Source organism: Petromyzon marinus, chromosome 13 (genome assembly GCF_048934315.1).
Source record: "Petromyzon marinus isolate PM22_M1 ecotype Great Lakes invasive population chromosome 13, UKy_Petmar_22M1.pri1.0, whole genome shotgun sequence".
Lineage (NCBI taxonomy): Eukaryota > Metazoa > Chordata > Hyperoartia > Petromyzontiformes > Petromyzontidae > Petromyzon > Petromyzon marinus.
In genome coordinates, this window is record NC_133679.1 from 8,793,295 (window position 1) to 8,865,383 (window position 72,089).

The following is a 72,089-nucleotide window of genomic DNA, read 5'->3' on the forward strand; positions in this document are numbered from 1 at the left end:
TATTCACTTTCACAGGATCTTGTTCTGTTTAATACGTAGGCTTTCGCGACCATAAATGTGTTCGTCACATAAACAAAACATGCCAATTCGTTACTAGTGTAGTGACACAGCGCGGACTGCTGTACAGCAGCTGCAACTGCAGGTGGACACTTAGCGCACACGCCGCTGAGCATATACGCGGTGTGTTCCGGCAGGGCGGAAGAACAGGGGCAAGGGTCACGGTAGACCTCGTGGGGAGGCCTCTGGAACCCTCTGGTGGGTTCGAGAAGGGAGGCGCGGCTAGGGCGGAGCCAGGCCGCGCCGAGGGGAATAAAAGCAGTGCAGAGCGAGAGCTCCGGGCTGCCGGTGCTGGGAGTGGACTCGTCTCTTCGTCGCTGTCGTTGTCACCGCCTTCATCGCTGCCACCTTCGCCCGATGATTGCGCAGTCGAACAGCAGATGGCTGTCTCGGTCGCCGCCGTCGGTGCAACGCGGGTCGTGTCTGGGACGGGTCGTACGGCAGCGTGGTCGTGAGAGAGCGCGAGAGGGGGCCGGAGTTGGTGGCGTGAACGCGAGAGATAATAAAGAGAAGGATGGTGCCCCCTGCGACTACCTCATCTCCGACTGAGTGTGTGTGTGCCGCACGCCACCCGCACACCACGCGCCTCGAGAAGGACGAAGAGACCTACGACACTACACTAGTACACAGCACATTGGTGTGTTGGAGTGTAAACCCACAACATTTACAATTCGAGTACGACATTACGCCAGTAAAACAATAAAAAATTCTCACGACGTTTCGACCATAACTCAAACGGTCATCATCAGGTGTGTCGGTTTGCATAAATTTATTTTAAAAAACGGCACATTTATTTATTTATAAAAAACGTTGGCGTCACGCGCAGCGATTGGCAGTTTGCCCAGGACTAGTCCATCTATTTTTTTGAAAAGAGGAGGGGGGAGACGAAATTTTTTATAATGTATGCTGTCTGAAAGCCACTGTTAGCGTGAACAATCAATCAAGAATTGAAATGATTTATCAAATCTTTCCAATGATTGCTAAGATAGAATCCATCTTCTCGGTTGAAATTGTCTCTGTGCTTGTATATGTGGATAGCCTCATGAACGAATCTCTCATGGAAGCCAGATGGCTTACAAAGAACCTCCGTCTTGGAAAAGTCAATGGCATGTGAGCCTACTGAATTAGAACAATGATCTGCTACGGCCGAGGTGTTGGTCCTACCGTGTTTAAGGTCTGCTTTATGTTCACGAATGCGGTCCGAGACATGGCGTTTGGTTTCTCCAATGTAACTACTACCACAGAGGCAACTTAGTTTGTAGACACCAGGGTATTGTATGTCCGGAATCACATCTTTTACAGACAGAACCAGATCACGGATTGTATGTAATGTGTTGAAACGGACCTGGATCTTGTGTTTATTCAAGATTTTGGAGATCTTTTTTGTGATCCCAGCAATGTAGGGTAAAGTGATGGTTTTGAAAGGCTCCTCAAGAGGGTTCTTCTTCATGGTTTGAGTGATAGCTTTGCGGATTGTATAGTCGGAGTAACCATTAGCCCTAAGAGCTTGGTGTACGTGCTTGAGTTCACTGCTTATGTGTTCCTGGTCGGATAGGCATTGGGCTCTATGATACAGAGTCTTGATGAGAGAATTCTTCTTTATTGTTTTATATATTTTGTTATTTTGTTGTTTCTCTTCAACGTGACTTTACCGAAAAAACTAAGAATATGAATTACTGCAGTCACGAAAGCTTTAAATCAAAATTACGCCAGTAATTACAACCAGCATCACCAGATGACAGCTCTGGCTTGTATTTACGCGATCTAACCCAAAAAGACCTCTGCCACGGAGGATCTTCTTCTATTCACTTAGCACGTGATGCGATTTTCACATTCACTTCCACATTATCTTGTTATAGTTACTTAACATTGGATGCGATTTTCACATTCACTTCCACATTATCTTGTTATAGTTACTTAACACTGGATGCGATTTTCACGTTCACTTCCACAGGATCTTGTTCTATTCACTTAACACGTGATACGATTTTCACATTCACTTCCACAGGCTCTTGTTCTATTCACTTAACACGTGATGCGAATTTCACATTCACTTCCACATTATCTTGTTATAGTTACTTAACGTTGGATGCGATTTTCACATTCACTTCCACAGGATCCTGTTCTATTCACTTAACACGGAATGCGATTTTCACATTTACTTTCACATTATCTTGTTATAGTTACTTAACACTGGATGCGATTTTCACATTCACTTCCACAGGATCTTGTTCTATTCACTTAACACGGAATGCCATTTTCACATTTACTTTCGCGGGATCTTGTTCTATTCACTTAACACGGCATGCGATGTACACATTCACTTCCACAAGATCTCGTTCAATACATTTTCACATTCACTTCCACGGGATCATGTTCTATTCATTTTACACGGCATGCAATGTTCACATTCACTCATACAGTATCTCGTTCTATTCATTTTCACATTCACTTCCAAATGATCTCGTTCTATTAATTTTAACATTCAATTCCACAAAATGTCGTTCTATTCACTTCCACATTCACCTCCACATGATCTCGTTCTATTCACCTACACATTATCTCGTTCTATTCACTTTCACTTGACCTTGTTCTATTCACTTGCACATTCACCTCCACAGAATTTTGTTCTATTCACTTCCACATTCACCTCCACATGATCTCGTTCTATTCACCTACACATTATCTCGTTCTATTCACTTCCACTTGACCTTGTTCTATTCACTTGCACATTCATCTCCACAGAATTTTGTTCTATTCACTTCCACATTCACCTTCACATGATCTCGTTCTATTCACCTCCACATTATCTCGTTCTATTCACTTCCACATTCAGCTCCACAGAATGTCGTTCTATTCACCTCTACATTATCGCGTTCTATTCACTTGCACATTCACCTCCACATGATCTCGTTCTATTCACCTCCACGTGATCTCATTCTATTCACCTCCACGTGATCTCGTTCTATTCACCTCCACGTGATCTCGTTCTATTTACCTCCACGTGATCTCGTTCTATTCACCTCCACGTGATCTCGTTCTATTCACCTCCACGTGATCTCGTTCTATTCACCTCCACGTGATCTCGTTCTATTCACCTCCACGTGATCTCGTTCTATTCACCTCCACGTGATCTCGTTCTATTCACCTCCACGTGATCTCGTTCTATTCACCTCCACGTGATCTCGTTCTATTCACCTCCACGTGATCTCGTTCTATTCACCTCCACGTGATCTCGTTCTATTTACCTCCACGTGATCTCGTTCTATTCACCTCCACGTGATCTCGTTCTATTCACTTCCACATTCACCTCCACGTGATCTCGTTCTATTCTTCTCCACGTGATCTCGTTCTATTCACCTCCACGTGATCTCGTTCTATTCACCTCCACGTGATCTCGTTCTATTCACCTCCACGTGATCTCGTTCTATTCACCTCCACGTGATCTAGTTCTATTCACCTCCACGTGATCTCGTTCTATTTACCTCCACGTGATCTCGTTCTATTCACCTCCACGTGATCTCGTTCTATTCACCTCCACGTGATCTCGTTCTATTCACCTCCACGTGATCTCGTTCTATTCACCTGCAGGTGATCTCGTTCTATTCACCTCCACGTGATCTCGATCTATTCACCTCCACGTGATTTCGTTCTATTCACCTCCACGTGATCTCGTTCTATTCACCTCCACGTGATCTCGTTCTATTCACCTCCACGTGATCTCGTTCTATTCACCTCCACGTGATCTCGTTCTATTCACCTCCACGTGATCTCGTTCTATTCACTTCCACATTCACCTCCACGTGATCTCGTTCTATTCTTCTCCACGTGATCTCGTTCTATTCACCTCCACGTGATCTCGTTCTATTCACCTCCACGTGATCTCGTTCTATTCACCTCCACGTGATCTCGTTCTATTCACCTCCACGTGATCTCGTTCTATTCACCTCCACATTCACCTCCACGTGATCTCGTTCTATTCACCTCCACGTGATCTCGTTCTATTCACCTCCACGTGATCTCGTTCTATTCACCTCCGTGATCTCGTTCTATTCACTTCCACATTCACCTCCACGTGATCTCGTTCTATTCACCTCCACGTGATCTCGTTCTATTCACCTCCACGTGATCTCGTTCTATTCACTTCCACATTCACCTCCACGTGATCTCGTTCTATTCACCTCCACGTGATCTCGTTCTATTCACCTCCACGTGATCTCGTTCTATTCACCTCCACGTGATCTCGTTCTATTCACCTGCAGGTGATCTCGTTCTATTCACCTCCACGTGATCTCGATCTATTCACCTCCACGTGATTTCGTTCTATTCACCTCCACGTGATCTCGTTCTATTCACCTCCACGTGATCTCGTTCTATTCACCTCCACGTGATCTCGTTCTATTCACCTCCACGTGATCTCGTTCTATTCACCTCCACGTGATCTCGTTCTATTCACCTGCACGTGATCTCGTTCTATTCACCTCCACGTAATCTCGTTCTATTCACCTCCACGTGATCTCGTTCTATTCATCTGCACGTGATCTCGTTCTACTCACTTTCAACACGGGATCCGGATCCCTCCCGTTCGCTTGACACGGGATCCGGTTCCGGGTCAGCTGGGCCCCTGCTCGCGTGTGTTTGCGCCCTGAAACAGATCGCGTCCGCGTCCTTTGCTCTTCGCTGACATTCGCAGTGAGAGGCAAACCGATGCAGGGCGATTGGCCGTGAGTATTGTGTGCCCGTCTGGTGCCATTCCAAGCACCGTCGGTGGTCAACGCGTTCACCTCCACCCACACCCCCCATGGCCTTTGCGTCTCTTGTTGAAGCGCGAACCGGGCCACGAATCCCGGCGACCCGAGTTCGATTCAACACCAAGTGACGATTATTCGAACCGGTCCTGGGCAAGCCCCTAGGTCGACTCGGCCTCAAACGAGTACCTGGTGCGGTGCGTGAAACAAAACAAAACACCGCCACTGGGGAGACAAAGGCGGCCGGGCGTGGTGATGGCCACTCGGGCTGAACGATTAATCGATTGCAAATCGAAATCGCAATTTGAAGTAATGCGATTAGGGAATCGCAAAGGCTGCGATTTGAAAAGTCCTATTACTTATTGGAATTGTTTTATTTTTTTATTATTATAAGTTTTTTTATACTGCTTGGTTCTTTCGGTTACCTTAACAATTGTTCTATGTTTGATTGTTCTATTTCGATTAAAACATTTTAAATACATGTTGGAAGCAATTCATATCTTTTAAGTTCTCATCCCTTGCATTAGAATATTCAGAGCAGTTCATATTGTGACGGTATCACGTGGTAATGCTCCATCAACATGTGTTTAAATCTGTTACACCGTCAATATTGAACTGAAGCTTGACTTAAAACAATTTAATCGCAAACAAAATCGCAATATCTGTCTGAAAAATCGCAATTAGATATTTCACCCTCAAATCGTTCATAACTCCAGTGGCCACCCACCCCCTCGTGTGTGCCACGGATCCGGCCTTCAAAGGTGCTCGTCGGCAGCACTTGCCCCAACAATCTGTCAATGCTATACGGGGTCTGGTTGGGGATCTTTGTCTTTGTTTTGCCAAAATAAGATTTTGCTGCGCTCATAAACGCGCCAGATGCGCTAAGTGTGGAGAGAGGGCAGGAATGACCCGCGTGTCTGTCTGGTGGGAGGTAGGAAATTGCCTCGCTGTAATTATGACACGGGTGAAATGAGGCGTTCGTGTCGTGGTGGCCTGTGCTTGACGATTATGTGAACTGGCGCCGGGACTGCCTCTAGGTCGACTCAGCCTCAAATGAGTACCCGGTGCAGCGGTGTGTAGTAAACATCTGCACTGGGGAGACAAGAGGCGGCCGGACGCGGTGCTGGCCATCCACCCCCCTCGTGCACCGTGCCGGCCTTCATAGGTGCACGTTGACAGCACTTGCCCCTACAGTCTGTTAAGCCTGCACGGGAGATCTTTGTCTTTGTGGTTGAGGCTAATGATAGAGTAGCAGCCAAAGGAGGGAATGCGTTCCAACGCGCGTCCACCGCGGAGATGGAGCGATGACATCGCCTCGTTGTGCGGGAGTGAGATGGATTATTGCATCGCGAGACCTTGAGCGATGGGGGAGGGCTTGTGGAGGTAGCTGATGATCAATCCACAAGTTTTCCGTGCTCCGTATACATGATATCATCAACCCATGGGCAATCTACTACTGGACGAAGGCCTACATTCATGCTGCGGTGGAATAACGTGGTCAATCAATGCCAACATTTCAAAAACAAACTGCCTTATCCAGGTCTCATTATTTGCAGTGTGGCAAGTTGCTGCTCATGCATTGCTACTCTTAATTGCTGGAATAATCCACTCAAGATTCTGCAGACGTGTATACTTATTTAGCCCATTTATGTGCATTCGTCTACGACCAGGAGACAGATGGATTGGAAGAACAGTCGGGACTCCAATGGATCTGAGGACAGTTTCACACCTTGTTGAATTGGCCGGAATATATTGGTTTGGTGAATTTGGCCCATCGTTGGTGATGGAGATGCTGAGGTAATTTTGCCAAAAAGTTGGAAGGAAAGGGAAATTTGTCAAGATGTTAAGTTACAATCGCGTAGATTTAATTGGCCCGAGAGAGCTTGTTAATGAATTAACTTGCACTCATCATGTTTTGAATTGTATGCCCCTCATAAAACGTCTTGCTCGTGGCATTGTTAAATATTTGTCAAGCGTGTGGGACGTGACTATTTCCTGTGTGATGCAATATTTGCAACGGCTGTTACCTTTGCACCTGATGTCATCAAATACAAATGTAGGGTTGAGTGGTCACTGCGTTGGCTTGGGAAACAACTCTGAAGCAGCTGTTCAGAAATGGATAATTCCCTCCTTTTGAGTTGAAAATACATTTCAGTAAACTCTCCCATATCTGACTTCACATATCTGCTCTCGTTGATTAACCACCCGCACCTTGTGCAGTATTTTTGCATGGTGTGACAGCATTCCAATAGAAGTGCACAAATCGGGTTTTTGTTTTAACATATTCTCAATCTCGCGTACATTTACTTATAAAGTACTTTAAAGCAGGGTATGCGTTCGTGTTCAGTAGCCCAGTTGTGCATGGCCTATCCTTTTCGGTATCTGATGAAAGTGGTGGCCGTTAAAGTCAGTCACTCAACTTAATCCAATACGTTTTGCTCAGTTATTTTACTTAATATTCTGATTCTGTAGTATATGTTGTAATATCGAGATGGTACAGTGCACCCTATGGAACACTGAAGGTCTCTGTGCCCTCTTTGATTTGGAGCGTGTGTGTTTCACATCTAGAAATGAAAGCAAGAACCAGATAAAATTTCCTATATGTTGTTAAATTGTTCATAATCGTCAGCAATGTTCTATGCTTTGCTGGATGAAATGCCTGTCTACGGCGACGCCATCCATCATGGTCTTGCAATGCCACAATACGTCTCCTGCACAAGCAGATCCCATTGCTCCAAACATTTTTGTACACGACCTTTGTTTTACTAATTTATCTTAATCTCAACCTATTACATTCTTCAATAGTATCCTATAGTTCATGTCCATGGGTTGTTACAATGACTTATCAACAACAACAAAAATCTGTCGTTAATATCATCTTTTTTGTTTATACCTTTATTGCACCAATCCAATTTTAACTTTGGGAGCACGCTTGTAACGGCTTGCATTTTGTCTGTGACCGCGTTGTTGTGTAACAAGGTGGCGGGGCGTGCCAAGTCCCTGCTTTGCTTGTAAATGGAGAGGGTGCTTGTTTACCTCTTGAGGAAAAACACCTCGCCCGTGTGCGCCAAGTTTACCCAGGTCAGCGCAGGATCCCACTGTCACCTTGCATAACACCTGGGCTTAACCGATACATGCCACGAAAAAAAAATCAACAAACATTTATGATGTATCTTCTTAGAATTGGCCTTTAACATTATTTGAAAGTTATTCTTAATTGAAAAAAAAAAAATCTGTAGCATAATTTAATTATTTTACATTTACCAAATGCATATCATGAGCACGGAGCTGGAAATAAAGATTGATGGTCCCAGTGGTGCTCATGCAATAACAACAACCTGGCCACCCATGAATGCAGCAAGTAGCCAACTGTTGCTGTACTCACTTGTGGGCCCTTCCATCATCCGTACTCTTACGTATGGAACACTTGTGCTACATGCTGTTTCTGATTAAGGCACCCTCTTCAAGAGAGGTTATGTCAAAGATGTTATTTTTAGATCTATAAAATTTAGTTACATAACATGACTTGTCATGGATGTAGCTCTTCTTTGGTTCTTTCGGTAAAGTCACGTAGAATGAGAATAAAATAATAAATTGATATTTTATTATTATTATTTTATTCTCATTCTACGTGACTTTACCGAAAGAACCAAAGAAGATGAATCATTGCAGTCACGAAAGCTTTAAATCGAAAAATGGATGTAGCTTTTACTGTTTTTGAAGGACCAATCTGAATCGTTTTTTAAGGAAGGAAAATTGTACAGTTTTTACAAATACCTATTGAAAATGTTTACACTATACAGTGATATTCAATATTTGTGCTGCATTCCATGAACAAATATTTTGGAAAGACATGTTTCACAGACGTATGTGGCATGTTTGTGAGCATCTCATGCAAAAAAACAACTTTATTAATTTTTTTCAACCATAATGCCAAGGAAGCAAGGTACATTTTAAATATAAGCTGGGAAAACTTATTAAAACTTAAAATAGGTTTGAAAATTCAACGCAATATATAGAACGTGAGTATAACATGTTTTACTTTTATTAAAGCGGTAGTGGCAAGATGGAAATTTTGTTAGCGAAAAAAAATCTCCAGTGACTATGCCAAAATCCCAATGGTACACCATGTTGTGTATATATAGGCCTTTTTCCATTTTTGTTTTTTATATTAATAAGGATTTTGCCAATATATATTTTTTTCAATCGTGGTGTCACTTGGGGCAAAAGGGGGTGATACAGCCCCCCTCCCCTCACACACAACAGGCCACCGGAGATAGCAATAAAAAGTAATAAACCCAAAAAAAAGAGAAAGGGGGGGGGGAATTCAGAGTGAGAGACTAAAAAAAAATCCCGACACGGCTTCAAAGCCTCGCCAGCTTCCAGGGCGGCGAAAACCGGACAGACAAGTTTTGGTTATTTTAATTAACAGAAAGTCCAAGAAAAACTCAGCAACAAGAATAAGCTGACATTATAGGAATCTACACACTCACTACGATAAAAAACAGACTACAATCTACATAGCGGGTGATTACTTCTCATACATAATATTGATACTAACGTTATTCACCTTAAATTACACTACATCTTGCCATATACGTGACTTTACAAAAACCAAAGAAATGAAATTCCAGCAGTCAAGAAGCTTAACCGAAACTTAGTTATATCTCTAAAACTCAGGACATAAGAAATACGTGGTGATGATAATGTTAAATCAGGAATCTTGGAAAACATAAACCAAATAATAATTGTGCATGATTAAACCGAGGGTTATCCAGAAGAGACAAGGCGAAATAGGTCAAACTTACACAACCAAGATAAACTGTATCCCATAGGAAAAGAGCCTCCCAACCGTCTTTGTCTTCCCGCAGCACGGGATAGCAAAGAATGTAACGCCCAGAGCGAGGGAAATGACCCTTACGGAGAGCGTTCATTGCAGGGGGGCATCTGTGTTCTACGGATGAAAAGATGAGACACGGCTTAATAAATGACACACACACGGACACACATACAACCCCCCCCCCCACAACACAGAGCGAGATCAAAGGAAGTTCCGGTCCTTTGTGAGAAGGCGAGCAGAGAAATAAATTTTGGCATAAAAAGATAGACACAAGCCAGCATTGAATCACAGCTACCAGCGGCAGAAGACGGTGACCATCAGCTACCGAAGATGGCCAGCTACCGAAGATAACAGCCAGCCATCGATGCAGGAGATCACTACTAACACAGAAGAAGCTTGCCAGCAGAAGAAGACTGCAACTCATCCAGGATGGCGAGGCTCACTGAGTAGCGACATGCTACGCCATGCGAATTCAACGCCATCAGAAGAAGTATCGCTCGAAAATCATTCCGCTCTGGGCATCGACTCACAAGAGCCACTGCAGTTCGAACTAAGCTGACGAGAATTCCAGCATCATCCGCGAGAGAGGGCGGAAAGTGCCAAACGTCGACCAAGCCTGCCATCAACGGACGAAAGCATCGTTCATCGCGAGAGAGACGGAGCAAGAGTGAGCGCGCAGTAGCGCCACTAGCGCCACCAAGCAAGGGTGCCAGCTGCCAGCGGACAAGCGTTGTGCCGACTCGGCTCATCCAGCAGGGGAAAGAGCCTGACCAGCCACCCATGAGCAAGAGTGTCAGCGCCAGCGAGCGCGCGGTGGGTTCGACCCACACGCACACCGACCAGCATCAAGCTGGGAACCAAGACAAGAGAGAGGGAACCAGCCGTCGTTCGTATACCCTCCCCCACACTCACAAACCCACGACGCTCCCGGCATCTGCTCACACAAGAATTTACCAAAGAGACAATCCAAGCATCCACAATAAGAAGACTAATTATAAAGTGCATGAACCATCAGCTGGCCGTGAAGGCATCGCGGCTCATCGAGTTATAAGAATACGTCGTTTTTAAGTACTTTTTTTTCTTCTTAGTTTTATGTAATTTTACTTCTAATCGCATAAATTACCAATAGATTAATCGATACAAACTAAACTTTTGAAACCTTCGTCACGAATCTACACGCTCAGAGAGAATATCGTGTTAAACCTGTTTCTTTATCATGTAATCTTGTACACAAATTAATTAAAGCTTAGCCAAAGATAAGAATCTCCCGTAGGAGGGCACGCACCCCGTCGCACACCCTTATTCCAAGACCTTTTGTTAATTATATAATCTTGCCGATGAATCTATTGACGTATACTTTTGCCTTTGGGGTATAATTTGCTTTTATTGCCTTTCGTATGAATATTGTTGCATGAATTTTTAAGGACTTTTCCTCTCGCCGTGTATGCTCGTGTACTCTGAGGAAGTAATCGATTGTACTATTACCTAATTAACAAACGTGATCATTGAGGGTTAAATGTATGAAGCCCTAGCCAATTGATTAATATTTGCTGAAGCAGGCGTACTGCCACACACCCTTGTTCCAAGACATTTCGCAATTACGTATTCCGGCTCATGAATTAATTACCGTATACTTTGCCTTCAGGGCATGTTTCTTTATTGTCTTCGTATGAATATCGTTGCATGAATTTTTAAGGACTTTTGGTTCCTATCGCCGTATATGCTCGTGTTACTTTGAGGAAGTAATCAATTGTTCTGTTACCCAGTTAACAAACGTGATCATTGAGGGTTAAATGTATAGATCAATGAGGGGAACATCTCCTGGAGTACTGTGTTGATAATTTCAAGCATAAGAATTCGCATATTGGAGTGTTAAGGTTTTGTTTAGAAATTAAAATTGCTTAACACAAGTGTTTGAGTGATTCTTTCCTAAGTTCATGCTTAATAATCTTAATTATAAGAACTGTATCCTGCGGAGCCTGACATAACACACTAATACATAATGAGTAAATGTTAAAGCGAGAATAATTGTATTATACCGATTGATAATACGAACCTAGACAATGAAGACGAGCTTAATCTGGCATACTTACAGCACACCTGCATAACTTCAAACAATTCATTGTATGATCCCGATTGATGATACGACCCTGGGCAATGAAGCAAAGCCAAATTATCATAACTGTCCACATTAGCATAATCGCATACATTTGCATAAATTAGCATTTTCGAGGAAACTGCAGACCTCAGGAAAATCAAACACTCGGGGGTAAACACTCACATTTATGCTCAAATAAATTCAACAATCCACTTGCTGTACTGCCATCTCCTAAGCACCTTCCCGTTATTGTAATACAACACTTGGTATTCTTAGGCAGTCTCCCATCTAAGTACTAAGCTTCCACGATCTGACGATATTGGGTGCAATCAGGTCGACACTAACGATGGAAATAACAGGGAGGACACGCCTGAGAGGATGTTCACAGCAGAGATGTAGCAAGGATATCAGCTTTGTGTGCAGGAGCAAAATGAGTTGTTGCATTGCGAGACCCTGATAGGTGGCTGCAGTTGGGCAGACATTCATCGAGCAGTGGATATATCAAGACGTGAAGGGTTTGGGTGACCCCAGTAAGCTCATGATTAAATAAATAATTCCCACCCATCTAGTTTTGAAATTGTATGTCCTAATTTTAGGTTTTGCGCAGCAGTTTTAAAAATGTATCTGCCAAGCGTAAGTGGGAGATTACTTTTGATTCTCAGTGTTGGGCAATATTTGCAAAGGTTATCGCAAGTCACCTTTGTACCTGAACTCATCAGATAAAGATAGGGATTGGCCTGATCACTGTTCTGGTTTGTAAAATAGTCGATCTCATTGCAGTCTTTCATTAAAAGCAGGTTTGTTATGATCAGTACTGTATTGAACAGCTGGTAAATACAACCCAGAAGAGGGCCACATTCCCTTTAAAGTGTGTAACTATGAGTATTTCATTCACTATTCAAATTAGAGCAAGTTCTTTAAAGCATATGAGGTCACAGATGTTAATTGTAGAGTACTGGTACTGTAACTAAAATGAATGCATACTTTGAAACGTCACTGACTTGTAGCACGGTTTGTAACGGCTTGCATTTTTCTGTGACCGCGTTGTTGTGTAACAGAAGGTGGCGGGGCGTGCCAAGTTCCTGCTTTGCTTGTAAATGGAGAGGGTGCTTGTTTACCTCTTGAGGAAAAACACCTTGCCCGTGTGCGCCAAGTTTACCCAGGTCAGCGCAGGATCCCACAGTCACCTTACCACAATCGCACGGACGCTCACTGAATTAAATACCCAAAAAGTGGGCTTAACGAATATATATGCTGCAAAAAAAAATCAACAAACATTTCTCACTCAATTATTTTTTTCATCGTTGGACTTTAAATATAACAGGAAAGTTTTTAAGTGATCAAGCATCTGCCAACATCATCAACGGCCACAATCTGTCCACTGGTGGTGATAAAACTAAATCATAATTGATACACTTATTGCCAATCCACCACTGGATGAAGACCTCCCCATGCCGTGTCAGTCATGAAGGGTTTGACCATATTTCATCATGCTGGTCAGTGCGGGTTGTTGATGCAGAGCCCCCAGAACTGGTTAAAATCTCACTTGCCACTGATGTTAGCCATGGCCAGGAATCAAACTCAAGCCACTGGCTTCAAAGCAAACGGCACAAACCAGTGCAACCACCGCTGTCCACCCACAAACAATACCTCGCGCATCATGTAAAGACTCTTAATTTCTGCACTTGACTGTCATGAGTATAGAACTGAACGTTGTCTAGTGGTGCCCATAGCAGGGAAATCGACAGCATCGCCACCTGTTACTGTACTCACTTGGAGCTGTTTTCACCACTGCCACGTTTACGGAATTTTGGACCACGTTTGTGTTGCATGCTGTTTCTCATTGGCGCACCGTCCTTGAAAGAGGTCAAAGACGTTCTATATTTTTTGTTCATCTGTAACATGTAGGTTTGAAACATGATTGGATATGGACATAGCTTTCACTGTTAGTGAAGAACCAATCCGAATTGCTTTTAACGGGTGTATAACATTAAAAGTTTTGTAATACAAAATAACTTCATGTTATTGTTTGTCCACACAGTAAATACAAAATATTATTGGACAGTATACCTCATCATACTGTGTTTGTGAAAATCTTGTGTAAATAAAATACACTTAACTATTATTGTTTAAAATATAAGACTGAAGGTAGCTCAAATGACACGTACAATGTATGCATGAGAAAATAGTTTTTCCCAACGTAAATTTCTTCGCAATGTTCTGCATGACAAATAGAAAGTGGAAAAAAATATCACAGCAGTGTTGGCAACGCATTTGCGGTCGCAACATTTCCTGCTCATCTACCACAATACTTGTTGATCAGTGTACATGCAGTACCGAATAAAGCCAGGTATGATAGTTTACCTGATAGCAGCAATCTGGATAATATTAATGTCGTTTATTTAACTATGTATGTATGTATGTTGAACTTCTTCTGCACTGTACACAGCCAACCATGCTAACCGGAAGTGCGGGGGAAGGACAACCTATTAAACACAAAAAGAAGTTCGAGAGAAAATAGTTTTCAATCTAGATTTAAAAGTACATAGCTCCAGTGACTTTCTAGAAGAAAGAGCATTCCAGATGGCCACAGAAGCGCATTTGAAAGCACGCGATGCAGTGACCGTTTCTTTTCGAGGGATTACTGGAGATTGCATGATGGTTTATGCCCCTTGACGAGATCGGCAAGGTAATGTGGTTCATCTGTAGCAAGCACTTTGTGTGTAATGAGTGCGACCTAGGAAAGCCATACTACTGAGTATTAAGACTTTTTGACGATGTCTGAAATGTTTGGCCAATTCCATGAACGAGTGTTTGACATGTGGGAGGAGAGCTAAGTACTTTGAGTAAACCCACAACACTTAATAGGGGGTAACACTCAGAGCTGCGCCATAGATAAGATTCAATAATACATTGCTATATGTACCTCCATCTCCTAACCACCTTACTGTCCAATTACATTATACCTGGTATCCTCAGGCAGTCTTCCCAGATCAGATTAAAAAATCCTTGCTGTACTACCACCTTATCGTCATCCTCGTTTATTAAATTACTAGCCTTTTTTGCCCGTCCAAGGACGGGTGTATATTGCAGTAAATCTGAAATTTGCAATAGGAAAATTGTTCAGCTCATGATTATTAATGAGGGGGGGGGGGTTGCCCCATGTATGAAGTGACGTCACGTGGGGGGGTGGGCCTCATGTGGAGTGACGTCACGCACGGGACAACACATTCTTGGCTTATAGTAAGATAATATACCACACCTCCCCATGTAATTTTTCCTGGACACCTTTTAGCTTAAACACACATATATAGCACCATGTATGTGTGGTTTCCATCCATCTTAGCGTAGAGATCTGTCGATATTGGGCACATTTGGAGTGATTCGTTGGTAAGCACAGCTGCACTATTTCGCTCTTCTGCTGCCCGCACAGAGCGTGACAGATTACTTCAGCAGTGATGGAGCACAGCAACTAACTGTGAGCTGCAAGCTGCAGGAAAATCGCTTTCTTATTTCGGACTGCGTGGATCTACCCGGAGCAGAGTTGGTCCCACTCAAGGCATGGAGAGTAAACATTTTTTACCGCACTCACCGCATCGTCCAACTCATTTTTAAGTACTCCAGCAGTCGATTTTGAATGATGAATCAATGCATCGTCGCTACATAACTCCATATACCACGTGTAAAGTAACTCTTCTGTGTTGAATAATAAAAAGCTATCTGTGTTGAGTGTACACATGGAGCGCTTTTATTAATGTACTGGATGAGGGCCTGCACATGGTGTGCAGGTCGTGGGGGTTATTTAACTCTACTTTACCATGCTGGTCAGTGCGGGTCGATTAAGGTGATTCGCATAGATTAGCGATAGGAAAGCAAAGTAATGGATTTTGATAATTTTGTGCATTGCCTTCTGTTCAATGGAGCAATCACCCCCCCCCCCCCCGTGCGTATCCCTGATTGCTTGTCGTGCACGGTAGCGAGCTGCAGACTGCCCCATCCAGCACCTGAGCCCGGATGATGCGCGCGGCCTTCCCCGTGAGACGCTGGCGCGGGGGATTGACGTCGGCGTGGCCGTCGTGCTGCAGTCTGTGGACGCGTGCGTGCTGTTGACGCGCAGGGCGGCGCAGCTTTCCATCTTCCCCAACGTCTGGGTGCCCCCCGGTATGTTGGGGAACTGACAGACGGATGACGAGCACCTGCTCTGTGCGTCCTTAATGAGCGAGCGGGGGGGGGGGGGGGGCGGGCAGTGGGGTTGGGGGGCAGCGGCAGCTTGGTAATGTTCGTGGATTTTGGTGCGGTTTAAAAAAAAAACAAAAGCGCCCAAAGTTGGAATACCGTTGTCATACCGCTGCTGGGGAGGTGGCACACCCAGTCAGGTTGATTAATGATCCCAGAACTCTTTCATTACAGTCGCTAACCGCCGACGGTTGGTCGCTTCTGTATCACTCTTCTATTGCTACTACGATAGTTACTGTTCCTATGAACTTCATGCCTTAATTCGTCCACCATGTTGCCATAATTGACTTTTCTCTCGTCCGTATTGTGTTCAGCCACCACACTGCAGGTGAGAACACTTCTGTGTCTGCTTCTATCCACTGACTGCTAAACGTTGGAATTTCCTCCCATCATCTGCTTCGGTTTAACGTGGAATACATTGTAGTCAATATTGGTTATTGAACCCCAATCAGGTTCATTATTATTACATACTTGGAATTAAAATCTGGAATGCTTCATGAGCATTGTAATTTACATGATTATGACCAACTCTGTGATGATAAGCATGCCAGGGAATTGAAACATAGAGATCGGATGCCATTTAATATAAATAAACTTTTAGTACAATCTGACCCAGTTGTGTGTTCTTTAACAGGCACTTAACTCTTTTTGTAGACATCACATATTTTCGAGGCTGGTCCCTTTGTCTCACTGCCTTTTGGATATTCCTAATGCATTTTCCTTGTATCGTTTATATATTAGGACTCTTTTACTGTAACACATCAGCATGTACAATATAAATGCGTTGTGTAAGATGTTGCATTCACCACAGATATAGTTTAAGATGAAGGCCTTTTGCTTTCTGTTATATTATTTAAGTCAACTGCCCATTGTATTCACGACCCAATGTTTGTGTACCTACAGGGGGTCACGTGGATCCAGGAGAACAGGTTGAAATTTCCTCCTATTTCTGCCTTCATGTACCGAACTCGGAAGTCTTTATTGCACACATGTTATCTATTTGTGGTCCCAAGTGATTGATTCATTTGGAATTTATTACAGAATTTCTGTGATGTATTGCATACAATCTATACATCTCTGTTGGAAAATGTTTTAGATTATTTTCATATCGATATATTTTCCATTGTATTATCTGAATATCGTGCGTCTAGTTTCAGTGCAGTGCTATGCTGTAAAGTTAGGTTACAGTTAGTGCAATCTCTTGCAGTTAATGGTGTGTGTTGAATGGTAAGCCCCAGGCAATAGTTGGACTTAGGCCACTGCAATAAAATAACCTTGACCTGCAGTCACAGGAATGCAAGTCTAATGAACCCATTAAACTAACATATTCGTACGGCTGCCTTCCACACATCTGAAAAACATGTTGCAGACGTGTTCCTAAGGGAATTATCTGCTGACAATTGAGAAAGTCAGTGTCTTAAAGTGTATTGCCAAATCAAGGGTGCTTCTTTCTTAAGACCCAACACCTTTAAATGTAAACGTGTTTTGTACTAAGTAGTACTTTAAGGAAGGGTTTAGCAAAAGACGAACATTGATCTTTGTAAACTTAACGAATGCCGCCCGATATATTTTTTTCTCAGCTTTTGGAAGCTGGGCTGCGGGAGCTGAGAGAGGAGACTGGTCTGCAGATGTCACCATCCGAATGCACCATCACCACCATGGGCCTGTGGGAGGTAAGCAGTGCTTCTCTCCAGTCATGTAACAATTCATGAGTCCGGTGTCGATGCTCCACAACGATGTTGTTGGGCCCTCTGTCAATCTACCACTGGATGAAGGCCTCCCCATGCTGTATCAGTCATGGGGATTGTTTGGTCACACTTCACCATTGCTGGTCAGTGTCGGTTGGTGAAGGAGGAGGGTCGGTCCAGGTTCAGATATAAAGTTTATATTATTTCCCCAGGTGAGAAACTCATGGGACCAGGACAGACTTATTTGCAAGAGTGACCTGGGATACTTTCAGCTGATGTGAGCTTTGGCCAGGAATTGAACCTAGGTCAATTGGATCATAGTACAGTGCATCAACCACTGTGCCACTGGTCTGCCTACAATACATATTTTATCTTGTGTCGGTAGAATTAGGAAAAAGAAACTCCAAAGACATTAAAATCGTGCTGCAATACAAGTGAGCAAGATGATGTAAATTATATCACAACAAATTACACAATACAAACAAGACGGTACAGGTGTGACGGTACCATTGAAACAAACACACCACAGTACAGATTATAGAGTGCAGGGGAGAGCAGTCAGGAGTAGTATAAACAAAATAAATAAAATATGAATTCTTTAATACACGGTTGGAATGTAAACGTGTAATAATTCATCAATTAATATTGATTCTCATGTATTTTGTACACGATACATGCATTGAATAATATATTCAATTCATGCGAGTCTTCCTTTTTGTCAATGGCCGGAGTGAACAAGACAAAACGTGACACATGAAAGACACTTGACCCTAGGATGCAGTCCTGGGTTCAAGATATTCAGCATGATGTTTAGTATACAACTCGGAGGCTCTTGCATGAACTCATACAAGCCATTTAACATCATAAAGGGAATAATAAGCCATCTATTGTGAGAAATATACATTACCGCTTGTATGGGTCTTCCAGGTCTGACTAATGGAAGAGTGCAGACTATTTCAAGACTGCATCCTAGGGTTGTGACAGACAGTACAAGCATGACAGCACAGATGGAACACCAAAAAAACACGTATTCTTGAATTTAATCATGTTCCCTGAATGGTGACAAAATCATCATAAATCAGGGTATAGTGAATGGCTAAATGTCAGACATTTATACTGCTCATGAAATCAACCTGAGACTCTATCCCCACCTAAGGGGCATCTAGAAGCATTACAGCAAGTAAGAGCCCCATATTCTTGGGTCTTTCGGTAAAGTCACGTAGATAGGTTGAAAGAAAATAACAAAAAAAACTCCGACGTTTCGATCGCAACACAAGCGGTCGTCTTCAGGACCGCTTGTGTTGCGATCGAAACGTCGTAGTTTTTTATTTTCTTTGAACCTATCTACGTGACTTTACCGAAAGACCCAATAATATGAATTCCTGCAGTCACGAAAGCTTTAAGTCAATATTTAAGAGCCCCATGTTACCAAGTTTAACTTGAAGGTGTGAAACTGGCCATCTTTTCTCCTGCTGCAGTCGGTCTATCCGGGAAATCTCATCCGAGGTCTTCCCAGAAGGCATCATATTGTGGTTTATGCCTTGGTGCAAACATCCCTTCTGCACCAGCAATTACAGGTATCCGAGTCAAGCAACCTTCGCAACCATTCATCCAACACCTTACGTAAAAATAGGTATGTTAAAGTATTTCACCTGGAAAATCCCTTGGGATGGAACATCTCGTTTGTAAGGGTGTCCAAGATTTAGCAAACACGCAATGACACGTATACAAACATGTAATGACACATAAATATGCATAATTGTACAACATACATATTTTACATTCATTAGAGTCTTTGAAAGTGAGGATTTATATACTTTATATATAATAACCTGCAACTCATAATTAGGTTGGACACATGCTTTGGGATTTGAATGGCAGGTTTCAGAACACTGTAGTCTGATTACAAATATAAGTATTGCAGTTTTTAAAGTCTCTGCACATGCATACATTATATCCGCACATTTGCCTGTCCACATTTGTCTTTGCTGCTTCAACGGGCTCCTACTGAAGTCAGAGCTGGTCCCAACTTTGCTTAATGCATCAATGCAAATGGGAACGTTTCTTATGAAAGACCCGCAGGCCGATAGACGGAAGATTGCGTTTCGCTTCGGCGGTGTAAGTCTGCCTGCCTCGGGCGCGTGCGCTTGTTGCAGGAACACGTCGCCCTGTGCGTGGACGAGGTGAGCGCTTGTGCTTGGATCGACCCGGACACGGCCAGAGCCATTGTGTCATCTGCGGAAAATGCCAAGTCCCACCCACCAATAAGCCAACCACCCAAGGATATTCCTGCCACATTCAGGTAGACTGCACAACAAGTTCACCGCAATACTCGCCAACAAGGTGTGCTGTTTAACAGGAAACTGCAGGATATTATTTTGAGTGGCCAGAGAAAATTGCACTTTATGAAAACCTCTTTTCCATTTTTTCACGTGCACAAAAGCAGATGCTGTAATAAAAGCGCTCAAAAATGTATGCAGTTGTTGAAAACATGCATATTTGTATGATTCAATTGTCATGAATAGCTGTCATGATGTTATTCTATCTGTCCTTGTGGTGCATGTAAAGTCTATAGTTGCAGGGATAAGTCAATTCGAAAATGTATGAATCAGCTCTTGCATACTCGTTTGGATGAATATATATTGCGAGCATGAGAATCGATTTCAATTGATGTCATCACATCCGTAGCTATCTATATTTGCTGACCGTGCGTACATGGTACAACAATATTCCCTCATGCCACGTTCCTAAGACCACTGGGAATTGAGCTTTCCTGGTTTATGAACCAGTCAAGTGGGCTCGGCTCAGATTCCCACAATAGCTGTACTAGGCCAACCTGGAAACAACCAAGCTATTTAACAAGACCATGCGGCTCACTTTCCCCAAGAAGGCTGCACACTTTTAGCCAGGTCGCTTCTAAGACAGAAATGTGACGTCATGGGGGTCAACGTGGAAATGGTAAGCGTGGTCATTGGCTTCCGCTGTGTAGTTTAACTTAAGCCTAACCAAGAATATGGGGTGGAGAAGTGGTGCTGCAGTGGTTAGCACACTGTGCACAAAACCTGGAAGCCTGAGCGCAGTAAGTTCTCGTTTAACACGATGGGTTCCTGAAAAGTGGCGCGTTTTAAGTGAAAATAATTTCCCCGTAAGTAATGTAACGATAAAGCTTGGCGAGATACGATGTATGCGCACGCGGTGAGGTGGCGGGGCAAATAGCTGAGGGTATGTTATTAGCCTGCTGCGCAGCTCAAGTAAGTTAGTCGTCGACTGCTCAGAAACTACACTATAACGAGCGCATTCGGCCGCTCAGTATCGCTCGTACTTTGTAACGAAAATGTACGCATTCCCCGTGTGTAAATTCCGTGGGGAATCGAAAATGCGAGAAATCGTGGTCTACGTAATTTACAGAGTTTGCATAAGCCATCCGGTGACCTGGGACCCTGGTCATCAGTTTGATTCATGGCCGAGGCTAGCATCAATGGTTCGTGACATCTGAATCAGTGCAGATATCACTCACTGATTAGCATGAAGTATGGATCAAATAATCACTGACCAATAATATCCACCATTGTGCCTTCATCCAGCAGTGTATATGACCTATAATTATTACCAAACATTAAGCCCTTTTTTCCCATTCCAGCCATGGAGGGGCTAGAGAACCAAGAGGCTGAGTTCACAGGGCTACTTGACAAGGAACTCCCTTCCCCCTGCCATCCATGCTATCGACTCCCTGGTCCATTCAAGTCTAGGCTCAAGCTCTTCCTTTTTACCTCAGCCTGTGAATGACAAGACTGCCTCGACACGCTATGCACTGCTTCTGTGCTGCATCTTGAGCTGCAGCTGCGTGTGTCTGCCCTGGACCGACAGGTTGCCTTCACTGGTGGTGGGAATGCAGGATCACTCAAAAGGGGTTGCTCTTCCTAATTATACTCGTGACCTCCCTCAGTGCGACGGTGATGAAGGGGAGCAGGCAGGAGCTGGAGGCCTTGCCCACATCGTGCCTGCTGGCCCAGGTCCCCCCGTCAGGCCCCGATGTGGAACGGGTCAGCACGGGCACCGTGTACGCGCTGCAGCTCTGGCTGCAGCAGCTCCACAACCGAAAAGAGCAACACTGATGAACTTTCCTTTCTTTCGAACCCAAAAACAATATTTGGTGACTTGAATCATTTGACAAATTGTAAATGTGTTTATTTATTAATTAAAATGTAACCATTTACATTATGAGACCTCCTTTGCCAGTAACAAGATATAGGAATAGGTTTTACCCTTTTAACTGTAAATGCTCACCCCGAGCCCTCAATACTCTGATAGTGCGCTGTTTTTGAGTTGTACGCCTTTTGGCGTCTTCTGGTCCAACACCAATGGAGACTAGGCTCTAAGAAAAGCCGTCTCGGGTGTGGACCAATCAAATTCAAGGACAGTGCATATTATTAACAGAGTTGTCTTTTTTGTTTGCATTTTGACTGCTTGTGTTGTGGTTATTGCAAACATGATGCCTTGAATAAAGGTGTCAGGTTTTGTGCCAGTTAAAAGGGTAAAACCTATTCCTATAAAATGTAACCAGTTGGATAATTATTTTTTTACATACATACAACATAGAGAAATACCAGTTTGTTTTTTTAGCACCGTTTATCTGGGACTTTAATCATTATGCATGAGGTTTTTTGGGTTAGATTGCATAACTATAAACGTGTTGTTAAACCCATCACCACCCGACACAGCCAATTTAGGTTTGTCACGTAAACAAATATGCCAATTAGTTGCTAGTTCAGCACACTGGTGTATTGGAGTAAACCAACATTCACAATTCGAGTGACATTTCACCGGTCATTGCAACCAGCCTCATCAGGTGACAGCCAGTGTGCTGAACTAGTGATTAGCATGTTTTGTTTACGTGACAAACCTTACTAATTGGTGTGTCGAGTGGTGACAGGTTTAACGATACATTTATATTTAAGCGATCAAACCCTAAAAAACCTCATGGATTATATTGATCGCGAAAGCGTACGTGTTAAATTCATTATTATATTTTGCCATGGTAGTTTTTTGACACACCTGACTTTGGAATATTCAGAGAATATTCTGAACCTTCTTATTTTGTTCAACAGGCATGACAACAAATTGGGTGGTTCGATTTTCAAGATGTTAAAATATATGACCTATATTTTGGTTAAAGGACTTGTGATTGTCTCCTTTACCTGTATATTTTTCCCCAACAGAGGCATTATTAAAAGAGTAATTGACCAAGACACCCGTGTTTTTATTATATTTTGCCATGGTAGTTTTTTGACACACCTGACTTTGGAATATTCAGAGAATATTCTGAACCTTCTTATTTTGTTCAACAGGCATGACAACAAATTGGGTGGTTCGATTTTCAAGATGTTAAAATATATGACCTATATTTTGGTTAAAGGACTTGTGATTGTCTCCTTTACCTGTATATTTTTCCCCAACAGAGGCATTATTAAAAGAGTAATTGACCAAGACACCCGTGTTTTTTTATTCCTATAAACATCATCACATCCAAAAACACTGCTTCAGCACGGTATATGTATTATTGAGCAGATCTGAATGATTTGCAATCTAAATAAAACTTAGGCATTACACGTAAGCTGATATTTATGTAATGCATATCATCTGTAGCATCACTAATGCAGTCATCCTTAATTCGCATTATTTATACAAAATATACTATTTTTTATATATCTGTACTTATATATCCGATTAGCAGTTGGCTACGTACGGTGTGAACGAAGTTCAACGTACATATCATTTTTAGTCTGCCACACTATACATTTTAGCAATGAGAATTTTTATTTTTTTAGGTGCAATTGTTTACCCTCGAACGATAATTTAATAATTACTCAACAATCTAAATTTCAGCTCTCAAAATTCAAAAATATTTGGTTCGGTTATCATGTGACAAACCGGTGGGAAAGTGTTATCCCCTGCTGTGGATGACGTCACTTGAAGGGATCTCAGAAATAGATTAACTTCTTCTGTGCACCCATAATGTGGGGATTTGCACTGCTCTGCAAAGGTTACATTGTATTCTTCATCTCGTTAAAAAATATGCCAATAGCATAATTGTGATGTCAGGGGAGAACAAATACAAGAGGCAGCATGGAACACGTAGATGCTGTAACACGGAACAATACTTATCCCTGTGACAGAACGTGCTGCAGCAGTAACACTCTTGCATTTCATCAGCATCTTAGACGGCACACACACACTTATTGTGGGGCGCATTAAGTGGGTTCGGGACGTTCTTTACTCCAACAGGGCTTAACCTCTGGATGACATGCCACATAAAACGACTGCCGAGGGAGCAGGCATTGTTGCTCATGTGAATGATATTTGCGCATACACAATGGCAAAAACCCCCATACATAAGCAGGACCTTGAGGTTAACAACCACCAAAGTACATTTTGACAATGTCCCGTCATGGCACGCTCGATGCCAGGCGCTTTGCTTTAATGCTGCACAAAGTCGTTGGTTTTAATTTTTAACAGACTACATTTACATTGACAGGCAAGCTCTGGAGAAAGTTATCGGGAAATTAAATCCCTTAGCAACTCCAATATATTCCCCCACTGACCCAAGCCCAATAATTAGAAATAATCAATTAGGGCTCCGACTGCAGATAACTGGAGACATATACCACATTTTTGTGAAGCTGTTTTAGAATTGCCGCAATTATGTCCGTGCCAGCAAGATAGGTTATTATTGTACGATCCAAGCCTATCAACAGTTTGCTGCTCATTGAGACTACATAAAAGCTATAGTTTGGAAAATGCAATTTTTCACACAAAGATCTCCTGTTAAGCCTGAACAGACTGTTGGGGCTAATTGCTGTTAGCGAGCACCTATGAAAGCCGGAACGGCACATGAGGGGGTGGGTGGCAGCACCACGCCCGGCCGCCTTTGTCTCCCCAGTAGTGATGTTTACACATCGCACCAGGTACTCATTTAAGGCGAAGTCGATCTAGGGGAGGGCCAAGACCAGTTCAGATAATTGTCACTGGTATTGGCCATGAGCGGAAAACGAAGTGTCGCCGGGTTCATAGCGCAGCATAGCGCTGCTACACTACCGCTCCCCAGTTCTTAGACCACAGACATGACATACATGTTACTGTGAACATCTGAATGTGCTAGCACTCAAGGCCTGGCTGCGAGAATGCCACTGCTAAATTTCATTCCATAGTAACAAATACTGTTTTTAGCCTGCAAGTCGGAAGCACGTACAGTCTATTCTCCTATAACGCGGTAGTAGCATTCCTGAAGAACACTTATGGAAATTTCGAGTTATAATAAATAATATCGTGTAAAGCACAGTCTGCGATAACACGTGAGATGCGTATGCAGGTTGACTGAAGCGCGTGGGTAGCATCTAGAAGCATCCAGCAGCATCCCGCCTTGTGTGATGCTACGTCGAGGCAGCCGTACAACCGCGTATTCCTATTCGTGCGACGTAGTTCTGTTCACTCAATCGCGTTATATCCAATTCGCATCCGCGTTATAAAAATGTTCCATAATACATTAATCGCATTATGTCCAATTCGCATTATGAAAACACGTTATAGAACAGACTGTTTAACTTTTTTCGCAGCGTACGTAGCCAACCGTCCTAATCGGAGGTGCGAGAAGTATGTCATAAGAAGTCAAATGAAAATCTAAATAAAAATTAAGATGAAAAAACGAGTTTAGTCACTAACTTAAACGTACAACCATTTGCTTAATGATGGAGAAACCATCGTGTATAATAGTGAAGAGATGAGAGAAATGAGAGAGTAAACAATAATCATGATCCTCTCCCTTTTTTTAGAACACCTGGTAGCAAATAGGTTGCGGATTGTTAGATACATTGTTTCAATAAAGCAGGTATGGAACGATTATCTCAGACTCCCCTGCAATTTGAAGAACTGCCATGATGCTGGTCATAATAAGTTTAAGGCTAATGTTTATTTCCTCGTATTTCCTATTTTATTTCATGGGTTCATAGCAGTGTGTTAGCCAGCAACATGCTGCTGCTCCAGCCTGACAATAAAAAGCCTAAGTAACATTTAAACAAAAACCCTCTTTACTAACAAAGGTTACTAATTTTTAAATGATTTCCTAAAATCTACGCAATCAAAACTAACAAAAGGGTTGTTTTCGTATTCACTCTTTGGTTCTTTCGGTAAAGTCACGTAGGTCGAAAAATAGATCAGACGTTTCGATTGCAACACAAGCAATCGTCATGAGGTGGAACAGCAAGAAAAAACTGAAGAAAAAAAACTTCAGTTTTTTCTTGCTGTGGTTGTCCCACATGATGACGATGGCTTGTGCTGCAATCGAAACGTCCGATCTATTATTTTTCTACCTACGTGACTTTACCGAAAGAACCAGAGAGTATGGATTCCTGCAGTCATGAAAGCTTAAAATCAAGATGTTTTCCTATTGTTTATATAGTGCAACGTAATTGTATATACGGCATTATAAACTATGTATACGTGCTGATTTGAAAACACTTGAAACAAATGTTATTGCATGTTTTGAGTTCCACAGCTAGGTGGGCTGCTTCTTATTTCCTATGTCTGATGTAGATGCAGAGCTACAACTACAATTTCACATTCAGGTGTCAAGCCAGATAACCGCGTGAAGAGTAGCAGAGTGTATAGCTGTGATGTCTCCTTTGTATTTGTGGATCGGGCATTGCATCATTTGCTGTTTGGTCTGTTCTGGATGACCACAGTCGCACCCTGGACAGTTTTAAATTTTACATTTGTGCATCAGGTATCCACATCTGCCATGGTTTGTGCGGATGCGGTTTCGGGTGGACCATGAGCTACGTGGAAGATCAAACCCAAGGATCTTCTGCGTTAGGTCTTTCACAATGTGTTTGCGAGTTATTTTGAACTCCATTCAGGTCTTGATTTAAAGCTTTCGTGACTGCAGTAATTCACATTCTTAGTTCTTTCGGTAAGAACTAAGAATATACATTCAGGTCTCCAAACTTCATCGGGATTGAACTCAGATTTTTGAAGGCTAAGCGCATGGGTCCAAAAGGGCTTGCATGACTTCAAGCGATGATGTGGGACGTTACCGAGGTCCTGGTCAATGGGAAGGCGACTGTTTTCCTCGATTTGCAGGACTTCCCGGAGGGTTGCAGTGTTGAGCCGGATGGGTGTGGGAGAAATATGTGTGAGTACTGAACTTTGTGGCAATCCATTTTTGAGGAACCGGGGTGAGCTGGCTTTGTCGCCCATATAGACACGCTCAGCATCGTCTATATCAGGTGTATTGTTTTGAGGCAGGGAATGGTCCTTGCGAGCTTCAATTTCAAGCCCTTAATCCAGACTGTTTCATAGGCCGATGACTAGTCCACAAAGGCTGAGCTGGTCTTGTATTTCTTCTGGAATCTGACGTCGATATGTGTCGCAAAGGCCAAAACTTGGTCACAGCAGCTGCGTCCAGGCTGGAATCCCGCTTATTCTTGACTTGACGAGTGACATCGGCCTATAGCTTCCCGGGTCGTCAGTTGGCTTGCCCGGTTTTGGTAAGGCAATTACCATTGCCTCCTACCATTCTTTTGGGATGCATCTGGTTTTCATGGTTTTTGTATACATTTTTTCCAGCCACTGGAGTCCCCTAGGGCCTAAGTGATGGAGGAATTCTGGGGGATACCATCTCTGCCGGTAGCCTTGCCTTTCTTAATTGCAGCCAGACCCTTCCTCACTTCTTCTGTGCTCATAACGGTGGGGGTCTTCTGAAGAAATTAAGGCCACTGTCTGGTGCAATTGGCGATGGATCTCTCGCTTTAAGTTTTTGTCGCATGGTCCTTTTGTGTTCTCCAGGACTCTTGCAGTCAGGTATTGTTGGATTAGCAACACCTAGGCGTTGTAGTAGGGCCCAGGCACAGCGGTTGGAGTGTGTGAAGTCCAGGCCTTCAACGCACTCAATCCATAGCTGGCATCTGGCTGAGTCTAGAGACTATCAGGGCCTTTCCAACCTGTGGGCTGCCTGATTGGTTGTACTGTCGGAGCAGTTCCTGGGTCTCTTTTGTATTATATCCGGAAGCCTCGGGGGGATGCTTTTGTTGGTGGCTGCAATACGGACATCAACAAAACGGTGATAGCATTTCAGTGTCGCAGGAATTTGACTCGCCACTCTCTCTGCAGCCTCCTTATAGTGGTCCCAGTCAGCTCTGGCCAAGTTCTACCTTGGCAATCGTTTTGATATAACCACAGGGATTTCGATGCTAATGTGGGTGACGATGGGTCTAATGTTGACTTTTGGTGAAGCCTGGAAGTATTTTATAGGATGCGAGAAGTGGACTCCCACTTTGATCTTTGGAAACGATGGTGGTCGTAGTCACGTTGCCAGCGATGAGTGTAACGTTGATTGCTGCTTCAAATTGAAAACCAGGTGCAGATCTTCGGTGGACATCCAGACAGTCAGGTCTTTGCTGTCAGCCTGATCTACTGCATAACCCCACACAGCATGGTGGCTGTTAAAGTCACCAATGTATAAGGCTGCGAATGGTGCACTTTGGAGTGCTGACTTTGGCCATTTTTAATTAAGGGCTCTATATAAATCTAGATTCGAAGTTTTACCAACACTTACTTCACCTGGAATGGTACTTTCTACAAACAAAATGAAGGTACCCCCATGGGTTCCCCCTTATCACCAGTGATAGCGAATGTTTTCATGGAGAAATTTGAAACAGATGCCATCCAGACATCCACCCTACGTCCTTGTGGAAGAGATATGTAGATGACACTTTCGTCATTTGGCCACATGGCCTGCCAGCATTGAACCAATTTCTCAACCACATTAATTCCATACACCCATCCATCAAATTCACCATGGAAGTGGAGGATGGTAAAAGCTACCATTCCTGGATGTTTTGTTTAAGAGACCTGACGACTCATTGGTACATTCTGTCTACAGGAAATCCACCCACAGATTCCTATCTGAAACCTGATTCCCACCACCACCCGGCACAGAAGAATTCCCTCATCAAAACACTACACCATAGGGCCCACTGCATTTCTGACCAACGCCACCTAGCCAGTGAACTGGAACACCAGGCCCTCAAGATGAATGGGTACTCGGACCGCATTATTCGCAAAGCTGTTTCTCCAACCATGGAGAAACAACCCCCTGAGATGCCGATCAAAACCATCACGTTACCATACATAGCAGGTGTTACCAAAAAGATTTCCAAAATCTTAAACAAACACCAGGTCCGATTCAATACAGTACACAAAATCCGTGGTCTAATCCCATCTGTGAAGAATGTCATTCCTGACATGCAATATCCTGGAGTCTACAAACTAAGTTGCACCTGTGGTGGCTGTTACATTGGGGAAACGAAACGACATGCCTCGGACCGTGTTCGCGAACACAAGGCAGATCTGAAACACGGCAGAACCAATACCTCTGCCGTGGCTGACCATTGTTATAATGCTGTGGGCTCACATGATATTGTTTTTTCCGAGACCAAGGTACTCTGAAAACCTTCGGGCTACTATCAAAGGTTTGTTCATGAAGCCATCCAGATATATAAACATAACTTCAACCGAGAAGATGGATACAAATTTAGCAATCATTGGAAGGATGTTATTAACCAGTTAAAATCCTAACTGCTTTGTAGTGGTTGTCGTCTATCATATCTGCCGGGTACTACTACACCACGCAGCGCCCGCTCCTCCCCCCTACCCCACTCCCCCACCCCTCCCTCTCCCCCCTTGCTCCTCCCCCTTTCTTACCTATAAAACCTCTTACCACGACAACTCTCCCACTTAAGCAAAAAAAAATATTGCTGTGATTTTCCCACCTGATGATGATTGCTTGTGTTGCAATCGAAACGTCATGATTTAATTTATTTTATTTTATACCTACGTGACTTTACCGAAATAACCAAAGAGTATGGCTCTATATACGTTGGTGATGTGCAGCTCCCCTATCTTGATGCTGGTGGTGTAGGTGGCTCCTTTTTCAGTTGGTGGGAAGGTGCGTAACGCTGTGATGGTCAAGCCATATTTAAGTTGGTTGTGGCTCGTCATGAGGTTGTATCCATGGATGTGGTCGCGACTGGCATGTTATGTGTTCATTATGTTCGTAAGATACTCGCACTTCGCCAGAGAGAGTCCCTCAATGTTCAGTTGGAGGATCCTTGTCCCAGGGCCTATCTGGCACGTTGTTTAGCCCTGAAAAGGGCTGTTGGCATGGCTTATGTTGTTGCTCTGGAGACCGGGAGATCGATGATCGATAATCGGTTGCCACATTAATGGCATTCGTCATGATTTCTCACTTAACAGAGTGGGCCGCTTGAATGCTGCCATCTGGTGATGATGCACCACATATTGGGATTTCTGAAATTCCCATTCCCATCATGTAGTAGTTATAAATTACCAATCCCTGCCCAGATGATCATAAGTGTATAAAAATACTCCGAAGGAATAAAAGTTTTACCGGAATAATCTAAAACAATTACAGCACTGAAAATGTATTTACAATTAAGTATATTGGTTTGATATATGTATACATTATACATATACCAGAGTATGGTTTATATATATATAGGTCATGCTCGGTTAGTGTGTGCCACAATAACACATCACATTCAATTCATTGCACAGGGGCAACCAATAACCATGTAGTGCATCCTTAGCTGCAAGGATGCACTACGTAAAATGTATTTGCAGCTTTCGTTGGAAGGGATATCATTTAGGTGCAATGTGATCTCTGCTCCCAGTCACACACAACGAATAAGGCACAGCTCTCTGCAGCATCCTGACCCAGGCTGACCTGTCGAACTGTGGGCCACGAATACCTCTTTTTCCACTGTAAAACCATTCCGATCCAAACCGGCGCAGCTCAGAAGGCACCGATATTTCACGCAATGTCGGTGCCTCCTGAGTTACATGTAAATGAGGTGACATTGTGAGATGTACTGTCACATGCAATCAATGCATTATTGGGCCTGACCCTGGTCCTGCTTGGCCCAAAACCAGATTCTGATGTCTTATGATGCCAGCATAGCGTGGTTTGGTTCCCCACTCAGCATGCCAAATAGCCAGATGAAAACCACCTGGACTGTGAGAGCCTTGTGCTGGCTCGGCACGGATATGCCAGTGGAAAATGGGTATCAGTGCAGGTTCACAAACTCCTCCAGTGCTTTCGGAATGAGCCCAACGTACGTAATGCAGTTCTGGCGCACAACCCTCGCCGCCAGGCACTGGAGGCTGAGCTGATTCTGCGTGCGCAGGATGACCTCCGCGACCCCCGTCCTAACGCACTGTAGTGGAGTGCGCCCACACACGTTGGCTGCGTCTGTGTGGGCACCAGCCTTTGCGAGCAGCAGGATTATGCTATGCAGCGTGAGGAAGTCGCTGATGGGGCGCGTGTAGCGCACGATGACGTGCAGGGGCGTGTCGCCTCGCACGTCGCCCTCGTTGGGCGATGCGCCACACTCCAACAGGCGGTGTGTGGCGGGCGCACTTGGGAAGGAGCATACGGCGTCCGTATGGAAGTCGTCGACCGGCGTCTCGCTGTGCACCGCCAGGTGCAGCAGCGTGGAGCCATCCCGGGTACGTGCGTCCATGCGCAGCAGCCGGTAGATCTGGCGATTGAGTCTGAGCGTCTGCTCCTCGCTGGTGCGCGTGCGTGTCACCACGCACACCAGGTACAGCGCCGTGTGCAGGTTGGCCTCGTGCATGTCCCACGAAGCGTGCATGTCGTGTTGGCACGCAGCCTGCACGCCCGACACGCTACGCTTCACCTCTGCGATGCAGCTCTCCAGCACCCGCTCCAATGCCTCGGGAGGCACTGGTTCGTTCAGATGGATCATCTGCGAGAAGACCTGTAGGCGGATTGGGCTGGCGTTAGTGACTGTACGTATTCGTGATCACTCCCAATTAATAAATGAAACGCAGGTCTCCTGGGCCAGGGCGTAGCAGTCCTCACGATGCATTGCCAGGCAACCCTGTCCTGCTCCCGACGTCACACCGAGTCCAGGCTGAGATTATGATGTCCGAGATCGGCCTCAATCATTCGAGTCCAGGTCAGCCTGGAATGCCAACCCCCCCCAGCCCCCCCCCCCCCTCAGCCATGGAATGATGCGTGGAATGATGCATCGAATTGTCGGGTAAAATGAGTTCTTACTCACACATTACGTGCATCAAATCATGTATACAGGCGTTAATTACAATGTGTGCAAATGTCATACATGTGTTTTTTTTTTTTTACCATACTTTACCACTTTGCTCCGTGCTGACTGGTGAAGGGGGTCCCTCAGGAAAGGTTCAAATATCACTCACCATCGATGTGCTAAACCCAGGGCCACCGCTCCCCATTGTTTTTTAACCATTAATCGAGGCGTTTGCCATATACTGTACAGTGATGCTCAAAGACGAAAGTCTTTGAGCAGAGTATGTTTTTTGATTGCATTCTGACCACAAGCATTGTGGTTAATGCAGACATGATTCGTTGTAAAAGGTTTCAGTTTGGCGTTTTAACATCTAAACACCTGTTTTGTTGCCAGAAAAATGGGAAAAAACCTATTATTATATTCTACAATGCCATGCAGCTTTCTACCTATAAATCACAAATGCTATGGACGGTGTGAGCTATGAAGTCGCCTCCTTTGGGTATAAATGTCATAATTCAGTAAATAAAATCTGTAACACTCGTGAAGTGGGGTAGAATTGAAACTTGGCATGTACCAATAGCCAAAAGGAAATATCTCTTTAAAAGAATTTCAAATGCCAAAATATATTCAAGATAAATAGGTACTTTTTAAGCAAGAAAAAAACAACAACCGGTGACTGCCTGACAAGTCAAACCAGATTTACACTGCGGAAAAAAGATCAACATTAATGGTGGACTAGGGTCAACACTGTTTACAGTATATCTATTACTATTTACTATTTTATTTTACCAGGTAAAGCCCACTGAGCTATATAGCTCTATTTCATAAGCAACCTGGCCATAAATGATACCTGAATAAAGTGGCTTATGTGGAAATTAGAGCAGCCAAATACCGGAAGACCCGAAGAAAAATCTACACAATCATGGAGAGAACATGAAATCTTCAGGTATACAGGCGTCAGGGTTGGGATCCAACCCACAACCTCCTGTATACCAGGCAAGGCAGTTAATCTTTGCCACCGTGGCGGCATTCCCTCTCGCCACCGTGGCACTATGATCAGTGTAATTTATCAGGTCAATAATGCCTGAACTCAAATGATCAGCATTACGCCTCCCCAGTAATCGTGCAACATAATTTATAATGCACATTCCCTTTTGTTAATCCACTGAAGGTTGCAGGTATTATTGTACAATGCAATACTTCACGCTGGTCAGTCCAGGTTAGTGAAAGTGGGGAGCATAGATATGGGAGAATAGTACTGTAGAACAATGTATTTTGCTACACTGCCCTCTGCTGTCCACCACATAGCATGCACACAAAAAGGTCAAATCGGCTTGCTTAGCCTCTAAGACCTGGGATCGGATTCTTTCTTGGTGATTTGGTCATAAGTTCATCGTTTATGTTCTTAGATTTAGTTTATTAAAACATTTTAAACATAATCTTAATTTGAAGCTTTCGTGACTGCAGGAATCCATACTCTTTGGTTCTTTCAGTAAAGTCACGTAGTTATTTTATTTTATACCTACGTGACTTTACCGAAAGAACCAAAGAGTATTTTAAACACAGGTGTATATATTTTTGGCCTTCAAAAATATATACACCTAGCCGTACTTTTAACATAGGTTGGCATTAGTTTAAATTCCCTTGCGTAGTCAACAAGGGTCAAAAGTTGTTCAGGAATGTGGAAAAACAGGAGTGAATATTGCTTGCCTGCGCAAATCTCAGAAGGTCTTTCTGCGTGCAGCGATTGTTGCGCTGGCGTAACTCCAGTGCACGCAGCCACAGCTGGATGCAGCGGTCGAACTGCATCCCGTCGGCGTACACGGCCCCGCGGTAGATGATGGGCTGTGACACGTCCACGTTGTCCTGCCCGAGGATCCGCTCGCGTATGATGAGACCCTCCATGTGCAGTGCGTCGAGATCGTGCCGCATATTCTCCAGGTCCAACAGCGTGCGGCTCTCGCTGCGCCCACCATACGCCGCCACGGGCGCAGCCACCGATTCCTTGGGAATGAGCAGCGCCACCCCCCTCTCGCTGGTTCGCTCCACCATGGCCAGGTAGAGGTAGTAGAACGTCTTTTCCAGGTCGTAGTGATCACGGTCGTTGGCGAACGAAGCGCCCAGCAGCTCCATGGCCTCTATGCGCGACTCCCTGTCGCAGGCACCCGAGTCTAGGAAGAGTTGAACCACATCTGCCTGGAATGGACAATGCAACTTTCAAAATTACTATGGTGGTGATCGCAAACACAAAACTAACCATCAAAACCGATTATCATCTCCATCACTCTTGTAATCAGGAGCCCCTGAGGATAATCTGCTCCCTGGGGACAAGGGTCGCTTTGAAGACTGCAATGCTTTAGTCAGAGCCATGCATTTTTGTGGTTGAACGACCAATAACTAGGACTTCTTCTGCCAGAGCCCAGAGAAGCTAATACTGCTTACTCATATGGTGACTGATTGCAATGCCACCCCGACCAATGAATCTGCACCTGCTACTGTCAGCAAGACTTGGGACGAGGGCATATGCAGGGGTCATCGCAGATTACATGCAACGGACCCCATCTGTCAAAGTGAATTGATGGTATGACAGACCATAGCTCTGGACATGTTTATGCAGTAACCTAAAAAATGTAAGATTATGAAGAGACAGGGCAGTGGGACAGAAGAAATATATGTTCCACTGGAGTGTAATGTTATAAATAACCTCTGATTAATAGCTCATGAATTGTGCATTATATTAAAATCAATATTCTGCTCCACTGCCAGTACCCAAAGTTCAGACCACCCAATACTGCGGTCATGTCCAATCTAAGCTAGTCACATTAAGTATAATTAATATAGATAAATGGAACACACAAAAATTACTTATGACCATTCTCACCTATGAAACGGGCAAAACACCAACTATATAATGAATTACCTTCTTTACAAAGGCAATTCTATTTTGTGAGTGAATATAACATGATATATTAATAACATATGCATACAGGCATTCAACTTGCAAATTGTGATAGAATCAATGACAATATAATTTCAGAATCAATTATTTGTACGTTTTACTATCTCATTTGTCATTTTCCTCATTTTTTATCTCGTTTGAAGTCTTGTTTAATACATTTCCCTAAATGTACCATATTTACGTGTAATTTTTTTAAAGGATGTTTTCCAACTGTTCATGTGCATCGTCCTCACATTTAAATGCTAAATAAATCCAGACTGTAATCATAAATTGTATGAATCAAATTGATGCATTGTGAGAATGGAAATTTATTTTCATCAAGGCCAACACCTCAAAACACAGAACTCTGGCACTACCACACGATACGAGGCAATGCCGTACACAGGGATGGGTCCCGTCCATACCTTGCAGGTCTCGGCGGCCACCTTGAGTGGAGTCATGCCATGATCATTGGGCAGGATCGCGGCCCGCGCTGCCAGCAGCGCTGATACCACATCGGCATGGCCCACCTCGGCGGCGAAGTGCAGTGCCGTGGCGCCACAGTGCGCCCGCACATTGGGATCGGCGCCTTGGCCCAGCAGAAAGCGAACGACCGAGGCGTGGCCACGGTAGGCGGCGATCATCAGGCACGTGTTGCCGTACTTGTTGGCGATGGACACGTCGGCCCGGTGCTCCACCAGCAGCCGCACGATGTCCAGGCGGCCGTCGAAGCAGGCAGCGCGCAGAGGGGTGGAGCTCGTCACAGTTATGTGGTTCACGTTGGCATGAGCCTGTGACGAAGAAGTGCAAGATAAATCTTGATAAAGCTTTCGTAACTGCAGGAATTCATATTATTTAGGTCTTTCGGTGAAGCCACGTAGATAGAAAATGCATAATTTGTATTATTTTTAAAAATATATTTTTATAATTTTTTCTATCTACGTGGCTTTACCGAAGGACCCAAAGAATAAGTGCAAGATAGTGATTTCATTTAGGTTGCGCGGATGTTGGATTATTTGTCGACCGATGATGATGGCGCTTATGGGATTTATTGCCTATTCACATCGGCACTCATTTACATCATCACCCACTACATAATGCTCACCTACCCACCCTTACACTCATGCACCTGTCAAAGACAAACCTGTAACCAACACGTCACCCTCAACAACACCTGTCAAGCGTAAACCCACACCACTCAGCCATGCCCTCAATCTTCACTGTAGTACCACCTCAATCGTCCACCCTTGCACTCCACATACCTGTTACCCTCCCTCACCTGTCAAAACTCTCATTCACCCTCAAACTTCATCTATCACCCACACCTATAATCAATAATACTTCCTCAGCTGTCATCTATTCTTGCTTATGGCAATATTGTTCAGAAGCTAAATGTCAAGGTCTGATAGCCACGAGAGGGCTTCAGGAGAGTTCGTGTAGTTTTGCTATTCCCCCATTGAATGAGTGGAGACTACAGCGGTTTACTGTATGGTCCACCTATTCCTGTCACCCACGAACCCGTCCTGCCTCACATTAATAACCCTCACGGTATCACTCACACCATTTCTCCCACCCACAATTCGTTCTAATGTCACTCTCAACCACCTCCCTTCCACTTTCACCTTCCATGCCTTTCCTTCACACATGCCACCCTCCCTGACCTGATACCCTCAACTCGGACCCACATCAATCAGCACCTGCATCATTCACTGCCTCACCCTCGCCCACCTCGCTTCCTCACGTTCCAGTCACAACCAACGCCTCCTTCACAAAATTCAGCCAATCTCAACATTCATATGCCATAATCAATCACCCTCACCTTCAACTACTAGCTCGATCACCCTCAACTTCTTCAATGCACCCGACTCAAATGTCATTCTCACTGCGACCTTCGCTCACCCCCTCACCCACCTTGTCTTTTTTCTATTTGCGTGTATTTATGTCACTGTTAAGACTAAAACATTGCACTTACTTGCACCTGTACCTAACTTTTTTTCTGGCAGCTCTTGCTGTCATATATTTGCACTTTTTTTGTCTAGTGTTTTGTTCACGACGGTCAAATACCTCGTTTGTTAGTTGTGAAATATCCCTTAAGTACTCTATGATGTACTTGTAACTCTGCAATACAATATTCGTGGATCATGAGACCTCCTTTGCCAGTACCAAAATATGAGAATAGGTTTTCCCCTTATTTCTTGCAACAAAACAGGTGTTCAAGATGTTAAAACCACAATACTTGTGGTCGAAATGCAAACAAAAAACATACTCAGAGTATGATTCCTTGTACAAGGTTTCAGTTTGGTGTTTTAACATCTTATCACCTATTTTGTTGCCAGAAAAAAGGGGAAAGCCTATTCTAATATTCGTGGAGTTTTTTTTTTACCTTTTGTTGACGCTGTGCTCACGAACCAAGGATCTCCCTTGTAAAATAGCCGGGCAACCAGCTAAACGCTATCATCCGTGTAACAAATAAAAATACACCTCTGATTACCACGGTTGGCTGCGTACGGTGCAAAAGAAGTTTAACACATGCACAAACCCAACTTGTCACTCTCACCGCCATCCGTCACCTCCACACCTCTTCGCATCACCTGCGAACCACCCACCCCCAATCACCACCAACCACCCCCACCACGTCTCACTCGTCCATTTCTGTCACCCCACCTTGTCAACCTCATCTCAAACCTTCACAACCACCAACCACTCCCACCAAGTCTCACTTGTCCAGTCCCATCACCCCACCGTGTCAACCTCATCTCAAACCTTCACAACCACCAACCACTCCCACCACGTCTCACTCGTCCATTCCCGTCACCCCACCTTGTCAACCTCATCTCAAACCTTCACAACCACCAACCACTCCCACCACGTCTCACTCGTCCATTCCCGTCACCCCACCGTGTCAACCTCATCTCAAACCTTCACAACCACCAACCACTCCCACCACGTCTCACTCGTCCCTTCCTGTCACCCCACCGTGTCAACCTCATATCAAACCTTCACAACCACCAACCCCCAACCACCACCCACCCCAACCACCCCCACTCGTCCATTCCCGTCACCCCACCTTGTCAACCTCATCTCAAACCTTCACAACCACCAACCCCCAACCACCACCCACCCCAACCACCCCCACTCGTCCATTCCCGTCACCCCACCGTGTCAACCTCATCTCAAACCTTCACAACCACCAACCACTCCCACCACGTCTCACTCGTCCCTTCCTGTCACCCCACCGTGTCAACCTCATATCAAACCTTCACAACCACCAACCCCCAACCACCACCCACCCCAACCACCCCCACTCGTCCATTCCCGTCACCCCACCTTGTCAACCTCATCTCAAATCTTCACAACCACCAACCACTCCCACCACGTCTCACTCGTCCATTCCCGTCACCCCACCTTGTTAACCTCATCTCAAACCTTCACAACCACCAACCACCACCTCTTCATCATCGTCACCCCGTAAGCGCACCTCGGCCACCAGGAAGTTCACCACTGGGTAGTGCCCCGCGCCCGCCGCGCACCACAGCGCCGTGGCGCCCTCGATCACGTATCCGTCGAACTTCACGGTGCCCGTCTGCTCGGTGTCCACGCGGTAGTGCTCCACCAGCAGGCGCACCACCCCGACGTGACCGTGGCGCGCGGCGGCGATGAGCGGCGTCGCCTTCTGGCCGCCCAGGCGGGTGCTGTGCCCCAGCGCGGAGCGCTCCTCGTCGGCGCTCCTGTCCAGCAGGAGGGCGGCGAGCGTGAGGGCCTTCCCCTCGCTCGCCGCGCGGAACACCTTCGCCGCGAGGGCTTCGTAGTCTTTGGCGGAGGTAGATGTTTGTTCGGGCGGCTGCTGGTGGTGCTGTTTATGATGCTGCTGCTGCTGCGGCGGCGGCGGCGATTTGTGGGGGTGGTTGTGGCGGTGGTACCCATTGACATCCATTGCGTCTTGTCGCGACGGGGAACAGGAAGCGGCGGTGGTGGCGGCGGCGCTCGCGGTGACGCTCGCGGTGACGTCCCCGGCGGAGCGGAGGGGCGGCGGTCGGGGAGGAAGCGCTCCGGTGGCCATCTTGGTAAGGGAAGGGCCAAAGGCAACTCGGCGGATGCAACGGGAATGAACTCGTCCCGAGACGACGAGGAGGACGAGGGGGGATCCCGCTCAGCGCCCAACAGCGGCGACGGATCATCTTGCACCCTGCCCAGTGGGCCTCACCACCCCCCCCCCTCCTCCTCCTCCCGGCCACCCCCGAGGTGTCGCCACTGGGGAGACAAAGGCGGCCGGGAGTGGGGTGCTGGCCACCGGCCCCCACGTGTGCCACCGCGCCGGCCTTCGTAGGTGCTCGCGAACACGCATCCCCCTCCTCTCAACAACAAAAGCCTTGAATTAAAGCTTTGGTGACTGCAGGAATCCATACTCTGTGGGTCTTTCGGTAAAGTCAAGTAGATATAAAATAAGTCACGACGTTTCGGGCGCAACACAAGCGTCCCACCTGATGACGGACGCTTGTGTTGCAATCGAAACGTCGTATTCTATTATTTATTTTATTTTATACCTACGTGACTTTACCGAGAGAATCAAAGAGTGTGGATTCCTGCAGTCACGAAAGCTTCAAATCAATATTTAATTAAAAAAAAGCCTATATTCTTGTTTTTTTTTCGGTAAAGTCACGTAGAAGTGAAACAATAAAATAATAAAAATATAAAACAATAAAATTCTCACGACGTTTCGACTGCAACACAAGCAATCATCATCAGGTGTGAAAACCACAGCAAGAAAATTTGAAAAAAAGTGGCGTTTAAAAAATATATTTTTATTATTATTTTATTGTTTCCCTTCTACGTGGCGGCGACTTTAACGAAAAAAAACCAAGAATATGAATCCCTACAGTCACGATAGCTTTAAATAAATTTTTAAAAATCATGTTTTGAGGACGTACGGGGTGGGGGTTTGGGGGAGACAATTGGTCGTGTTCGGTAGAAGCGCGCTGCGCCTACGACCCCGAGCCACCAGAGTTCGATTCCCGGGGCCCCAACGGCGGTGACGCCTCTCAGCACGGGCCGAGGAGAGGCTGCCACTCGACAGCATTCTCACGCCGTCCCCGGGTCCTTCATAGCCGCGAAAGGTCAAAAACCAGCGAGGCCCCCTTGACACGCGGCATCCGGCAATACACAAAAGAGTGAGAGCGCCTCCCGTTCTTGCTGATGTAGAGGCGTTAACTACGCGCTGTTGCGTAACCTGCATTGCCACCAGGGCAGTGCAGCATTACCCCTGGGTACAACGGTTGGGGTCAGACGAGGTGAAACGGATCGTAGCCAGGGTTTGGTATGAACCAATCAGACGGTTCCACGTGGGAATGTGTGATTGGTTCTGCCCGGCCACGAAGGAGTATAAGACGGGTGACCCAACGGACCTCGGGGAGTTCTCTCCCTACACGAAGACAGAAGACTTGTCTGGAGCCTAGCTAGGACCCTGGACCAGCCTTCCAGCTCTTCTAAGGGCTAAGGCTCGGCATACCCAGTGGTCAGGACCCACCGGGCCAGCGGTGGGTCAGATAGCCTCCCCTAGGTCCTAGCCGGAGGACTAGGATAGCGGTAGACGTGTAAGTCCCGCCAAGTCTGGATGCTGTACCTCTTGAGGTATCAAGGAGGTTAGCGGTAGACGTGTGAGTCCCGCCAAGTCCGGAGGCTGTACCTCCCTAGGGTATCGGGTGAGGGGACCGTATATCCCTCTGTGTTAAGCATTGTATAAGGAAATAATACAATAAACAGTGTGCCTCCTAAGAAGTCTGTTCGTCCTTACAACACTACACTCTCAAAAAGCCCCCCGATGGTTTCAGATGTGTTGGCGGGCAACTCACACCGATGGCTTCATTGGTATACGATGATGTCCGAACGATAAACATGGTTTCCTGTATTGGTTATAATTAAATACATATATTATGAATACACCCTAAAATGCCCAAGTTGCAGGTCACAGTGGCAGCACTGGGGGAGCCCTTTCAAATGTCATGAGTTGAGACGTAATGCGCTCTTAAGACCCTTTGGCCGCCTTTGTCTCCCCAGTGGCGATGTTCACACACCACAGCTTTTAGGCTGAGTCGACCTAGGGGAGGCCCAGAAGCGGTTGAAATAATCGTCACTGGTGGTGGCCGTGAGCGGGAATCTAACTCGGGTCGCCAGGTTCATAGCGCAGCGTAGCGCTAACCACTACACTACAATACGTTACGCTTCCACATACAGACACAAAGATCCTCCATATAGCCTTAATAGACTGTAGGGGCAAGTGCTGTTAGGTGGCCAGCACTACGCCCGACCGCCTTTGTCTCCCTAGTCGCGATGTTTACACACCACACCAGGTACTCATTTGATGCTGAGTCGACCTAGGGGAGGCCCGGGACCGGTTCAGATAATCGTCACTGGTGGTGTTGGCCGTGAGCGGGAATCGAACCCGGGTCGCCAGGTTGATAGCGCAGCGCGCTAACCGCTACACTATTACAGACAGACACACAGACACATACACAGCACGCTAACCACTCCACTACAATGCGTTACGCTTCCACGTGCGCGGGTTACGTGACAGATTTGACGTCACAGCTCACTTGCCGTGCAAACAAATATGCATTATTGAGCTCTCTCCCCTCCAAAAAAACACAAAAGTGTATTTTTTATAATTTTTGCATGGTGTACAGTCTGGAAAGTACCCACATGGCAAATTTGCAGTTTGTTGCATGTCGGGAAGTAAGCTAAACATTTTGAACAGACATACATTTTCACAACTTTGCCTTTTATATATCTGGAGATAACCCTTGTGAGCCATGCGGCTCTTGTTGACTCGGGTGCAACCGCAACAAACAAAAACAAGAACAAGAAACATCTTAAAGTGACTACACGCAACAGAAAATCCAGGAAAAAACAGCAAAGTCTTCCAGAAAAAACACCGTATTTCAACGCTGTGTGCAAAAATGTCATTGGGATGCAAGTCAAACAATAACAACCATAAGACAATTTAGATTAAAGTTATCAGGCTAACTCTGTACTACTACAAACAAACATGGCTAAACCAAAACGTTTTCAAAATCACCAAAATAAAACTATAAAAACAACGTAACAGTGATCATAGGAACTGTGATTAAAATGTTACAATAAACGATATACATAACATGTAAGGGAGGGCGCTCTATTAAAAATCATCATCTTAATCGTATAGTGTACATTGTATTGTAGCAGTTCATGCAGAGGTTTTGTCAATCCACTGCTGGATGATCACGGGGGTTGCTTGACCAAGCTTCACTGCGCCGGTCAAAGCGTGTTGGTGAATTCTAGATTTAAAGCTTTCGTGACTGCAAGGATCCATACTCTTTGGTTCTATTCGGTAAAGTCACGTAGGTAAAAAATAAAACAACAAAAATCACGACGTTTCGGCCACAACACAAGCGGCCTTCATCAGGTGAAGGGATCAGGCTGTCTCGAGGACAGCGCTGGAGTGAAACACAGCCACGCTCAGACCGCGACCTTTAAGCTGTGTGCGAGGAAACAAGGTGCCTTGACACCTTCACTTGATGAAGGCCGCTTGTGTTGTGGCCGAAACGTCGTGATTTTTGTTGTTTTATTTTTTACCTACGTGACTTTACCGAATAGAACCAAAGAGTACATGTTGGTGAAGGCGGGGAGCACAGCACAGAAGTGCAGTCAAACCATTGATTCTGCTGCACTGCCCTCTGCTGCCCAAGGTAACAATAACATGCTCGAATAACAGTGGAGATTTTTTGTGACATCTCGCCCATAAAGCTGATTTCGTTTTGGCATTCGTCAGCGAAATAACAAAATTAAAGCAAAAGATCTAGCATGCGACATGAAACCTATTTTCTTCAGAATTTACTTACATTACCGGAATTATAACCTAAAATTATTAGGTTCAGCAGCCAACTAATCTGCACCAATGATTGCCAGCAGAATGCACAGGACCAGTACTTGACCGATGATGGAGATGATGGTTTTTTGGAGTAGTAATGGTCTCATTCACCACGAAAAATGCAACGTTTTTTGGCAATTCAACAGTAGATAGATCATCATTTATAGGGAGCCATTAATTTGCGCTTTTAGTCTGCTCTCGAGTTGTTAAAATATTTTTTGTAGATTACCAATAACCAGCATGAAAACAAAACCACCTGATTAAATGGTGAAGGGTTTTGTCTATAGCAATGTTGAGGGCTTTGGTCCGGTCACCAATGACTGCACAAACATTTTTTATACCTAGTTTGGTACTCTCTAGCTTACTGAATAAAAAACCCGTGTAATTGACATGTGATTAATGCTTTGTGTAGGGAATTGAAAGGTGTGCCCCAAATGTAGGGACAGAGGTCGAGTGAAGTGACCTCAGAATTCCGAAGTAGTCCTGTGACATCAACTTCTGGGCCCATCCTCTTATACATGGTGATGTGCTTCGAGATTCCGATTTCCAAATTGGTGTGTTTTCATCATATAACATGTAACCAACACTGCCATAATAAGTAAGACTTGAATGAATAATATCTATTTCCAACTTTATTCAACGAGCTTGTAATTTAAATATATGCATTTTTTTTGTTGGGAAATAAAACATATCACATGAGCAAAGAGAAAAAATTTAATAAAGATATTGCGCAATATCTTTATCCTTTGTCAGGTCTTATATCGTACAATATGTCATCGTGTGATGATATAGCGGCAACACTATGAAACACAGCACGTTGCTTTGGTTTCCAGGAATTGCAGTTCCACGTCAACACACGTCCTGGCTCCCTGCAGGCCATGAATCAAGAGTTTAGTTTGTGGGATGTACACAAAATAAATCAACGTGCAAACTCTTGTACACAAATGTCAACTCCAGAAATGGTCACTTTGTTTGAATGGAAACCCCGGCTCAGGGAATGAAGCTGCCCTGTTTGGCAGGGGGCAGGGGGGGGACACACGAGAGATGGACTTACACTGTACAGATGCTGTGGTTTTTCTGACTGCCTCCCAACTACACCAGCTACACCATCATAACAGCTAAGACATTGCCCTTGCAGATAAATTAAACACATTGAATTTTAATGTAAATATATTTTTTACATGTATAATAACATTAATAAACACAGAGAGGCCACATGTTGGTAATTATATTTTACATGCTGTGCTTAAAGAGTTTCCCAAACCCACACAGTGTCACAACAGATGGGAATCGCTTAATAAAGGTGAACAGAAAACCACCCGCTTGAAATAATAAATATAAACTGTGACACATGGAATATAGCAATGCCAGGCTCACCTTTGGAAGGATTGTCAGGTTTCTCATAGGGCTACATGTCTTTGCAAATATACAGTGAGTGACTTATATTTTCGATCGTGAGAACCAATTGAAACAAGTATTTTTTTTGCAAATGTCATTCAAGTTAACAATCGGCAACAACAAAATGCATTTAGCATGGCAGTCCAATGTAACAAGATTAAAACAACATGTTATCCAAGTGGAAAGGTGAAGCATGGATCATACGTCACTCACCATTGATGTTAGCCATGGCTGGGAATCAAACTCGGCTAGCCGGGTTGAGGGTGCAGTGCACTACTAACTACTGCACAATCACTCCACCCCACCGCTATCATACCAAGCCCGTAATTATAAAATATTGGAGGGGACACATCCCCCCCAATTTTCAAATATGCTCAAAATGTCCCCCCCAATATATTTCTATAAAAAATACTTAAACATAAATATGCTATGCTATGTAAATAAAAATCAATTTGCTAAACCTTGGCCACAATATCTGGACTTGTATTCATATAACAATGCATAGATTTCTGTTCATATGATTGTGGTTATGGTTGTACTTTATGAATCCCTAATCTCTGCCATTACATACAATGAAACAAGAAAAGGTAAAAAAGAAAAAACAGCAATGTAATACAATACACTATTAGATATTCTTGTAAAAAACGAAATCCATCCCATGTGTTAGTGAATTTGTTAATATTTTAGGCAGGAAATTAGTTTTCAAATTTTGATTTTTTTTCTGGGGAGGGGGACCCCAGACCCCCTGGAAGATTTGTTCCCCCCCAATGTTGACTCCATGGCTACGGCCTTGTATCATACCATTGTAAAATTCGTGTACAGGTATTACCTATGATCACTTTAGTTGTAAAAAAAGTATTTACATGTCATGAGACCTCCTTTGCAAGTATTAAATTATGATGATAGGTTTTTCCCCTTTCTGGCAATAAAACAGTTGTTAAGATATTAAAACACCAAACTGAAACCTTTGCAAGGAATCATGTCTGCATTAACCACATATACTTCTGGTGAACATGCAAACAGACAAAAATAGATGCTCTGACAGTATGTGCATTGTCTTTGAACCTGTTTTATTGCCAGAAAGGGGAAAAACCTATTATCATCATAATTTAATACTGGCAGAGGAGGTATCATGATCTGTTCACTACTGCCCTGAGGCAAAGCCGTGCTCTCTCCGCTGCTGCCCTGAGGGAGAGCTGTGCTCTCTCCACTGCTGCCCTGAGGCAGAGCCGCGCGCCGTCCACTGCTGCCCGGAGAGAGCCCCGTGCTCTCCACTACTGGCTTGAGGAGAGTCGCGCTATCTCCACCGCTGCCGTGAGGGAGCCAGACTCTCTCTCTCCACTGCTGCCCTGAGGGAGAGCCGTGCTCCGTCCACTGCTGCCCTGAGAGAGAGTCGCGCTCTCTCCACTGCTGCTGCCCCGAGATGTCGCGGGCGCTGCCCCAGAGCAAGGAGGCGCTGCTGCAGTCGTTTAACAAGCGGCTCAAGGCGGACGTGCGCTCCATCCTGGAAAACTTCACGGAGCTCGTCAAGACGGCCAAATGTCGTGAATGAAGAGTCCCCTGTGTGGGCTTCTGTGGGGCCCTCTGGTTGGGCAGCAGAGACACGAGAGGCCAAGAAACGACATTCCAGTCGTGAGCTGAGCTCAAGGAGGGCTAGCTCGAGCACCATCCTGCGGTGGGAAAGGAGGCGGTGCAAGCTTTTTCAGCCGAGCCCACAACAGCCAAGAATCTGCTGTCCCTGTCTGGGGGGGGGGGGGGCGCTGTTCAACCCTAGCACATGGGCGAAAAGCCGTGCATGTGTGACGAGTGCGGCAAGACGTTTTTCTCGCGCTCGGCCTACAAGTATATATATCTTTTTCTTTTCCGCTTGTATGTTAATCTGTGTATTCCCCGGATATTTTAAAGATGGCAATTCTCCAATTCTCCTGCTGTGTATCATACTGCTGTCCCTCCCGGCCATATATAGTGCCACACTCAACTCTACAAACAGCTACCCTCGTTACTTTGCGTCCATACTTGTTGCTCGATTTGCCACTACACCTGCAAATGAAACAGCTCATAGACACTTCTACACTCCATCATTGTATCCTTTTAAACCCTATCTTTGTCCCATTACTTCACCAGCACTCCTTCCAAACTTCATTCTGCTCTTAAAAATAACACCATCTGCGAGCTGCTGCTATTCGTCCAAGATTCGCCGCTCTTCATCCTTTCACAGAAAATACTTGTATAAACTATTAATTCTACTTTTTTATTTCTGGGTGGTATTGAGTTTCATCCTGGCCCAAATGTAAAGAACTCGTATAATTCTGAAGATTTTTCTGGCAGAAAAGGTGTTGGTGTTCTACATGTCAACATCAGAGGGCTTGGTTAAATTAAGTCAACTAAAACTAAAAGTTGCAAATCTTGACCCGGACATTTTTTGCCGAACAGAAACATTTCTCACTCCTGCTGTCAATGACTTGCAGATTACGATTGACAACTACAACCTTTTTTGGCTTGACCGAGGATCTAAAGGAGGTGGAATTGCCATCTATGTTCGTAATACTATTGCATGTTCACCAGCTCACTCCTGGTTTAAAAAAAATGTTGCTTTGAAGGTCTGGCTCTCAGAATAACTCTCCCAAATAATCAACAGATATTGGTAGTGTGCTGCTATAGACTGCCTAGTGGGAAGGATGTTGAAGCTGCATCTGCACTGAGAGAGCTTTTTGGGGGCCTCCCTAAAGGTGAAATAGTTTTAGTGGGTGATCTAAATTGGAATCGGCTAAACACGCCGGCTGTCGCCACAAATTTTACAGATGAATTTAATCTGTTTCAATTAATAAATGTCCCCACAAGACCCAACCTAAAAAATCCGGGACAGTCAACTATGCTTGACGTCCTATTGACAAATGCCCCTCACAATTTCGCACTGACTGGTGTTCTGGGTAATAACCTTAGTGATCACTCCTTCATTTTTGGGGTGAGATCATCAGCCAGACCCAAAGCCCCCCCTAAATTGGTTGAGAAGCACTCTTTGAGGCACTTCAGCACTCAGGCATTTACTAATGATGTGCTTCACTCGGACATTGACAAGGTCTGTGATATCCCCAATCTGACTACGGGTTGGGAGACCTTCAGGTACACGTTTCTCCAAATTCTTAACAAATATGCTCCGTTGGTTAGATTTAAAACTAAAGGCAACCGCCCACCATGGTATGATCCTTTGATTACAAAGCTCATGAAAACTAGGGACAAGGCTTGGGCATGTGCTCAGAACAGTAATTTGGTCAATGACTGGCTAGAATACAGGATTTTAAGGAATAGATGCGTCAAAAAAATACGGCATGCAAAAAATGCCTCCTTTTCCTCCACTCTCCTGGAATCACATGGAAATGCCAGGATTTTTTGGAAAACAATCAAATGTATCGAAAAGGCATCCAAAACAGAAAATCTGCCCGTTGAGCTTAACCGAAATGGGGAATATTTTTCAGATCCCAAAAAAATAGTTGACAATTTTAACCTTCATTTTTCTGAAGCTGGTAATCTTTTTGATAATGTATTGGGAGTCACCCCTGCTCATGCAAATTCCTACACCCCTGTCCAAACATTAAACAAATTTAGTTTCCAGCCAATCCACGAAAGTAATGTTCTAAAACAACTGTCCTACCTCAAAGGGTCCTCCTCTACCGGAGCAGATAGTATTCCCGTCTTTGCTCTACTAACTGTTGGTCACCTAATATACAAACCTATAGCCCATATTTTCAACCTGTCCATCAAAGAAGCATCAGTTCCTCTAGAATGGAAACATTCCTATGTCCATCCATTTCACAAAGGGGGCCCTAAAGATGATCCCAATAACTACCGACCTATCTCAATTTTGTCCCCATTGATGAAAAATTTTGAAAAATGATTGAACTACATAATTAGCATTTTCCTGTCCACCAACAATCTACTACATCTAAACCAATCTGGGTTCCGAAAAAATACAGCACCACATCTGCTGCATTAGACTCTCTGAATCAAATTTACAGTAGCCTTGATAATAAGCAGTACTGTGCCTGTCTTTCTCTTGACCTGTCCAAAGCTTTTGATACAGTAGACCACAACACCCTGCTTAGTAAACTACGTTGCCTCGGTTTTTCTGAAAACGCAGTAAAATGGTTACAAACATTACCTCTTTTCTCGCACCCAAACTGTATTCACAGATGGTTGGAGGTCAAAGAGTGTTAAGATAACAAAAAGGGTTCCACAGGGTTCCATCCTCGGCCCCTTCTTGTTCTCTCTTTATGCCAATGACTTGGGCACTGACCTGGATCATTCCAGGGTAAATCTTTTTACAGATAACACGATACGGATTACTGCTGGCCGCTCTCCGGATGACGTGATTGCTAAGCTACAGGGTGATTTCAACAAACTACAACTTCAGCTAGTTGCTCTTAAACTAGTCCTGAATACCTCCAAAACCAAGGTGCTATGCTTCTCACCAGGACTAAAGCAGGAAGTTATTTTTCCCCAAATACATTCCTTAAATAATTATCAAATAGAGCAAGTCAAGATCTATAAGTATCTTGGGGTGATCCTGGATTCAAAACTTAATTTTGAAGATCACATTTATTATATTGGTATAAAGACAAAAATAAAAATTGGTTTTCTGTAGCGACACAAGCATTGCTTCCCCCCTATGTTCCGTTTGGAATTGATAAAAGCTACCATACTGCCTCTACTTGATTACTGTGATATCGTGTATAAATCAGCCCCAAGTACTGTACTGAAGAAGTTTGATTCCATCTATCACTCGGCCTTAAGATTTGCATTGAACTGCCCATATAGGACTCACCACTGTGATCTCTACATTGGGTCAAACTTAACATTTCTTGCTCGACGGCTTGTGCACCAGATCTTATTTATTCACGATGTACTTACAAAAAATCCGCAGACTACCTGCTGGATCTCCTCTCTGTTTCAAAGAACAAATTTTACCTCAGGTCTTCGCTCATTTATCAGCTTCACATTCCCTATTGCTGTACAATAACTGGAGGAAGGGCCTTTGCTATTGATGCCCCCAGGGTTTGGAATGCTATTGCCAATAAACTGCAACTTGAATCACTCCCTATGAGATCTTCACTCAAATCTGCTCGAGAGGAGTTGTACACCCCTAGCTGCCACTGCTATTCAGTGGCCTAAAATAAAATAAAATGTTTCGCTCCGGATGACTGCTTCAAAGTATTATCTGTATTTTGATTAAGCGTGCTGATCTTAAAGGTGCATTGAAAAATGTAATACTCCGACTGATGCTCCTGTTGTTGTGGAGTGACTCATGCAGCCAGCTATGGCTCTAGGGGTTTGGTGTTATATGTTATTTATGTAGTTTATTGTTAAAAATTCGGTCACAGTCCCAATGATCACTGTTACATTGCATTTATGGCTTTATTTTGGTGATTTCGAAAACGTTTTTTGGTTTGGCCATGTTTTTGTTTGTTGTAGTACGGAGTTAGACTGATGGCCTTAATCTAAGTTGTCTTGTGGTTGTTGTTGTTTGACTTGCATCCCACTGGGATTTTTGCACACAGCGTTGGTTTACGGTGCTTTTTCAGGAATATTTTGATGTTTTTTCCTGGATTTTCTGTTTGCACAGTCATATAGTCACTTTAAGATGTTTTCTTGTTCATGTTTTTGTTTGTTGCGGTTGCACCCGATTCAAGAGCCGAATGGCTCACAGGACTATACCAAATAAATGAAATGAAAAATGAAATGATGTACAATCTGCTCACCCTGAGCTCTCAATGTCCTGATAGTGGCATTGTCTTTGTGCTGTTCGCCTTTTGGCGTCCTCTGGTCTAACACTGTTTGAGATTAGGCTCTAAAGAAAGCTGTCTCTGGTGTGGACCAATCAGTTTCAAAGACAATGCACATACTGTCAGAACATGTTTTTTGTTTGTTTGCATGTTCACCACAAGTATCTGTGGTTAATGCAGACATGATTCCTCCCAAAGGTTTCAATTTGGTGTTTAACATCTTAACACCTGTTTTATTGCCATAAAAGGGAAAAACCTATTATCACAAGTATTTGTATGATTAATGAGAGTGAGTTATTTGATAACCGCCTAATTTCAAATGGTTATCACACAATGCACTGTTATCGGACACTTATGTCAATTGGAACCACTCAAGTAATGCCACATGTGGTACCAACAAGTGGAAATATCGAATCTGGAGTTGAAGCTTTCGTGACTGTAGGAATCCATACTCTTTGGTTCTTTTGGTAAAGTCACGTAGGTAGAAAATTAATAGATCACGACGTTTCGATCGCAACACAAGCAATCGCCATCAGGTGAGACAATCACAGCAGGGAAACTGCTCAAGCAGTCGCACCTGATGACGGTCGCTTGTGTTGCGATCGAAACGTCGTGATCTATTAATTGTCTACCTACGTGACTTTACCGAAAGCACCAAAGAGTATTGAAATATCGGATCTCGGCATTTACTACGTGTAATGCTTTTCAAAACAGCGACAGTACTTTAACAATAAACCTATCAGTAGGTGGCAGTATTGTTCTGATTGTGTCATTCAGTCAAGGGAAGTTTGGCCCTTTGGCAGAGACTCCCCCCAAATACCACACACTCACTCAAGTTATTCACAATGAGAGCTGTCGACTTAAGCGTGAAGAGTCAGGGCAAGGACATGCCACTGTGGAGCACAAACTTTAAAGAAAATGTTACTGCCGCTTATATTTTACCTTACAATTTAAATTACATAATGTACATATAATTTGTAGGGGGGGGCGGTGGCACACATAGTCACTTTAAGACACATAGTCACTCTAAGATGTTTTCTTGTTCATGTTTTTGTTTTTTGTTTGTTGCGGTTGCACCCGATTCAAGAGCCGAATGGCTCACAGGGCTATACCAAATAAATGGAACTGGAACAGTACTTAGCTCGCTGAGTTATGAAGCTGGCCATCTGAATGTTATTTACAGAGTGGCTAACATCAGTGGTGAGTTTTATCTGAACGGGTCCTGCCTTTCCTCCTTCGCTAAACACGCATTGAGCATCGTGGTGAAGTATGGTCCGGCAACCCTCATGACCTGCACAGTATCGCGACAGTGTTTATCCAGCAGTGGATAAAAAGGGACTATGACTTGAAAATCATTGACTATGTAATATGAAATGAGCTTGCATTTCAGAAAAACGGCGAATAAAAAAGTGAGAAAATGAAACTTGACACTCTGTGGGATTTGATCTGGCCTGACAGTGGGATAAAACTTCATTTGCAAAAAAACAACATCCTAAATAAATTAAATGGTTATACTCTTTTGTATCCCACACCAAGTCAGAAAGTACAAATGCTGTTAAATAATTTCCATGTTACATTGTATCCCTCTGTTAATAGAATCCCAGTAAAATCTAAGATGCTTTCTTTTCACTGCCTGTTTTGCAGACCCCAGGAGTTGTGTTTTATTGTTTAATGGAGCTGTGTGTGGTCCTCCGAGACTACAGCTCAACAAGACTTTTTCCTGATATAGTTTCCTATGCACTATTGTGTATTCTAACTATATATAGCTAGCGAATAAGTTTTCCCAGAAAAAACAGACTGTGTTTGGATACTTATCTACACAAATTCCCATACCCAGGGCACACTGCAGAGTAATAGAGTATGCAAATGCAAGCACACTATGTATCTGCAAGCGCACTTGCGAAATGGAAAGGATCCTGAGAACTTACTTTGCAGAATGAAAAAGATAATGTTTGATTCGAGCTTCCATCATCAGCAACAGTGATCCATCCACTTTTATAGATGAATGCATCCACACATTGTCACTATCCCTCATCACAGTCCTACAATGCAAAGATACGTTTCGCTGCTGGCCATGGGCTAATTTCATCGCTCCATCTCCGCAGTAGTCATTCTCTTAAGTTGCATCCTTTGGCTGCCATTCCATAATCAGTCTTGACCATCGGCCCTCATGCTTCCTACCAATATGTCCTGCCCGAATTCACTTGTTTCATAATTTTGTTCGGCTCTTAATGAATAATTTACAGCCCTTTGTCAATCCGTTGCTGGATGAAGGCCTCAGCTAAACACCTTGTCGTTCATACTTCACTACGCTTGCCAGTGCAGATTGGTGAAGGGGAACCAGGACTGGTTCACAAATCACTCGCCACTGATGTTATCTGTAGCCAGGACTCAAACTCAGGCCGCTGGGTACATGGCGCAGTGAATTGGCCGTGACTCGCTTAACGACAAGGAACTGCTAAAGTTGCAAAACCCAGGGTTTTTGTTGTTGTGCAACGTTAGGTCAAACTTTTTAGAGGAGTGATAAAGTTTTGTTCTTTGTGGAAACACAGACAAAGATTTGTTGGCCAGCTACCCAGTATTTACTACTATATTTACCCAAGAATGTGTGTAACGCGGGTGACGTCACTCCACGTCGACCAGCCCCCCTCATTAATAATCACGAACAGGTTACGTCCTCCACATGGACCCGCCCCTCATTAATAATCATGAGCGGGTGACGTCACTCCGCATGGAGTACCCCCCCCCTCATTAATAATCATGAACAGGTGACGTCCCCCAAATGGACACTCCCCCCCCACCATTAATAATAATTAGCGGCTGACGTCACTCCACATGGGGGGGCGAGGCGCCTCCTCCCCCCTCCTCGGCGTCAACTCACAACCCTCACTACAAAGGCAGAACCCTCACGTCACGCGATCTCCGTGACGCTGTTGAGACATCAAAGTAAAAAGGATGTCATGATGAACGAGGGATTATAACCTTTAAATGAAATAGGTCTGTGTCACCGCGCCCTTACAAATTGCACACGAATTGATGCAATGGATATCACGTCGCGGTCTGATTTTCGCTTGCAAGTTTCAGATTTACTGCAATACACCCGTCCTTGGGACAGGCAAAAGGCGAGTTACTACTATAATGAGCCAATAATGTTTGTGTGTAACGCGCGTGACGTCACTCCACATTCCGCACCCCCCGTCATGACGTCATGAATATTCATGAGCGGGTGGATTTTTACACTAACGCAGAAGGTCGAGCGGAAATAATTTTTTCTCCCAAATTCGCTTTAAGTTTGACGTTTCTTTATTGAAAGTGAATCTAATAAATAATTCTACGCAGCAACCAAGTGGATTTGGTGTCCTTATTTATTTCTTCAGCACTTGAGACAAAAAAGTAAGTCTAATGTATGCTTCTACATTATGGTAAAATAGATATTTCTTGGTGATTTTCCAGATATTGTATCGATTTCCAATTTATTTCAACCCCAGCGACCGAAAGCAGAAGAGAATAAAGTATCAGAGCAGTGAATTTGAACAAATTGAAGGTCAGTTACATATGAAGCGAGGCGTTTTATGACATAGTTTTGTGCAAGAATCACTGCCATTAATACAGTGCTAGAGTGAAGTGCAGTGAAGTGTTTGATGACTTCGTTTTGTGACAGATTCACTGCCATTAAACTTACACAAGATACAATTATTGCTCTGCTCAATTTTTTCGTAAATATCACAGCTTCCGTCCTAGGACGGGCAAAGAAGCTAGTCTTTTAATATGTAGTTTGTAATTTTTAAAAAAACCCATATGAATCAATAAAGCAACAATGTAAATAGTGCATAGACCACTGCAATTCATGCACACATACATATGCAATGAAATATAAACAATACACAAGTGTCATGTTCTCCTCCTTAGCAAATATATATGTGCTACAAAAAATCCAATATAGTTTAGTATACTGAAATGTTTATTAAAACCCTGTACTAAAAAGGATACATCAGACAGTTTCATGCATACGATGGAATTTACCAGGTGATCCATTTATAGATATCCCACTGGTTTCTAAAAACCCTCTTCTCAACAGGCGATGGCTCCACATCTTGCAGAGGAACAGAGAAGGAAGGTGGTGGCATGGATGGAGATTCGCTGAGCTGTGTCATGCACACAACTTTTTTACGGAGAAATTTGGACGTCTACCGCCAACAAAGGAAAACAATTCACAAATTGTATCGAAAACAGTGTAAAAAAAACTGTCAGAACTAAGGACAATGTATTGTGTGTACATAATGCAATGCGTTACAGCCCTCAGGACATAGCTGAATGATATTTTCCCTTTAGTGAGGTGTCTATAAATGGGGATGCTGGTTAGCACATTGGACTTGCAATCCAGAGGTTACAGGCTTAATTCAATTTCCGAGCGCGGCAGTTGCAACAACGGCCACGTTTTTACATTTTCCACACGCGTCTGTCCATCTAACAATACAAATGGGTACACCACAGGCAGCTGATCGGCAGGTCGCGTATGGCGGGGTAAAGTGTGGGTACTTCCACCGCTTCCAAGATGTCTCACCAGCCTGGAAGAGTAGGTCAATGCCTTCTATGGGGACATTCCAGAGCTTCATCTAAGCCAAGGGTCGGCAAACCAACATAACAAGAAGAGCCATTTTTTTTTCGAATTCGGTACAAAACTCAATATTTCAAGAGCCGCAATCCATGTGAATACGTACATTACGTCACGAAGCAGTCCGTAAAGAGCCGCAGGTTGCCGACACCTGATCTCAGCGGAGGCCCTTCCATCAGACAGTGGTATGAGCAAGCAATTGCAGGGCCGCACCTTTACCCTTTTTAAATCTATAAATGGGTCACCCTGTATAAAGCACCACCATGATTGGACACAGCCTTGCTTTGACTCAGGAGTCACAACACCATATGGCGGTTAGGATGTGCCCTGCCGTTTCGAAGTGTGAGAGCTGCAATAAACTCGCCCTGACATTTTCGCAAAGCCTGGCCAGCTCTCGGCCTGCCACGGTGAAGCAAAAAAAATATATTGGCGTGGTAAGCTAAAGTCTGTGGGGCCCAACTAAATACATCTTTTCAACCAATCGTGTTTGGTTGAGCTGTCTAGTAATCCGACTCAATGAAGCAGGCGAGATGAGATTGGGCAGGTTAAAGCTGGGCGTATTTGGTAGGAATGGCGTCAGACGATATGTCTGATGCGGTCACTAATGCCTGCACTCAATGAGCCTGCCATTTTAAGCACCGCCTGCAACCTCTAATCTTGTTGTGAGTTTCCATAGAGGGTTAATGGTAGGGTTTGATTGGTCTGAGCTAATGCAGTGCAGCAGCAATGTTTGCCAGCAGGCTTTTAGCTTGCAACCAGCAATAATATGATGGAAAGAGCAGATGAGGTCATGTTAATTAGGGTAGGAAAAAAAATCCATCTTTAACGCTTGCCTAATTTATAGACTCGCGGGCACGTTGCACCTTTTATCAAAGTCATTTAAGAGAGATAGCAATTATGTTGTGATCCTATTATATCCCAGTTTTGTACAGCCTAACAGTGCTGATGTGCAGCACTGGGGATCGTCGTCCTCATGACAATTATGTGCGTGTGTGTGTAACTGTAGCCATGTGGAGTAGTCGCGGCTGTGGGCCCCCTTGCCGCCAGACCCAGTGGCGCTGGGCTCTCCGGATTTCGGTTTAACCCCTTCACCTATGCCATTACTGTCTCTCGACCACATCGGTGGGGGGAATTGTTATTCGTCTGTGCCATTGCTTGTGTGTGTGTAAGTATACACGGTGTGTCTGTGTGTGGGATTTGTGTTTAGATGTCTCTGTGTGTGTGTACATGGTGTCTTTGTGCATCTCAAATTGTGCGTTGGGTACAGTGTGTGTGTGTGGGATTGTGTGGCTCAACTTGTGTGTGTGTATATGCCGTGTACCATGTAATTGGTGGTGTGCGGATTCACATACAGTGGAGTCGTGGCAACATTTAAACACATTTTCTTCAAACACTACATTATAGGTAGAGAGAAAACAAAATTGAGACGGGTTTATTTGCTGATAATTTGCCGTGCCGTCCTAATGGAATAAATAAACACCTGGGAGAGCTGCATATTAGAAATGTCAGTGACATTCCTTTCCGTAGTGGTGACCTCTGACACAGTATACAAACGCTTTGGTACAATTGCAGAAAGCAAGGCCTGCACCAGCATTGGTGAACTACTTTCCTTAGAGCCCAAGACTCAAACGGCCAACGGGATCAACATAAAAGTTCAATTTTACAATGTCCTTAACCTAAATATACAGCGCTGTTACGTTGCAGAGTAATTTATCAACACAGATTTGTACACTCTTACTTGAATTTACAATGTGTCTACGGTGCACACGCGCGATTTAATGTAGTGCCCTTCCAAACTTAGACGAAATAAAAAAAATCCCATACATTTTGGAACATAATTAAATGTAAATACTTGTGTTTTCCCAACTCAATTGAATGTATAACTTTCTCCCAACACACTGTCCATAAAAAAAACGATCTCCAAAAATGATAACACGAGGAGTGGAAAAAAATGGGCATTTGAGATATTTCACTAATATTGAATTTCTGGCTCGCATTTATTTAAAATGAAAACTCCCAAATTTCATTAACGCAAAACTGATCCTTTGTTAAAACCTTCAAAGCCTTCCTGGAAAAAAAAGTAAACACGGTGGCCCCATCCGCTTCCTCCGGCGATATCATCTCTCTCGGCGAGGCTGCCTGGGTGCCACAGATCCTCGCTCGCTTGGCGCGCGAGCACTTTCATTTGCCTGCGGCCGCCGCAAATTAAAAACAGCGCCCTCCTTCACCAGCCCTGTACGCAACGGCATTATGTGTCTGGGAGCTTAACTACAAACTAATACTCCCACGACTACTTCTACTACCGCAGTACTTCTGCTATATACGAGAGATGAACTCGAGATAACATCAGCCAGACAGGTAGATGTTAGTGGTAAAACGATCTAGAAGAGATGGATGATGGTGGAAATTCGTTCGGGTCCCATCGTATATATGTATGTATGTTGAACTTCTTTGTACCATACGTAGTCAACCGTGCCAATCGGAGGTACGGGAAGGACAACCAACTATACATCGTCGCAAATGAGATGGCGGGAGGGAAAGACGACGAATCATATTGATACAGTACAAGATTAGCTCAGCAACAATTGGAAGGTGTGGATCTTCCTCCATAAATGGAAAATCAGGAACTAACTAAACTGTGAATGCGGTGAGGTGCAACCCATGAGGCGTATTGCTGATGGATGCCCAATATAAGACGCCTATTCTGGTGGAACAAGTGGACTCCACTCACCTACCAGCACGGATGCCGTGGAATGGCTTACAAAATGAAAAAAATTAACCCTGTCACCTTTTACAAACGTCTTACGAAAGAAGAAGAAGATAGGGTGCGGGGGTGGTGGTGAATCGTTCCAGACCCGGTATATATATTAAGTCTCTGGGTGTGGAGGCTCGATTTATCTGGTCCCCGTGTGGACACGATAATCGCACTGATCTGAAGCATCGGAGAAGGCGTTCAACCAATCGCAAAATGCTTCGTACCGATTGAGTCGGCATGTAATATTGACCAAATAAATGATATTAACCCAGTCGATCCGCACGACTACAGGTACTTCAGGCTCAACACGGAGAAGAAAACCAGAGGCCAAGGGGGGGAAGCTGCGTGTGGGAAAGTTCAGAACCGAGGCCAGGGGGCGATTGTGTGTTACGCAAGAGCGGCGTAACCTGGGGCAGGTTTCCCAAACACGCGGTGGAGGCTGATTCACTGAGACTCTTAAAAAAACGCCTTGATGAGGTTCCAGAATTGATCGGCTACTGACAATCCGGATGAGCTAGATGGACCCAATGTTCTCTTCTCGTCTGTAACCTTTCTCGTGTTCTTAAATGCAGAGTTTCAGTCGTCCCCCAAGTCACCGCACCTCCTGGGGCTTCTGAGAGCAAACAAAAAACAAAACAGCCTGCACGCCATGGGGGCCAATGTTGGCTTTTCCACTTTGCAAGTTGCATTTAATTCCGTTGAAGACCACGAATATTATCTTTATGAAATCTGTAGCGCCATAATTTGTAAATACTGCATGTTTCCTTTAAAAAAATGTGTTATGCCATTGAAAGAAAAACATCGATTGAAGGTGGAATTTCCAACACCTGCTAGCACTTAAAAATAAGTACACAGTGTAAGGTTTGTTAGCAGTGTTAATGTAGGGTAACGTAAAATTCACTTGCCTATGCCGCCGTTGTCACTAATTATAGGTGGCAATGAGCGTGCTGTCATTAGCCAGTTGCAAGAACACCTTTACAAATAAACCCGTTTGTCGCCCTATACTCCTACATTTTCTATAGACAGCACAGCACCACGAAACACAATGCAGTGTTTATTTTATGATATATGTCTTCAATTCACTAGGTCCCATGGCATGTAAATATGTGTGTGCGTGTGAGATTATTATTGTAATTATTGTTATTACTATGAGTAATTCAGCTAAGGGCTGAGTGAGTATGTGTGTGTGTGGGTAGCAGTAGTGCAGCGGTTAACATGCTGCACTATGAACCTGTCGACGATCTGGCGACCAGAGTTCGATTCCTGCTCGCTGCCAACAACACTGACGATTATCTGAAACCGGTCCTGGGCCTCTCAGCTTCAAACGAGTATCTGTTTGTGGTGTGTAAACATTGACACAAAGGTGGCCGGGCGTTGTGCTGGCCTTTTACCCCTCGTGCGCTGCGCTCGCCTTCATAGGTGCTTGCGAACGGCATTTCCCAAAAAAAATTCCGAGCAACAATTGTCCATTTTACCTTCCAAAGTTTTTTGCATTGCTCGCAGGTGAAATGAGGTGCCCAGGGTTTGTCTTGATCCCCGACAGGCATGCCGAAGTATGCCTTGTAGACATCTTCAAATTTAAAAAAGTATGTTACGGGGGGGGGGGGGGGGGTCTTTGTTTTTGTGGCTGAACCATCGCCTGTTGAAGCCAGCACCACTACTGTCAATTCAATATACACCTTGAGATACAGACTCAATTTTAATCGTATAGTTATAATTTATGTTCCTTTCTTAATCCACTCCTGGATGGGCCTCGCCATACTTTGTCGGGCATTAGGCTTGTGAAGTGTTGGTCGCTGAAGGTGGGTGGAAGCCAGGATCAGATTAGATGTCACTCGCCACTGATGTGAGCCGTGTCTATAAATTAAATTATGGTCGCTTGGATAATAGCGGAGTGCGCCGACAACTGTGCCACCGATCTAACCATTTCATAAATAGTGCATTTGCTATTCACGCCATTCTTACAGCGATAAAATATATAATAACACAGGTGACGTGGTTATGCTTTACAAGCTTTACTGAGCGTATACGTCTTGAGTACAGTATTATTAAAATAATAACATACTCATTGTTTTTTTCGGTAAAGTCACGTATGTAGAAAATTATATTAAAATAATAATAAATCACGACGTTTCGAACGCAACACAAGCGATCATCATCAGGTGTAAAACAAATAGTGAGGGAGCACATAGGGGGACATCACGTACATAGCACATAGAGAACGTTACACTGTACGGAGGCAAATACAACAAGAAGATGAGAGACGAGAACTCAACAAACCTAATAAAAAAATAACGTGATGCAAAACCAGTCGGCCAACAACACAGACACTGACCTGGTTAACCACGAATTTCAGAAGATTGCTAAATTTCGTGTTCATCCTCTGGGTTGAACAAACCAGCATAGACAGAGTGAACAAATACGAGGTACAAGGTAGCAGAGATACATACATAGGGAAGAACATCCAAGGAAAAATATATTGGGCAGCACAGATGGACAACCAGAGTAACACCACACCAAGAGACAAAAAGGACTGGAGGGATGACGGACAGAGACTTAAATAAGCTGCAGAGGTGGGGGGAGGGGTTGAAGACAATGGGAACCTACGCAGAGAGAGAGAGCACATGGATGAGCAAACAACCCGGACAGCAACGGTGCTGAAATAAGCTGCAGGTGGGGGGAGGGAGAGGGGTTGAAGACAATGGGAACACACGCGGAGTGCGATGGATGCGTAACATCGAGGACAGAAACGGAGGAAGAAACTGAAACAGAGACACAGACCACGGCAAACAGAAAACAGAGCACATTGAAGCACGTAGAAATACATACGAAGGCAAGACAACACAGGGCAACAAGTTAAGGACAGAATCGTAAAGGTAACCTCCCCGTAGAGGTGGATTAATATAGAATTTAAGCTTTCGTGAATGCATGAATTACTATACTCATTGTTTTTTTCGGTAAAGTCACGTATGTAGAAAATTATATTAAAATAATAATAAATCACGACGTTTCGAACGCAACACAAGCAAAGTTTGTGGGGAATACTAGCCATTTTCTTTACTTTTTAGGCATAAGCAATTACGAGATAACACTTACTACCCAGGAACAAAAATCAGTGGTTGTTTACTGATGAAAGCTTCACCATGTATCAGGAGTCATTTCCAGGAAATTACAATTTTGACACATTCGGTCAACTTTCCCTAATTTATTACAATTGTGCTCTCGGTGTATTTCCATGAGTATCGATTCAAAACTCTCACAGAGAATGCATCATCGCGTGTGTTATAAAAAGGACCACAAGTGGAGATATCATGAAACTACTTGTGAGAGTTCTTCACATGACCTCTCATCAACATACTGGTTGGCACACATTCCCACACACTCCGAGATACATATTCCTCAAATCGCAATCAAAATGGTATTTTTAACTTCTCAATGCTGCAATTCAGCCAAATTAAGTAAGACGTGTTTCCATACGATGGCGTTTTTTGTGCAGTTATTGGCGACCGTGCTGAGACTATCAACTCACTATAATTGAGAACCCAGTTTAATCACTGGCAGCTGAAACAACAATTTTAACCCAGGAGCTGAGCAGTGCCAGCTCAGTGTTCTCGCCCCTGAACCACCCAGCCACCTCAAGGTATGTTTCTATATATTGTATGTACATTAAGTAGGAAGCCAGAGTGGTTGTAGAAAGCTGATAAAACTAAGGGGGGTGAGCGATATGTATTTATTCTACTGCTTCTTATAGGCACCACCTTGCTACCAAAGAAGTGAGTGATCCACTAAATATGCTTACACGTTAATGGATGGATTACAGGCTCAAAGAGCCATAGTTGAGAAAGGATTGCTGGCATGAGGCTCTGAAAAGAGAAGGTTCGCCCAAAAGATACCCCGAGTGGGGGACGGCAAATGAGGGAATACTCTTTGGGAGAAATACATCGATAACTCACAAACTTGTATTGTCCAGAAAGTAGAGTTTTGTTGACAGAAGGTAAATAGATTATGGTACCATATTCTCCAGATTGTGACGCTTCCACCACTCCCATGTACTTTTAAACAAAAAGGTTTGTGGACGCATCTTATGTTTCCGGTGTGCCTTGTAATACGGAGAATAACACCGAGTGGATGGGGAGCGAGAAGTTCATTGTGCGGCCATTGTCGGAAGGTGAGAACCATGCAGGTGAGACACTTAAAAAAATCCACTTTTGATAAATGTGTAAAAAGTGTTTAAATTAAAGCCAGCATTACTTATCCCCAAGAAGCACCTATATATGTGTGGGGTTGTCAAGTGTTTTTTTTCCAGGATAGACACCCCCCCCCCTTCAGGTTTTCTTCGTGAACGGCAGCAGTTCTGCGCAAACTCTTCGCCGTTCGATGGTTGTTAGTAAAGAGAGGCCCAACGTGGACAGAACAGCCGTGGCCGCTTGCACCTGCAGAGTCTACTTGCACGGTAGGTACAGTTACTCGCGGCAGTCACCGACCATAACTCGAGGAATTTTCCCATGCAGGACAAAAACACCTCACAGCCGGGAATAACGGGAGCCTTGTAAAAACAATGGAGCGGCAGAGGCAACTCGTCCGTCCCTGGCTGTGTTTTGGCAGTAAGCGGAAATAAAATTTGTTCGCAGTTGATCAGGTGGCGAGTGGTTAGGAGGCAAAGCGACAACAACAACAACAACAAAAAACGTGTTGCCCTCCGCAGCAAAACTTCTTGTGAAAATGGGAATCTGAAAAGGATGCCGTTGTTGAAATGTAAATATCGTGGGGTTTACTCTCCAACACACCGGGGTGCCGAACTAGTAACTAATTGGCATGTTTTGTTGACGTGGCAAACCTGACTAATTGGCCGTGTCGGGTGGTGGCGGGTTTAACGACCCGATACATTTATATTTATGCGATCTAACCCAAAAAAACACCTCTTGTGAATGTTGATGATGTGATTTTGTTTTCTTAAGGAATCGCTTAAATGGTTCCTTTTATTTCATTCTGATTTACAAAGCAGATTTGTATATCACTCACTTTAATCTTCATTCATTATCTTTATACACTTAGACCATTGGGGCTAAGGGTCTTGCTTGCAAAACAATATCTAATATAAGGCATTATTTCCCTGAAAACAAAAATACGATATTAATATTGTTTTGGGCCACAATCCCTCAGAACTGGCATCACGTCTACGTGAGTAAATGTAAGCAGGACAGTGGGGAAGGCCAAGGGATAACAAATATAAAAACACAAGACGAACTGGCTTCACCACAGACCATCATCGCAACAATACAATTGTCGCGACTTGAAAGTTTACGCGTCCCGGCAAATGCTCTAGGGAATACAGGGGAAACACTATCAAAAACACTCTCTTGCCAACCATTAATCAAAGCCTGACATTTCATTATAAACCTTGCTCATTGTTGCGCTATTATGTCATGAGCGTTTTCCCAGGCCAAGGCGATATTGTTAGGGCTGAGAAATATCAGCCCAAGCCTTTCCTCGTGTAAACAATGTGCATAAAAAGCCACCCGTCTTGCTTTGACCTTATAAAAGAGTTTTGCTCACGAGCACAGTGAATCTTTTTGTTGTTGTGGTAATAAGATTTCTGGAAGCCAAGTTTTTCAAATGTGTACGAGCACAAAGTCTGTGCCGCTCGCTGTGTCACGGTCCATCGCGTGACCAGCCGATGCGTGTTGTTTACAGGACCGGCAGTGAGGCCCTGCAGCTCATGCACTGGGCCACGAGCTCAGATTCACACGCTTGCTTGGGTAACCAGTGTTGGAACAGTAAAGATAATGTGGTGGATTATTCATCTCAAACGGTGCCCATGCTCGCATTCACGCGTTCCACACAGCACACGTGGCACTCTTGACCCATACAATCACAATCAAACAACGGCATTGATCCATGGGAGGTCAGAGCTAATTTTCTACTTAAGGAGTACGTCCTACAAATTGAGAAATATTAGCCCTTTGAAAGCACACTCATCATTTCACAGTCCTTTGGCAATTCACTGCTGGATGAAGGCCTTCCCTACACATTTCATTAATGGCGATTGTTTCACCCATACTTCACCGCGCTGCTCAAAGTGGAGTTCGGTGAATGGAGAGGCAAGAGGGCAAGGCTAGTTCGGGTATCAATTGCCACTGACATTCGCAATGTCTGTGAATTGAACTTAGGTCGCCGGGTTCGCAGTGCAGTATGCAGACCAATGCACCGTCACCCCCACAACTCGTAAAGACAAATTAAACACATTTTTTTTAGGCCAATGAAAGGAAGAGGACATTTAGAATGCCTTTATCGTACGCGAGTATACTTTTTTATGTCCCTCTGTCTGTGCCCTGCAGCCTGTGCTCTTGAGAGAGTGCCTAGGGGCTGGCTCGAGACATCTGGTTTAGATATGCGTTTATTGCACGACTTTCCAAGGCTGGTAATTGTATCGTTGTGCCTGCCTTTTGCAAAGAACGAGTGGGCTGGGGCAGAGCATGCGCGCGCGTGTGTGTGTGTGTCGATGTTGATGGCAACTGGTGGGGAAGGGAGGGGATGGATGCAGGGAATGAGGTTTTGTTGGCGCAGGAACTTCCAGCGGGTTCAGATGATGCGAGGGACGGAAGGGGTGCAGTGGAAGAGCGCACCCGAGTGGGTACTTATCCGAGCGGTTTGGTGCCACATTGACGGCGTTCAACAAGCTCTGCCTATGTTCCCTTTAAATAGGGGGCCACTGTTTTAAGTCGGGCCAATATTTTGGAAAAGCACTTTTTTCATGTTGACGAAGTGAAAAGTAGGCGACATACACCGATTGCAAAAGAGAAACCCCCCCCCCCCCAATATTGTCATTTTTGTTTGCTGAGCACAGGCGCCTGGTTTCTTTATTCGCAGTAATTTCAAACCGTCTTGTGTTTCACCTCCTCTCTCGGTTGGTGCAGGCGCCTCGGGCTGGGAGGCTCGGATGATACGTGCAGACAGAGGCACCGAGAGGGCCCCAGAGATGGAGAGGGAGGGGGGGGGGGCTTTAACGTCACGGCAACGAGATTTGACGTTACCAACTAGAGCGTTCTACGAGTCCCAGAAAAGTATATATTTGTAAAAGATTATTTTGACTCGCAAAGGGAGGCTGATATGTGCTCCCTTGCCGGGATAGTCTGCTTTTGAATGTAACGAACATTTCATCGAAGCATCAGGTTTTAATGAGTTAAATTAAAAAATATTTATCCATTGCCAAAGGGGTGTCCGGCGTATGTTTCCTATTTTAAAACTAGACTTGCCACCGTCATAAATACGGTTTGTGAATGCCCTCATTATCTTTATCTTGGTTTTTGTTAATTTATGAAACAGGAAATGTCAGGGGCAGCCATGTAACTCAAAACCATAGGAATTTCCACATTTCAGCCCGAGCCAATTTAAACGTGAATTATTAGGGGACTCCGCAGTAACTGATCCAATGGAGGAAGTAAAATCAGCCCAGAGACCTACCCGACAAGCACTTGTTTTTTAGAGCCTAACATTTTTCAGATAGCAGCAGAGCTCGAGAAGAGTTGCTTCTAAGAAGAGAGAGAGAAACCAAATCCCGCTCTCGATGCACGAATGCGATTGGACGGCTATAAATCTATCCAGATGAAGCAATGTACATGACGCAGGGCTTAATTGTTTTCTTAGTAAGGCGTTCAACTTTGCTAAGTGGCACTTCTGAGGTCAAATGCCCTCCAAGTACAGCAATGGGTCTTTCACGTAGCGGGGAATATAATACGCGAGTGTGCGCTGTACGTACGCGCTGCTCAATGGAGGCTTGTGCTGCGCGTGCTCCATCATCGTGGACTGAGGTGAACGTGGTACAAAGGTGTCCGCCCTTGAGCGGCGGAACTCTCAACACTGTCGCTTCTCCGGACAGGACGATGGAAGCGGTCGACTCGGGCACGCACCGGAGTCAATCATTGTCACTCGCCGGTCTGGAGAAATACTCATCCAGCGGCAATGCGTGCACTCAGAATAACTGGCCCAAAAGCATTTGCGTTTCTGTAGTCACCGTCATCGTCTTTGACCGTGTTCTATCTGCTGATGGATGAAGGCCTTCCAATATGCCATCGCTGTCTCGCACAGTCTGGCGATGCTGCAACCCGTAAAGCCAATATCATGCGCGGTAAATGTCCCATTGGCAGTATTCTCTACTTTGGCTTGCCACTCAGTCGTAAGTTTCGACCATCAGCTCTCATCTCTGCGAGTGACATGTCCTGCCCAAGGTCATTTACTTTTCTCAATAGTCAATGTGATATCTCTAACTTGTGCATGTTTTAGGCCCCACATGAATATTGCTGTACCGTACTTGGAATGGTATTCCTTTTCAGGTATTTCATTAAAAGACTACTGGGCAATACGTTTGGTGGACATAGAGAAAGAGTTAATAAATGATAGGTGCATTGAAATATAAAATTATTTTCACATTTATTTAATGTTCAAGTTCTAATGACATCACTACAATGATCTCAATCGCATATATCCTAACATGTTAACTAATTCACTATGTTTTGGGAGGATGCAACCAAAAAGACAAATAGCTCTTAACCCCTCGACTCATTCCTAGACTGCGATGATGAATGACCTGACTATGACTTTCAAAGTATCCCCCCCCCCACCCCCATTTTCAGAGGTTGTAACTCATGACGGGCAGCTTGGGGCACACCGCCTGGGTAAGTATTCACAGGGGCGATTTGTATCGTGGGTTGCTATTCTTTTACACCTCTTCACGGGTCTCGGCGTGCCAGTTTAAAAATTCTGTCGCTTCGGCCACGTGACACTCACCTTCATCTTACTGCGGTGAGCCCCCTTTACCCTTGTCACATGTTTTTGGCTACAACTGACCACCTCTTTTGAAAATCAACCTACGGCCTCGCGGTTTAGTACCGGGTAATTGAAACCGGCTGCATACTGCAATTGCAGTCCTGCGCTCGGCGGAATGATTTATTGCTCGCGCTTGTAAGTTGCACGCAGAACTCACCTTCCTAGCGACCGGCCGGGCTTCACGACCAAATTGGGCATTCTCAGGCCACGGACGAAAGCGTTTTCCGTTGAGACGGATTCGACGAAATATCATTTGAACCTTTCGGTAAAAACAAACAAAAAAAGTCCCGGCGTCTCCATTAGCAACAGTGGCGGGGGGGGGGGTGCGTTTGCCGAAAAGCCACGAGTTTTGACTGTTTTGTGAACACGAACATCTGGTCTCGTGTGCGACAACACCCACCTACGGAGGGCAATGCGCCAGCAGGAGAGAGTGCAGCATGAAGGATGTTGGCCTGACTGCGGAGAGCTTGAGTATCCTTTTTCTTCTCAAATGTAGGGGGGGGGGGGGGTTCTCCAGGCAAGTCCAGATTCCGACTGCTTGCAAAAATACTGCAAGCAATAACGAATCTGCCGAATTTACTAAAAAACAAATTCCTCGCTTGAAAATGAACATTGAAGCTGAACGACAATCCCCTGGGTGAATACATTAGTCATAAGTATGCAAAGTATACAATCAACTACAGCTCCAAGAATTGCAAGTCACTGCGCTATATATATTTTACATATAATATGCATGCATATTCTTGGTCCTTTCGGTAAAGTCACGTAGAAGGGAAACATGAGAGATTCGTTCATGAGGCTATCCACATATACAAACACAGAGACAATTTCAACCGAGAAAATGGATTCTGGCTTAGCAATCATTGGAAGGATTTGATAAACCATTTCGGGTCTTAATTGATTGTTCACGCTTACGGTGGCTTTCAGACCGCATCCATTATTTGCGTCTCCCCCCTCCTCTTTTCCGAACATAGATGGACTCGTCCATCTGAATAACTGCCAAATCGCTCTCCGTGGTGCTAACGTTAAAAAAACCCGCCACTTTTTATAATTTTCTTGCTGTGGGTTTCACATCTGATGATGATTGCTTGTGTTGCATTCGAAACGTCGTGAGAATTGTATTGTTTTAACTATAGCAACAAGTAACAGTAACTATAGCAACGAGTAACAGTAACTCTAGTAACGAGTAACAGTAACTCTAGTAACGAGTAACAGTAACTATAGCAACGAGTAAGAGTAACTATAGCAACGAGTAACAGTAACTCTAGTAACGAGTAAGAGTAACTCTAGTGACGAGTAACAGTAACTATAGCAACGAGTAACAGTAACTCTAGTAACGAGTAAGAGTAACTCTAGTAACGAGTAACAGTAACTATAGCAACGAGTAAGAGTAACTATAGCAACGAGTAACAGTAACTCTAGTAACGCGTAACCAAGTAACGAGTAACAGGCTTTGCCTGCTTCTGCTCATATTTCCAAAAGGCACCCAAATATCTAAGTTATTAAAAATCTGATAGAATATTTGGATTCAGTTCCATTGACAACCTCCAAATCTGAGCTATATTGCAAGCCTTGGTCCAATCAAAAAAAAAGAAAGCAAGATTTTCCCAAACATTTTTATGGGCCCAAATTGGATAGTTTCGTCTATGTACAGCACTAGCCTAAATTCCACCTTATTTTAAGATTTATAGCTATTTGTCTTTCTAGCCATTTGAATTATTTGGCGGGACCCCGGGGTCCCACAAAAATCAGGTCAATAATTATTATTTTTCAGTCCGCCCACTCGTGATCCCGACAGCAACGCGCCGCCCGCCCAGACTCGCGCCAACAAGCGCCAGCAGCAGCAGCAGCAGGCGGCGATCGACACGATGGGCGCCACCCCACCGGCCAAACGCAAGCCCCGGGGGGCGTCCGCCGCAGTCGCGCGCGGCGACGACGCCCTCCGGTCAGCCGTCGATCCTCAGCTTCTTTGCCAAGGCGAGCCCGCCCCCCAGGCAGTGAATTTAACGTGTTTATGTAATTTTTCAACTTTTTACGAAACTTAGTGCCCCGAGTAGCTCTCGACGAGGCCAATCGATTGACGCTAGTTTTGTTGTCGGTAAGGCAAGACTCGTGTCGCTACGCGGTTTTTCCCACCCCGGGGCAGTGATGGGACCCCGGGGTCCCGGTCATTGCTTCATTTGTCTGATCGGTTTTTTTTTTGGGGGGGGGGGGGTGGAATTTTGAGAGGCTCAATTTCAACATTATTGTTTTAGATTTGTAGGAAATTGTGATTTTTTTTATTTTGTACCTTTCAAAAATTCCATATGCACACTCTGTAGGCCTCGGTTTGGACTTCTCATCCAATAATTTTGGGAGCCAAAAATCTAAAATTTAGATTTTAAAAACGTTTCGGCCCATAAGCGATGGAAATGTCTTGGGGAGGCTGTCATTCAGGAGTGGGTAGATATATAGATGATGGCGATAATGATGAGAATGTATATCCATACTCTTTGGTTCTTTCGGTAAAGTCACGTAGTTAGAAATAAAATAAAACAAATCACGACGTTTCGATTGCAACACAAGCAATCAGCATCAGGTGGGAAAACCACAGCAAGAAAAAATTGCTGAAGTGAGAGAGAGCTGCCGTGGCAACAGGTGATATAGGTAAGAAACGGGGGAGGGGCAAAGGGGGAGAGAGAGGGGGGTAAGGGGAGGGGAGCGCTGCGTGAGCGCTAGGGGGAGAGGACGTGGGGCTGGGGGGGGGCCGAGAGAGCTGGGGATCCTGGGGGAAATTAACTCGGAAAAATAGAGTAGTAGTACCCGGCAGATATGATAGACAACGACTATAAAGCAGTTAAGGTTTTACCTGGTTAATAACATCCTTCCAATGATTGCTCAATTTGTACCCATCTTCTCGGTTGAAGTTATGTCTATGTTTATATATCTAGATGGCTTCATGAACAAACCTTTGATAGTAGCCCGAAGGTTTGCAGAGTACCTTGGTCTCGGAAAAAAAACAATATAAAGTGGTACTCGTTTTATCGACCACGGAGGGATGATGGGTTAAATCAACCCCCCCCCCCCCCCCCCAAACCAGGATTTTAACTTGTAACCATCCGATTGTCAGCCCCACACTCTACCATTGAGCCACCAGGCCACATAGTTTGACATGAATGGGATAAACATTGGAACCTTGTACACCTGTACCAACAAATTACCACATCAAAAGTGTGATATTGAGCAGCATTCCATCACATTCGTCACTGACCTTCCACGTGAGAAAGTGGCGTGCTATTGGTAACTAGGCTCTGGTTTATGGTCTCCTGTGGCCTTGCCTCCGATCACGCCATGGTGGTGAGATGTAAACTCCCTCGCCTGACATGCAGGAGCTCGTGGGTTCGATCACCGACCCTGACGCCTGTAAATTTAGAATTTACAAGCGTCAGGATTTTTCTCCGGGTCCTCTGGTTTTTCCCTCCACATTTAGACACATGCGTTGAGAGTATTTGGCTGCTATAAATTTTCACATGATAAGCCACTTCGCTGATCTATGATTTGTGGCCAGGTCGCTTCTGAAAAAGAGCTATTTCGCTCAGTGGACTCTACCTGGTAAAATACAAATAGCAAAAATAGTTAATAGATTACGGAGGCGTATCGATTAAAATTTTACACACAGGCCCCCCCCCCTCGACAAACGCGTGATTACGGAACGTGGTAAACAGCCGTAAAAGTGGGTCAAAAGCGCTGACGGACGACTTATCGCGTGCCCTTGTGCACGCAGCTGCACTTACAGCCGCAAACACCCGAGACTCAAGGTGCTGTTTCGACTCGATATTGGTTCTGACGTCACAGTACAGCCGTGTGAAGAGTGAGATAGCTAAAGGGAGCGGGGAAGAAAAAAAAATATCGACACGTTCCAACAACAAACAAAAAAAACACCCTATTAGTTTTGAACAAGAACATTTGGGAACACAGTGTAATGACCGTCGGACCAGCGAGATGTCGCATCCGATGAATGCTTGTTGCATTAGAAGCACGCGCGTGGTCAAACGTTTATTTAAATAATAAATGCAACTCTTTGGCAGGACCATTCTGTACTTGACTTTTAATGAGCTTGCGTCGTGACAGCAGGGCACAGTCGTGTGTTTTAATCGTTCATGAATAACAAACAAAAAAGACTGCCTTCATAGCTTTTATAAATTGTTGGGACAAGTTATGTTTGCAAGGATGGTGTGGTCAACAGCAAGGCTTGTGGATCACCTTTGTCTCCACAGCGGGGATGTTCACAGCCCCGAAGGGTGGCTGGGTTTCCCTGGGAGAGGCCCAGGGAGAGGTGCTGATGGCCACTGGCCACTGCGGTGAGCTGTGGCCACGATTCAAACTCAGACTGATGGTTTATCATCGCGCATCGCACTAACCACTGCACTGTCACTCCAATTATACAGCGCGCGCACACACACACACAATTCGCCCGTGACCAAATCACCCAGCATGTGCCCGACCTCAGAAGCTAAGCGACGTTGAGCCTGGATGGTGCTTGTTTTGATGGCTTGTACACATAAAGCCGGTGTTGCAGGCTGCTGCAGGGCTATGTCATGGGCAGCAGAAGACGGTGCAGAAAAGTGCATTGTTGTACTGTATTATTATTGCTCCCCAAGCTTCACAAACCCACAGCAACCATTGCGGTAAAATAACCCCTCAGTACCCATACAGCGTGGGCAGAGGCCCTCATACAACGGTGGTGTTGACAACAAGTGGCTGTACAGGAACATCACCACACACACACAGATATGCATACAGTACAGACGTATACAGCACTGCGTGCACATTCTATGAAGCTGTAATGGCTGCTACTAGTTTCTCAGCAGGGTTAGGACTGCCAACGCGAGATTCCTCTAAATACAGCACACAACGACGATTCATATTGCAGATTATTTTGAGTCCCGCGGTGCCCCCCCCCCCCCCCCCCACGGCACGATGTGTTTCTTCTTGGCTTAAAGCTTTCGTGACTGCAGGAATACTTATTCTATGGATCCTTAGGTAAAGCCACGTAGATAGAAAAATCATTTTTAAAATATCACGACGTTTCGATCGCAACACAAGCAATCGTCTTCAGGTGAGAGAGTTAATACTGGTAGGAACGAAGTTGTAAACTGAGTGTACCAGCCTGCATTAGATTAATATACTGAGTGTACCAGCTTGCGATAAATTAATGTGTCCGTCCGTCCCCTTTCAATACTTTAACGAAGTTAAATCTCGTGCTGTTGGGGTGTAAAAATAAAATTGCGCAAAATTCCAATGTTCCTACCAGCCCACCCTGCAGGGACCTGTTTATTCTAAAGATAAAACTCGGGGCCGCAATGAAACGTCCGCTGCTGGCAAACACCTTAAGTGCTGCGACAAGGACACAGTGGCACCAAACGGATTGAGCGGAGGTCACCTGAAGCGTGCCGAAGCACAAATTTCATCAACCCCGATGCACATTCTCTCACATCAGCAGCAGGCAACAGCAGCAATTATTCGCAAACACCGTTCGCAAACGCTCCCGAACATTCGTTTTTTTGTTATTTTCTTTGAACCTATCTACGTGACTTGACCGAAAGACCCAAACAATACTCAAACAGTTCGTACAAGTTGCCGTTTACGCAACCAGGGACTGCCAAAGTGCATCTACGTGGAGGAGACACTAATAAACGGCGTTATTTGACTTTCATAAATTTAATGACGAATAAATATTGATTCGTTACTCGGAAACGCCTCAACGAGTCTCACAAGCCTTTGAAGAGGGTCCTGCATTGCGATGGTTGACCGACGCTACGAGGATAGTGTGGTACCCGCGTCTGGACAAGGCCACAGTTACTCGAGTGGCTTGCAAAGCTCAGCTTAAGTGGATTATTTTTTTTCTGCAAGTCAGAAACTATTGATGGTGTCGTTTGTTTTCCTTCACACAATGCCACGGGGGATGTTTGTACACGTTTCTGCGTGTCGTTTAAAACGGCCTGCATTTTATTACTGTTATCATGGCTGTTTTTTTCTCTCTCTCGACATTTGCATATTTGATGCCATGGTGGCAATTAGCCAAGA

General features: G+C 44.4%; 2 protein-coding genes across 4 annotated transcripts; one reads left to right on the plus strand and one right to left on the minus strand.

The window, feature by feature from the left end:
* The first annotated feature begins 4,635 nt into the window (after nt 1-4,635).
* Nucleotides 4,636-22,916, plus strand: NUDT17 (nudix hydrolase 17). 3 transcript variants are annotated; one of them, XM_032953398.2, is made up of 10 exons: nt 4,636-4,781; nt 7,785-7,886; nt 12,802-12,906; nt 15,177-15,302; nt 15,721-15,904; nt 16,883-16,908; nt 17,560-17,652; nt 19,146-19,244; nt 19,824-19,969; nt 21,614-22,916. In XM_032953398.2, the coding sequence occupies exons 3-10, from the start codon at nt 12,841-12,843 to the stop codon at nt 21,780-21,782; spliced, it is 909 nt and encodes a 302-aa protein (XP_032809289.2). In that variant the 5' UTR covers nt 4,636-4,781; nt 7,785-7,886; nt 12,802-12,840; the 3' UTR covers nt 21,783-22,916. The 3 variants fall into 3 exon arrangements, with proteins under 3 accessions (XP_032809289.2, XP_075922959.1, XP_032809290.2); XM_076066844.1 differs by lacking the exon at nt 19,146-19,244; XM_032953399.2 differs by lacking the exon at nt 7,785-7,886.
* A 230-nt stretch (nt 22,917-23,146) lies between these two features.
* FEM1B (fem-1 homolog B) lies at nt 23,147-38,879 on the minus strand. Its single transcript, XM_032953400.2, has 4 exons — nt 38,225-38,879; nt 35,172-35,537; nt 33,519-34,004; nt 23,147-31,520 (listed from the first exon to the last, which is right to left on the minus strand). The coding sequence occupies exons 1-4, from the start codon at nt 38,804-38,806 to the stop codon at nt 30,807-30,809; spliced, it is 2,148 nt and encodes a 715-aa protein (XP_032809291.2). The 5' UTR covers nt 38,807-38,879; the 3' UTR covers nt 23,147-30,806.
* Between the last annotated feature and the right edge of the window lie 33,210 nt (nt 38,880-72,089).

Bases quoted from the DNA above. Each gene is read 5' to 3' on its own strand.
- NUDT17 (XM_032953398.2), top strand. From the start codon at position 12,841: ATGGAGAGGGTGCTTGTTTACCTCTTGAGGAAAAACACCTTGCCCGTG. The intron at 12,907-15,176 runs GTCAGCGCAGGA...CTGCCCGCACAG, and splicing joins TGTGCGCCAAGTTTACCCAG to AGCGTGACAGATTACTTCAG. The intron at 15,905-16,882 runs GTATGTTGGGGA...GTGTACCTACAG, and splicing joins CAACGTCTGGGTGCCCCCCG to GGGGTCACGTGGATCCAGGA.
- FEM1B (XM_032953400.2), bottom strand. From the start codon at position 38,806: ATGGCCACCGGAGCGCTTCCTCCCCGACCGCCGCCCCTCCGCTCCGCC. The intron at 35,538-38,224 runs GTGCGCTTACGG...TCTTCGTCACAG, and splicing joins TGAACTTCCTGGTGGCCGAG to GCTCATGCCAACGTGAACCA. The intron at 31,521-33,518 runs GCAAGCAATATT...ATCCGCCTACAG, and splicing joins ACCTTCTGAGATTTGCGCAG to GTCTTCTCGCAGATGATCCA.